Here is a 71783-nt window from a genome sequence, read left to right as displayed (position 1 = left end):
ATTATAAATAGCTTTAACAGCAGCAGTTAAATTCAACAAAAAATGTTAAAATTCCACCCAACTCTCTTTACTCGCATGAAGATCATCATATCGTCAATAATCTACTTTATATTGCACTGATTATTATCGCCAAATTTTGAACAACAAGTTTAATTAAATGACCTGAATGAGAAGAAAAACTACAGCCACCGGATATAATAAATCAACAGATTATTTACAAATTGACATTATTCAGCCCCGAGAATTAACTTAAGTTCGTGCTTAATTGGCTTTAAACAATCGAAATTATACCGACACGATGCTGGCTCCACTCGTAAGTAGACACAGTTGACATATCCAGGTCGGAGAAATGAACCCGTTTCGCGCCACTACCAGAGTCACCTTGACAGCTCGAACACGATTACTCACCGCTAACAACTGTCAAAACAAAACGCCGCCCTGTCAAACGTCCACGTGTTGCTACGTGTTTTCCCTTTTTTCCACAAAACATCGTAAGAACTTCGAAGATCGATTGATGATCGACAACCGAATCCGTACAATTTGGTGCACGCAGCAAAACAAAAAACCCAAAATAATACGTACCATTGTCGGCGACGAATTTCTTCGTGCCGGCAACCGTTGCCGGTGGTGATTTGTGACAGAACTTCACAGTTGACAGTGCTGCTTGATCGAGTTTTTGGTTCTTCAAGGGGGAAAAAACTCGATTCGTTGAAATCCCGCTGTACGATCAGCACAGGACACGGGACAGATCAACTACGCGCACACCGAAAATTCAATTAAAAGCTCAACTCAACCGTGACAGATGGGTGCAATCATTCATGCTTCCCGCTCTCAGATAACGTCTCCCGGAGGAAGTTAGCTTGCCGTGCTACTACCCGGACAAGTGACACCGTTTTTGTGCCTTGCTTTCCTTTCGCTGATGGTGGGATAGTTGCTGTTTTGGTGCGTTAAGCTACACTACCCTGTCAATCCATGTCAGTCTTTGCGAAATGGAAGAAGAGTAGGAGAAAAGCTTACTGCTCATGTTCAGAAAAAAATGCTCAACTTCACCGCAACTCCGTCCTATATTTATCTAATGAACTTTGCAGTTTTACTTTTGAATATCAATAAAATATTCTCCCTCCATCTGAAATATCGCCACCTTTTCCCAAGGCTTTCTCAAAATGTATTGCAGGCATTGACGTCAGAACCCAGTGGCTTTAGATTGGCCAGTAAAGGGATCCTTCTTGTCACATTAGTTACAGCATGTCCGAGTGATCTTATTGTGATAGTTTTAAATGTGATTCCTATCATTTATCAATTATCATCCAAAAACTAGTCTCCTCAAATTTGTTTCCTTAATTGAACCGAACTTAATCCATTGCGTCAATCGCTGCTTGATTGTTGGTATTTGACGTCATAGATTTGTGCTTGTTCAATCTATAAATAAAATAGACCGTTTTATTATAATGCATTCATTCATAAACCCAAATCAGTTCATACTTACCATCGACAACCAACTCAAGCTTGAAGATGCGCTGAAAATAATCGTCTTCCCCCGTCTGTCACGTTCGCGTATGAAAACAAAAGACTTGAACATGACATAAAGCGACGAACGTCAGTTCGTAGTGAAGTGATCAAGTCAGGTTTTACTCAAGATTGAGAGATGATTCCACGCTTACCTCCGGTGCATTCTCCACACTTCCTTAACCGCCCCTTCCCATTCCAGCCGATCCTGTCCATTTACAGTTGACAAGAGAAAGCTTTCAACCGTCAGAACCGTGTCCCGTGTCCCGGCCGGCAGCACTAAAGGGCAAACCCCTTAACGAGAATACCAAAGGGACTTGCACCGCATTCCACCGTGGCTGTGGTTCTCAGCCGACTTTTATTTGCCCAGCATAAATAATAAAAACATCAAACCAAATCGAAAGACCCCCCCTCCCTCAAACAGGGTGGATGGAGGAATGGAAAACGTTGTGTATGGGAACTTTTCCGGCCCCCGGATGGGCAAGTCCACCACCAAGGCTGGAGCTTTCCGTCCGAGTGACACATTTGGCGTACGGAACGAAATGATACATGATTTTCCACTCCTTTTCCATTGCACAACCGGGCACTCGGTGGTTGGTTCCCATCCGAGCGGTAACAGCCAGACCACTCGACCGGACCGATTGTATACACATTTAAATTACATTATAATGTATGTAATCAATAAACAATCTGTAAGCTCTTGCTCGCGAACGCGCGCTCATGCTTCCATCTGCACATACTCACACACATATGGTTTGCCGGTGTCCAAACATCGTCTTACGAGGAAAGGAACGGAAAGCAAAAGTTTCCTTGCGATGAACGCAACCACAAGCGGAAGAGGGGCCGAAGCGAAAGCGGTGCGGCCCGTTTTTTCGAATTTGTTCCGCCCGGCCGACCGAAGCGTAGCCGGGGAAAGACGCTTTGGCAGACGGTTTGACCAGCATCACAGCCGGCATATTGGGTGGCCTTCCTCCCGCCCAAGCTCACTGATGAATGTATGCAACGGTGGGTGTGTGTGTGTGCGAGCACTGAAAGAAATATGCTGCAGCACAAGGAGCAGCTCGCGAGGTGATTTTTTTACCCTGCCCCGTGCTCAACATTTGCTAGACCCGGGGTCGGGTGTATTAAATTTGTCGGAACGATTCACCCTCGAAAGCGGGCCCATCGGGATCCATCAATGGCGAATTTTACTGTGGCGAGTGAGAGACGAGATAAGGCGACGAGCGGCGTTGGCTTTCGGCGTACGGTTTGAATGAATGTGCCGCCTTCAATTCGTCCGCCACTTTATGGGATACGCTCACGATCGAAGCACGTGCTTCCAGATGAAAATGCATGTGCAACACTACGGGCACACACTGATATCGATGCATCGAGTATCGAGTACCGCGTGTGGATTGAAGCACCAGAATCAGAAGGGTTTAAAAGTGAAGATCGGATTAAGGGAATCGGTGAAGAAATTGCTGCATAAAATTAGTCACAGTCACTTTTAGCCGGTGGTGCTTTTTTTACATCACCATTGTTTTTCTTTTCCCTTCCTCTCACTCTCTCTCTCTTTCTCTATATTCCTCTTTCCTTCCGCTTTCCCCCTTATCACTTCTTCCACCTGTGCATGAGAAGAAGGAATGTAAATTAAATGCCCACAAGCACACGTACACAGGTTGTGTTGGCGATGGAGGAAAATAAACTTATCACCCCAATGGGTTCGGTACGAGCGAACGCATCTCAATTGTACCGCCAGTGCGCAAAGTGAGTAGTTTTATGTGCCAGACCAAAAATAAATCGGTAGAAATGTGCAGCTCTGGTTGCACATTTTCTAGCAAATGGGTTAGGTGCAATCGGTTACATTCTTTCCCATGCATGCTGGTGGCGGTGATTAAGTGCAGTATTATTAGATTGCCGCCAGTTATTACGCTAGTGATTGTGTAACATTCATCTACTTCGCCATTGTGCCATTTTTATCTTAATTTATTAAGTTTTGTTCGCAAGGTTCCATTCCTTAATATTGCATTTTTTCTCAAACTCGAACTTATAAAGTTAGATAAATTTTAATAAATAAAAGCAAAAGTTTGTTTAAAACTTAAACTCTATTCTCATAACTTAAAGATGCTCTGTAGGCAAAGGGTGAAATCATCGGAAGATTTGACGTTTGCAATGTTCAGATTTTTTACATTTCATTTTAAGCTTGCACATTATTTACTAACACTTTGAAAACTAAACTGTATTAGTAAACTGTATTTAATTAATTGAATTCCGTGATTAATCGAATGGTAATAGTCAAAGTGAAACGTGATCCAACCCATTCTGTACATATTTATACACCTTTGTTCTATCTGTTATAATACCATGCTTTAATTTCCTTTGATTAAATTCGAAATTCGAATAAACCCACCGTGTTCTTATTTCACCGTGTCAAAAATTGATGAATAAAAAATACCAAGATATGATAATTGCAAAATAAAAAAATATAATTTTGTGTGATAATTGCAGCAACAAAAAAACCCGATTTGAGTTGCTTCCTACAAGCAGCCCAACTTCTGGAGGAGCCATTTCGATTATCTTGCATCGAAAAATCATACCGAGTAACAGAAACAAGACTACCACCTTTCCTACCCAGCTTTATTTTCGATTGTTTGCCACAATCCCCGGTCACAGCGCGAAGATTGTTATCGTGACACAACGCCCACACTTGATGTTTCGTACGCTTCAGCGTATAAATGCAGTATTTTGTATGTGTATCCGCGCCGCACAATCACTCCTACACGGTTTATTTAATTTATTTTGAAACACTCCAATATGTCACTTATTTTTGAAATTGTGAGCGCGATCGTGATAAGCAAGTCTGCCGCTATCTGCCCGGATCGGTTTATTCCAACGGGTCGGGTTGTGGTGCGATCGATGATTCCACCCTTCCCAAAGGCGACTCACGTTCATGGTTCACTCGAACACAGCCGTTTGGCAGCCAGCAGTCAGCCACGATTTAACGATAATCGAATGCAATGGTTTAGTGTTCCGTGGCCAAGCGATGGCGTTACACGATTTTCGTTTAGACACACATTCTCCTCCCCAAAATTTGCATTCTTATTCGAGCATGTGCACACTGCTTCCATACATCTGATCGATCGCAAACTTTCCATTCACCGGCAGCTGGATGGGTCACTCGTGGAAAGGTGGAGTAATCATTTCTGATTCGACTGGGTGTAATAACACGCAAACAACAACCTTAAATGAAGATATTAAGCTATGTTTCGAGCGATTATCCATGAAATTATAGCTAAGGGCATTTAACAGCATTGCTGATCCATAGCCCTTCCACTCACCCCACATTTCGGTGGGTGGCGAGAGGTACACAGCAAATCATTTGGTTGTTTGGTGTCTTTTCCATCACCTACAACAGGCACAAGTTCACAGACACGCTGAAAGAATGTAACAATTCCATCTTCTTTCGAAACAAAGACTTTAGATTGTAATTCTCTTCCTCCAAAAGGAGCGCTTACATGTTAAGCGCAAAGATAAGTACCCAACGATTTATTAGTTATCACACAACATCAACAGCGCATCCAGCTGCATATAATTGTACGATCACGACCAGCCGTTCCCATAACACCCTTTTCTCTTTTGCAATTGCATACATTTTAATTTTGCAATCATTACTACTCATCTCATCATCTTCAGCCACCCTTCCAGCACGCCCTGGCCCGCCACACCGACCCAATCGATCACCAGTTTATTAGTCGTTCGAAATGATGTTACCCGTCGCGCCTGAACACGGAACGCACACGCACTGTACCAAACAAGCTGCCGTTCCGAGACGGTTTTTTTGCGTTTTTGTTCCCTTTTTCCCATCGAATGGCGCTAGCAAAGATCAATAAAATAGAGCTTCACGGCCCTGCGTTGCCGTCCCGTCTTGCGCCTTTCCAACCGCCGGCTCATTACCGACGCTGCAGCTGTAGCGTTACGGATGCTTGGGCGAAGAACAAACAAGGAAATACAGTGTCTCGTTGCTAGAACACTACGCCGAACGCACTCGATCGTACATCTTCTAGCTGCTGCTGCTGCTGCTCACGACAAACCATTGCACCCTTCAAGATCGGCCCCGGGAAATGCGCATCCTCCCTCGCACACATTTTGCCCGGCAGTCGCACGCCGCGTGAAGTTATTAATGAGCGATTGACTAATAAATAATAACTATTAAGAAATCATTTGTTTTACGATGTCCAATAAATTATTGACACGACAAAACATTAAGATATAACTGGAATGGTACACGCGGGTGGGATGTTGCTGCTCGAGCTGGGAGGGAGTAGATCGCCGAGGGGAAGTTGTTTTATAAACGGACGCACGGTTGGTAATAAAACATTTCCAATCACACTTCAGCTTTCGGGGAACGCCAGGAGGTGGAGGTGTTTCGACGAACCAAGTACGGGGTACTCAGGTACTTGACCCAGGAACACGCGGATACAAGCGTCGTCCAGCTAGATATCAGGGCGTCTGATAGAGGGCACTTACACACACACACACAGTTTATAGGTCAACAACTCTTTCCCGTGTCATCAGATGGTGGTAAAGTGGTGGGGTGATGCCGGTGACATTACCTTCCGAAGAGCCCCGCGGAACATCGTGTCGATACGACCACGCGAGGCACCACTGCTCCAAGTGCAGGAAGGTGAGCTCCAATTAGCGAAACTCGCCACGCCAGAATTAAGCCACACGCGCGACTGCTCACACACACACACACAGGCAATAAAAAAACGGAAAAGATCAACCAACCAAATAAATCATAAATTACAACAGCAAAAGAAAAAGGCTTCCACGATGACTTTCCCGAAGGATGGTGAGCTCGAATGGATCATGCAGGACACGCAAACGGTGGCGAGGGGGGGTGAAGAGGAGTTATGAGAGGGAAGCTTTTAGTTTAATCCATCGGACAGCATGAAACTGGCCAGAGCATCTCGGAGGTTTGAAGGCAACGGGAGTGAGCGAAGGTAAGAGATGGAGTGTGAGAGAGAGTGAGAGAGTGAGTGCAGCAAACTGCATCGCCCGAGCCCTGGTGCAGTGGAGCCCTGCGAATGAGAGCAGCCGTGATTGCCCGGAGGAATTTCCTAATGAAATTAACCTCCCGTCCTCTTCCCGTTCCCCCCATTCCACAACCCTTCCCGCAAACAAAAAAAACTCACAACCCTTCAGTCCAGTGCGCCATGTTTGGAAGGGGTGACCGTTTCGTTGGATGGCGTCTGGCAAGTATCTGGTTCCCGTTCTGGGTAAGCCGGTAAGGTGGGAAAAAGGGTTCATCGGCATGCACGAGAACAAAACTAGTGCTGTTGTGCAAGAAAGGGCACCATGGGACAGAATGGGAATTCACACACAAATGTACTAAACCCGGTGGAGAACCTGCTCACGCCGCACACACCGAGCGTGCATGTTCTTAATTCATACAGAGCCCATACAGCTCTCCCCCCCCCGTGCCACCCACTTATTTCGCCTTCCCCATCGACATTACCCCCTTTTTTTGCGTAGCCCTCCACCAGTGCGGCCCCAGTTGCCAGCATAAGTGAAAAAGAACCAAAACTTTCGAGCGTGTAATCGTCGATATGCATAACTATCGGCAGTAATTACTGGCCGTGCTGTTCCGCTATCCCTTGCGCTGCAAGGGATTTGGTACGGATCCTGACCGGTGCGCTGTTTACATTAAGCGATCGAACGCCGAACGATCGGTGGGAACCACCCCGGGATGAACTAGGACCGGGTACCGGATCTTGCCAGCAATGGGGGAGTACCTCCTGAGGAACTCCTCCGGCGATCTGCGCCAGTTGAAATAATCTCACGGAAGGCTTTTTGCTAGTGCTGTTGGCAACAAAATGAAGCAAAACATACACGACAGTATCACACACAAAAAGCAAACCCCCACTTCCATCCCTTAGTCCTCGTCTTGTCCATAAGAAACCTGAATAAGGAAATTGCGCTGCTGTACGCTGAGAAGCCAAAATACTACAGCAAATCTAGCGATTAAACTGGGTCACACTGCGCTCTATCGCTTCACCACGCTTGCTGGCCCTTTCTTGGGGACCGTCGATAGCTTACCGATGAACTTCCATCCCCGAGAGGGCCTTTTTTACCATTGCCCATGGTTAAAATAGATAAAAATAAAACGTGATTTGTCAAACGGTGTGCATTGAAATTGATACCGCGCGCGAACGATGCCGGGCTCACGGAAAGCGCGCGGTACACTCCAAAACTGGACAAACGCGATTTTGCTAAGCCCCGTGCTAGGAACCACACATGGGAAGTCGGTTTTATTTTTTGTGTTTCTGTTTCGGTGTTCAACTCCCTCGCCCATTCCTCAGGATCTCCCGGTGGTCGAGGTACACCGGCACGCCACCCATCGACCGAAGGAAGATATCAGACAGGTGTTTTTTTTTTCTAAATGGGTTCCACTTTGTCTAATGCCACATTCCTTCCACTATCTCCAGTCCTACCTTCTCCCCGATCGTATCGCACCTGGAGTACATCGGTACGAGCTGGCATATGATTATTTACGTATGCAGCATCTTTGTCCCCGTTCGCCCAAGCATCGATGCACTTGACCGCCCCAAAACGATCCCGCATTCCCGGGCCGTGCATGTGTGCCGTGATTCATCTGCATCAAAGGTTGCACGGTTTTCAACCACGCTTCTCCGGCGGGACGCTCGCCGTTAAAAAAGGAAAAGCGTTAAAGGTGGGCTGAAGTTGAGAGAAAGATCTGTTTTGCATATTTTTCAATCGTTCCGCACATTATTGATTTTGCCCTTTTTGTCCATTCCCGTCCGGGCATGGGTGTGTCCATTAGCTTGCGGGTGTATAAATAGCTCTCGCTATGATAATTGTATGACGAACAGTGTGGTTCAGGGTGGCGTGTCCTGCACACCTGCCCGTAGGACACGCATTCGAGAGAAAGGTTCGTCGCTTAATGGACCAAGTCTTTCGTTTTCTTGATGCGATCTGATAAAGCGATGCGGAATTAAGGTGTAGAAATCAATTTACTTTCAATAAGAGAAGCTTTTCGAGGTATGTAAACTCGCAGTAAAAACTTTTACTCTTCATGTCTCATGACTTGCTCCTCTCCATGGCAGACCATGCTCGACTGCTTGTACACGTCCTGTTGGATTACTGTTTACAACCAGCTACAAGCCACCAGATACAGTATGTCCACTTCGCTACCCTCGCTCTACCACTTCCGAATCTGTCCAGACAATTCATTAATTCATTCGTACATATTGACTCTTCGACGGGCGGTTCAACGTTTTTTTTTCCTGTTTTCTTTTCACTCGTCATTGTCTCGTTAAATCAATCCCCGTGACAATTACGGAAGGTCTACTGGTGCACTGTCCACCAATGCCACTGCCACAGGTCTGGTGAAGAGATTGTCACTCTGCCTGCAATCATTGCACTGAACGGGTTAAGTAGAACGCCAGAGAGGTAGAAAAGAAACAAATCCAATGCGATGTTGCACTAAATGTCTGCCCATTCGGTGTCCTGTGACCGTCGCACGCTTCCTTCGCCCGCCAACTTTTGCTTGCAATTCCACGCCTGACTAATAGTTCAAATTCTACCGCTCGACAAGCTGAACAACAAGCAACTAATGCTACCGGTTGCTGTATTCGTCGCCATGCCATCGCACAAGTGAAACTGGTTCCCGCGAGATGGTTGGCCTTTCGAGTGCGGGCTGGACCCTTGTTGCCAATACCTTCCACACCACGCCAAAACAAACCGATGGCCCATCCCGTACCGTTGATCGCGATCGCAGAAAGCAATGTCATCGATAGTGGTTCGTTTTTATCGAACCCGGTCGGTTGGGTGTTTCATACCATTTCCTTCGGACGATCGACAATCGATTGCAATCGGAGTTGCAGCCCGTGTCGGAAGTTGGCGTGTGTGCCGAGTTAGCGGAGTAGACCAATCGCAACACGGGATAACACTTAGCAGAGCAGCACACGCGCGATCGATGGGAGGGTGAAAACAATTGCAAAACAATCGGACAAATTCGATGCACGGTGGTGATGCTGTGAAAAAGTGCACCTACGAAAAATGTATTTGGAGCGAGGTGGAATCCAGCATTAAACGTTATGTGAACTAATTAAATTAAAACGTATTTGTTTATGTGTCTACTATCAAATTTATGTTGCTTTCTGGATGCTGAAGTGCTTGTTGAGGATTTACATTTTGAAGCCAGTCGTCAAATTTTGGTTGTTTTCTATGATAAAATTCATTGTAATATCGAATCAAATATCAAGCAATTGAGTGAAGTGGTTCGTTCGTTAAAAAGAACTAAGCGAACGTTACAGTTCTTTCGTTCTTTATGCTGTCATCTAAAAAAATGTGTCTCTCAACCATTATCTCGTTCATTTAGTTCACTCAACTTGCTGTCACAAGTCGCTAAATGTTCCTACATTGTCCGGGTTTTCCCACTCAACCTGCCATTGCAGGTCCCTCGATATTATTGTACCCATGCTGGACGGACGGTGCGCTCTATCTGTTGTTCTAGTTCGCTCTACCTACAGTATATTCCTGCTTTACCTTCCGTTATACATGCGTTACATTCTGTTCGAACTGCTTGTAACGTCGTTCAAACTACGGGGGCAAGCAAAGGGCAGCTCAATCAGCGTTACATGCCGTTCAGCGTGAGTCATTTAACCGATGGTGACAAATTTTCTCCTGTACTACACTAAACCCAACATCAACGTTACGCTTTCTAAAGTAATAAAGGGGAAACTGGAGTAGACCACAGCATCTCTTCCTTCCTTTCACACCCAATCTTTCCCTGCTTGGATAAGTAAACATGAGAAATTGAAAAGTGAATCTTTCGTGTACTTTCTTGTGGCTTTTTGTCCGCTCAATGTGATAAAAACCATTGTGTGTTCTTAACGGTGATTGTTACAGTTGGCAAGCATCCGGTGCACGGCGTCGAAAACAATCTGTACCGGCCCGGCACCGTTCGTTCCGGCAAGATCCAGCGTCGGTCACCAGTTTCCTACCACTCAACCGCACGACGAGTTCACTGGGTCAGAATGGAGTCGCAGATAAGCATCGGGAAAATTGTTCACGTCCTTTAGTCACACGCTAAATCATAATCCACCAACCGGGCCCGGGCCCAGCGACAACGGGCCGCCCCACAAAACTTTTCCCAGCTCGGCGACAACGTCAACGTTCAGCGTGGCACATTAACAACGGTTGGGACACGCCGCCAACATGTGTGATCGGTGTCCGGTTAACGGAAAGCAAAAACCACGTCGACAACAACAAGCGCTGGCGACAATAATGCAGACAATAACACTAATGATAATAATAATGATAAAGAAAACCAACGACTCGGGTCACGATGGGTGACGCTCCCCCAGAGCCCCCACAATGCCAAAGATCTTCCAACCGTCAGCAGCTTTTACAGTATGCCTGAGATGCCTGTATGGTTTGGCCCCCTTCGGTTGTGGTTTTGCTGTGTGTAGATGCAAGCTGGATATGATCACAGCCGAACCGTTCGCCTGGGAGACAGTTTAAACTATTCCGTTGACAGTCACAACCAACGGTGTGCGCCTAGATCGATGGTGCGATGAGAACGAACGATCGCGCATGTAAGGTCATAAATCATACCGTTTTCAAATCCTTACACACCGTACCACGGTGTGGTCAAACTGTTCATCAACAATCGTTCGATCGGATCACAACGGATAGGAGAAGTTTATTGAATAACTTCCACCTCCAACGGGGGCTCTGGAGACTAATCTTAACGATTAAGTAGCAAAGCTAGCAAATACACTTGTAAAACTACTTTTAATCCAAACAATGTTTTACATTTTAACTGATTTTTAACTCATTCGAACCAAAACAAACCAATCTATATTACAGAAAATAATTTTATAGTTGTAGGCGACTCCACAATCTACTCTTCGCCTCGCCAATCTGATGGTAAATCAATATCCATGTTGTGGATGTTCTAAATGTTTAACCATGTTTGATGATCTAAATGTAGGACGCCATCTGTCGTCATCCAGGGAAATCAAACAATAGTATGCCAACTACTTAGCTAAACGATAACACTGAGTTATCGATGAGTTTCCTGAAGCTTAATTCGAATACTGCCAGCAATATCAAACCAAATTACGAGGCATGGGACCATAAGACAGATAGAAATACCTAAGATTTCATAAGTCGAAATATTTCCACCTTATCAGCTTGGTCTTTACTGTTTAATGTGCAATATCTGACACTTTATGTTGAAGAATTATATACCCATTATGTTTATGAAGCCAGTCTAGGGCAAGTTCTTAAAGTGCTATTGAAAATGGGTCCATGACTTTAACTCGAGAAATCTTCACCTTAAAAATTCGCCAAAATCCATCATAATGGAATAATATATAAAAAAACCTTCACCTTGTGTAATAGTTTGCACCACGATACTTCGACAGAGTTTTAGAAATTTCAGGGAAATTTTAGTAGGCAGGATACTTTGCACTTTGACGAGATGATATTCCAACAAAACGCATAATATATTCAAATGTCAATAATCTGCGCATTGCAATGGCAGCGAATGGTTTACCAATTTCTAGCATTGTACGAAAGTACTCTCATAACATGTCATACAAATTGTTTGATCACTTGATTGTACAGAAATTCAAATAAACCATTACGAATAAGACATAGAACGATCGTTTACCCTAAACAACTGTATCAATGGTCAATGTCTTCCCTCGGAATGCCCCCGTAGACATACATTCCAAACACCTTACTCAATCCATCGCCTTCCTCCTTTCCTCCCCTTCCTTCGTCATATCCGATAAACCATCCATCGATGCGATAGGCCTCCCCTTGTACGATCGACCCTAAATCAATTATACTATCCGAAACGGAGCAAGCACAGAAGAAGCAGAGCAAGCACCGAAACCTAGTCCAATCGTGCCCATGGTGTGAGTGTGTGAGAGCGTTGGCATTCCTGAGCGCTACACTTACACCAACCGGGGCCCGGTTGCCGAACACCGAACCATAAATCCATCATCGTCCAATACTTCACTCCGAACGATCCACTGCCTTCAACCTGCGGACCTCGGGAGCGTATTGTGATGAAGACGAGCCGGTGCCTGGCATCTCGTCGACGGGAAAGCGTCGAGGAGCAGCTCGCCAAGACAGATCGATGGACAGCATGTTGTCTTGTTTGCGTTTAACATATTCCCCTCCTCTGTTATACTCGGTTTTTCCTTCGCAAACCCACCATAACGGGGGTTCCATCCCGCCTGCCCACGGGTGTGAGGATCGCGTCGGGCTGGAGGCATCATAAAAAAGGCATACGTTTTGTGTACACGCATTTATGATGATTGACCCATCCATGAGCACGGGATGAGATCGGAATCGGAGACGGCGGCCCCGGGGATCATCCCGGTTTCGATCTCCCGCGGGATGAACATAGCCCACCTTTTCTTCGTTTGCGTTGTTTCTTTGCTTGCACACGCGGCCACACAAACCACGACCCGAGCACCGCTTCGCGAGCACGATGTTTCCCCTGGCTGGACAAGGTGTTTGTTTATGTTTCACGTAACGAGAGAAACAAACTTCGGCCTTTTTTTTACGACGGTGCACCGGGGCTGGGAATCGGATGGCTTTTTGGCAGCGCTAGGCTGCTCGAACTGGAACGATGGCGAGCCCGCGGTTCTTCCACCTTTCTTTCGGTGTCGAAGCACCCGCGTGTGAGCATCGAGTTGACCGAGCTTCGACAGCTCTGGGAGGCTCATTTTATGGATCATCGACTGCTGTTTGACTTTCCATTCGCACTTCCATTGTTCTGTTTGGTTGTTGTTCCTTTTTGTCGATCGGATCGTAACGATCGGTCAACAAGGTGGTGGGACATGGATATACAAGACAACACTGACAGTTCGCGTACTGCCTCCCCCGACTTTCTTCGCAACAGAGCCTTGCCTCTGTTACTTCGATCGACAGGTACACCTTTCGCGCTTGGATGCTGCCCTTTTGGCTTCTTAACTCGCCCCCCCCCCCCTTGGTATAGGACCGATCCTAACCCAATCACCTGCTCCTTTCCCTCCCGGGGAGTTAGCTTTTGGCAAACACCTCAAATCGATCACCGATCGAAGATTATGGCTTCCGATACAGGTTCCACGCGCGCAGGGGTCGATTTATTGTCCCGAAAAAGGCAGCCTTTCGCAAGCGGTGAGACTAAACCCGTCCGATCAGATCTCGATTCGCGATCACACGCAGCTGTCCCGATCGATCTCTAGCGCTAGCGGGAACTTCTGGTGCTCGGGCAGGGAACTCCCGCTGCGATGGTGGTGGACGGCTAGCGGCTAGATTTGCATAAAACCGTTCCCTTTTCACGTTCCGGTGAAGCTGCATACCTTCCCAAGTCCGAGGACAGAGCATGAAGGTTTTGCTCGGTCAAGTTGACTGACTGATTGCTCAGGGGGGGCTTTCGAGAGGCCCCCAGGAACATCACATGTACATTCACCTCCGCTCCATGGCTGTGTTTGGCAGTTTCACTTGCGTCATATAAAGATTCCCAAACACTCCCCTGCCTTAAAACTGCCATAAGCCATGCCCCTTACTTATCGCGTCCGATCGACGTGACGAATGTCTCAATGTGAACAGACAGGAGATTATCGACAACTTCTGCCAGCAACACCAGGGCATTGCCGAGGCAATCATTAACACCTGTGCTGGAAATCGTGATGTACCTTCACACTCTGTGTCAATCGAAACAGGTGTAGCTAGTACTCCTGCAGTGTCCTACTCGGGATTGAATCAACCTCGGACTGACAGTGACAGTGTCTGTGTCTCTTGTGTATCAAACTCACGCAAGCCGAAAGATCCATAAACCACCAAAATGTCCGCAAAAAACCCTCAATCAATCATATACAAACACAAAATCTGCCTCGTGATTGATCAGATTAAGCACAACAACTTCAACTACTATCGAACTCCGAAGCACAAAGCTTCAATCAATCGTAAATAGATCCCTCCGACAAACAAACCTCAGATCTCCACCGGGAATCTCTTCATGTTTCATAAGTTTAACCACTCAATAACAAACCCCTAACTGTGTCATTCGCTCTAACGGTTCACATTCGACCATTAAAAAAACTGAGGAAATGTTGGGGAGAAACTAACGACTACCTCCAGGTTTAGCATGTTGGCTGTATCTCCAATTTCACGGCATCAGCTCAGTGCCGAAACCCGGATCCAATCCCCACCCGTAGATGCCAAGGTGCACTGTAAGCACACGCGTCAGTCTTCGACCCCGATGCGCACACGCTGGTGGAATGGGCACAAGAAGGACAACGCACACAACACCTAGCCAGATTCCAATATTCCTATGACAAATAGTTATCGTTAAAGATATGATAATGAAGTCATTAAGATTAAAATATCGAATTATGTATCGGTTGCCCAGTCGGGAGGCGTCTTCACGTCGGGAGCATCGCTGACTCGAAATCTCGTAACGTCTGCACAGGATCCAACTGTCACACATCGCAAGAATGAATTCTTCGGCCTGCTGCAGAATGGACGCCACTTTTGAAGCACCGAACCGACGCCTAACGTCAGCGAAGGTTGACGGTTTGCCGCGCGTTTCGGATCATTCGCTGCTCGGTGTAAAAATGGAATCGTTCAGCCTCAATTGCACCGCGCTCCTCCCACATCTGACGCTCTTCTCCAGCATAAACCTCGAACGCACGCACGCACATCAACCGTTGCCCATCTTTCTCTGACCCTAGCGACCGCGAGCAAAACAAAGTAAGAACGGACCAGCGGAGCTTTCGGGCAGGCCACCAGGTTCGGTCAAAACACTTATAAACATCCCTTGTGACAACTTGTTAATGCCACAGCATGTGAGCCCGCGAACGACCGCCGGCACCACTCGGGACCGATTAGGGAGGGGGGATGAGTTTTCCATGCCTCCCGCCGGCCCAAAGGTCCAGATCGGTTGCGGCCGAAGGGAAAAATATGGTTTTGCTTTCACGGTACTCGCTCCACCGAGTCTGCATCGTCCGCCAGCCCGCACGGTCTGCTGGTTAGTGGCTGTTTCGCCTCTTCGTGCTGCCTGTTTTATCGCAAAGCTATAAATCTTTCATAGACAAAACAAAAGAATGCATGTAAGCGCATAACTTAAAGGAGCTTCCCTTCGAGCGTACCGGGCACCGGGTACGGTAGGTTATGGTGAGAAAAATAAGGAACTTACTGCCAACTGGTCTGCAAACGGGGACCCCACACTGGGGACGCTTCAAACGGTCGTTTCTCTTTTAAGCTGCTTACGTACTCTAAGCCATCGGATAGAGAGGGCGTGCAAGGCCACGTGGAATTGTGGAGGTTAGCAAACGGCACTATTAACTACATTTTAACGTAATAAACACCCCCGGGGCCCGGTTAACCCACCCGGACGGGAAGCCACAACGTCCCCGGATTGGCCCAATTGGCAGGTCGTGGCGCAGAGTGTAAACACTCTAGCGCGCGGTATTTCTGACGAAACCGTGCCGAAGGTGTCGAGAACGCACTTCAAATGGCGTTTGGCGGCATTCAATTCGCACTTTTTGCTATACCCCTCACGACAGGCGCATCTTGCCGGTTTTGGGGTCGAAGTTGGTCTAGAGGCACGTCGTACCGGGGGATTTGTATGGGTAAAATATGCACTTTCTATAGCTACTCGTGCTGGTACGTGCTGGAACCCCTTGGCTTGGCCTGGCAGGAAATGAAGAAATCTTCGAACCGGGGGAGGGACCCGGGTCCATCAGCTGCACTTTTATAAGGGTCACCTGGTGTGGTCGCGGAGTCGCGGAACCGGTCGGTGTGCAGATGTGCGTCGAGCGGCGTAAGGAATTTGGGACTTTCGGAGCCGTTGAACCGGGAATCGCTTCTAAGCCAAGAGAAATCACGCCGGCTTACGGTGCATTTGTTGCGCCGACTGTGACCCAATAGGTGTAGAGTAGAACATGTTGTCACAATGTATGCGAAATGTACCGAGTGTTACTTTAAATGTCCACATATTGTAGCTAATAAAGGCAATCATTTACCAAGGAAAATATCTTTGAGGATTCATAAATCCTTGATAATTCTGCCGTAGGTTTCAACTGCTCCTATTAAGGAGGCGATTGGCAAATTTCATGCATAGCCATAGAAGATGGTCCACATCGAGGAAGCTGACTCCACAGCCACACATTAGCTTCAAATACAGATATGTACTCTGAAGATGAGCATCTAGGTGCGAAGCAATTAGACATGAGTCGGGATATCATCTGAATGAGTTAGTCCACCGAACCAAGCCCTCAGAGAGACTTGCGGAGAAATTGAGCAAAAGAACCTCCCGAGATCTTTCGTCTCCCGCATGCTCCAGCATCGAGACAGAAAAAGTTGCTGTGGAGAACGTAGGAACTCTTGGGAAAAGATTAATCGGACGTTAGAAACGCCCTCTCTGACGCCTATTTTGGACAGTACATCTGCCTTCTCATTGCCAGACATTCCACCCATATTAGCGAAATCCTGAACGCCTTGTTAGACATTGAGCCGAGCAACTCAACAATTTTTAATATAAAATAGTCGTGACTCTTAATCACTGTTTGGGTTTTCAGTTCTTCTTCAGCACTGAGGCACCAGCATCAGTAAATATGAAGTACTCAGCTGTTAACACGGCACATAGCTGGCTCAATTTTCAAAGAATCTCTCAATGATTTCGTTGAAAACACCAAAGCGAGCGCCCTCCTCACACGATGATCCATCAGTAAAACATTGGTTCATTTTGTCCGTACCGTCGTACTTCTCCACAAAAATACCCGATACATCCCTCGGTCGACCTCATATCGCACCAAAAATTCAACCTCAAAAACCGATCTTTATTTTACAGCATCGAAAAAGGCACCGGAATAAGGAAGCGCACCACAACAGGGCAACGCATCGAAACGATCGTGAGAACGAACGAAACCAAACATCGCGATCACCCCGAAACCCCAGCCCCCAAACTGCACTTTTGCCTCATCTCTTCCACACGGACAGCCTCATGCCTTCCAGACGGACACTAAATGGCTGATCTTGCGACATAATATATCATATTCCGCGAGCACGATGCGCATGTCCGATCGCGTAACGATCGATACGCAATCGGTTCCGCAGCGGTTTGCGTGGAAGGCAGATGACACGGAAGGAAGGAGAGTTGGAGAGGCGGAAAGAGAGAGAGAGAAAAAAAGGGCTGAACGGAGCATAATGTAAACGCACAACACAAGGCGATGGGACAAAATTGGACCGAAAAAATCCCGACCAACTACATAAATGGTAAAGAAAGGCCCTTTCCCGCTCATTCGCCTGTTTGGGTGGAATGGTAAAATGAACGCAAAAAAGCGATCCACCGTCGTGTATGTGTGTGTGTGTGTTTTGCTGTGTGGAAATGATCATTCCTCTGTTCTTGCTGGAACAAAGCTGGAACCGTACGAGAGAAGGAAGGGAAAAAAACACCAATCCCCAGACCTCGCGAGAAGATGTTTTTCCTTCCTTAAAATAAATAACAACCTTACAGTATGACCTAGACGAGCGCGGTGGTGTTTTGTCGCCGTCCTGCCCACAACAACTGCCCCGGGAGACACTGGTGTGAACAAACGGTTTCAAAATTGTCTCATTAGGCTTCGATATCGCACTCGCCCGATCGTGCACGTCAAAAACCCCGCGGACAAGCGTACCGGGTGGAAAAATGCGCGTACCGACCTCGTGTGCTGCGGCTGCCCAGGATGCGACGGAGTATGGTTGTGGCCTGTCGTTCCGGTTTCAGGATCAACCCCCCCCCCCCCCCCCCCCACCACACCATGATCAGTGATCGCGGGATTTGGGAAGCATGTCGGGGTTCGGGGCAGGGTATTACACCAACACCGCACAGCGCACCAGACAAAACAATCAAATCAAGATATGAAACCGACCCGCTTACAGTTCGTGCCCAGGGTCGTGCTCGGGACGTTTGATGATGCATCCTTCTTGCCATTTTTTTCTGCTGTTTCTGCTGCTTTACCGCTTGTTTTCAGCTGAAACTCAGCTGAAACTCACCTTTGCACGACGCTCCAGAACCTCGCCGTTTTTCCTTACCGTGGTGGAAAACTTGAGCGAAGGGGGCTTAGAACCGAAGAACAAAGCGTTTGGGAGTTGGAGGTCACACCTGGAATATGTCCCGGTGCGCATCCCTTCCAGCCCTGAGTGCTGAGAAAGAGAGTAATCGTTTGCCTGCCAGGGGTGAACTGGCTGGGTCCGGTGTACAAATATGAGCACATCTGCTAAAGCAGAAAGCATTCCTCTCTCGAACCACATGTCACCCATCCGGGGTCTCTAATCTTGACATGTCGATTCGCTTGGTGGAACTTTGAAGTCTAAGAGCTATTAACTTTAACACCGCATCCTCAAGGAAATCCCTCAGGCGGCCCTGTTCGGTGTGAGCAACGTCCAAACGGCCCACACTACTGAACGCAACGATGGGATGGAAAGCTATCGCAAATACATCATTTGATATTGCAACCTCCTTCGTTACCATTCTTGAGGTTTCCCGTCATCTTCATGGATTAAGCCGAGGACTAGCCAGGTTGGTACTTCATATTTGTTTGTTAGAAGAATCTAGTGGAAGTATGATTACCCTCATGGATATACATTTGAAATTTAAGTAACATCGAACACTTATTCACAAATTTTCCTTCAAAAATCAATTCATTTATCAATATTCTCATTCACCAAAGATATACACCATCACACACTCTTTGGGTGGATCGAGCTCGAGAACTCGGCGGATGGAGCTGCATGGGAAAGGAAAATTAAAAAAAAAAACAGCCACTATAATGACACCAGAACAATGATTGCCCGTCCACCATTGCCCGCATCGCACCAATATCCGTAAATCCCCTCCGCAATTCCACACTTCGCTACACTCACTCATTTTCACGCACTCTTCATCGCACCGGGCTTGCACGGGCGTTGATGTCTGCCTGATGCTTCCTCGCCTGCACGAAACTGGAAGGGTGGCCACCATTAATGCTGCCATAGCTCACCTTGCGCGCGCGGAAACATACATTCGGACGCGTCGCGCATGTAATGAATGTGATTCGTTGCCCCGAGCCCCAGGTTCGCCGCCAACATTTTCGTCTGTAAGTTTTTATTTTTTTTTGGTTTTGTTCAGTGGTGGATGTATGTGTTTTTCGTTGACTTTTTTTTCTCTTAATAATGCCTTTAACATTTGCCACGGTCATGTACGCGTACGTACGGACCCAACATGCGATGACTCCCACCAGCGATCGTTCATCTCCATCTGTGGCTCACTGTTACGGCGTGCGGTTTCTGTGTTGGCTTTTCCTCCCACCGAGACCCACACACACACACTTACATGAGTACGGAAGAGGATCGCGATATCATTCGCCTCAAGTGACAGGGACCCGGTAACCGTAGGTCACCACACATTCGCCAAACCCTTACGCTTACAGAGGGGCATATGACAACTGGCCGACCGGCGTTTTACAGCCCTGGTGGTGGTCACCAAGGGAGACCACGATGCGAAATAATAAAACAAATGCAAACGATCGTCCGTATGCTGCCAAACAAAAACTCGGGAACCTCGGGACACAAAACGAAACCGCATGTAGAACCGCACGGCCATTAGAAAAGATCGGTGACACCACAATGAAGAAGAACGGCAAAAAAAATTGCTCTGAAACACGAACCTCCGGGCACAAACCTGCCCGCAGTCGGTCGGAGATGAATGGTTTGGGCACGGGACGGAATAAGTACAGCGAACATTTTCCATACGACACCGGGGCGACTACGTTGTCCATGCATCACGCGGCGACACTTTTCGGCAAGAGTGAGCGGCCACGAAATTTAGTCCACAGTGTGGAACACACGAACGGCACGAGAGTTCGCTAAGGGAAGAAGAGTTTAGTACAGATGAAGAGAATATTATTTAAGTATGTTCCAATAGTAATTCTCGATGAGAACATTGTTACATTGTTTAAAACAGTAAAAACTTTCTTCATTATTATCTCCTTTCACTTAACTACACCATCATAAGCTAATACTTTTGTTCTCTCTCTCCTAAGCGATCTGAACCACACATTCATAATCGCTGTGTGGTCCTAACTCTCACCGTCCGGCTCTCCCTCCGACGCGTTTTTTTTTCAGCATTTTATTTCATTTTTATGTGTTATTTCACTGTTGTTTTTTTTACTCGCTTTATTACTGCACACCACGACACACTGCCGCGGTTTAGTCGCTGTCCATCCAGAATAAGAAAACAGAAATGTTACAAAACCGTAACAAACGCGCAACCATTTGGCGCGTTCAACCTTTCGCCGACATGGACATTAGGCATGATTTGAAAATTGTGTGTGCTGGTCGGGGAAGGCGACACACTGCCAGGGCCCTTTCGCTTACTTACAATTAAACAGCCCCACAGGACAACACTGCTAATGTGTCTCGGTGGGATGGAACGCGTCAGCTCGTTTTGCAACAACGACAAAAAATCTCTGCATCAAGCTGATGCTCGCAGTGTGCTGTATGCTTCTCCGGTTCCGTATGACATGAGCTCAGCTTTAATGATTATTTAGAGCTTGTGTTAAGGACAGTTTTTTTTGTTACATTGCTGTTGACTAGTTTTTGTATGATTTCTATTTTTAAAACTCGGCCTTAGAAAGACTGCTTTAGATTAGTGCACACTTTCACTAAGAGTAGTTTCCAGGAAGCCAGTATTGCAGGTGTTGATTGTGCTGGCACTGATGCTCAGCTGTTGAGATGGTGTTAGATGATGGACAAAGATTGATGATTAATTCATAAGCATATTGCTCAATAGAATATTATTCCGATGTCATTTTAATTGTGAGCACTCCATAAATATTATTACTTGAAGGGAGATACCAGTAGAAGATTCGATTATCTCTATATTGCCTGCTTGACCAGAAGAACTTGCTCTTCTTTATCGACACTACATAATTGAAGAAGTCTACAGACCTGTCATTTCTGGATTTCTTTCACTGTGTTCACTTCAAGACCCCAAGGCCTCAAATATATCTGGTTAAAGTTTCAATTCTACACATCAACATTTATCAAAGTCAAACCTCACTCTTATGTGTTCCTCAAAATAATGTAAAGCAATTCTAGAAAACCTATGAACAGATCGACTTGAACATTTTGTCACGCATTCTTTACATCATCTACCTGTACTTGACAATGTGTCTTATCGATAGATAGACCAAGCTTTTTCCATTGATGATTACTTTGTCAAAAAATGTTTAACGCCTGGAACATAACTTATGCTTTTCTAAAGCTCATTTTGAGTTCGTAGAATTGTAGAATTGTTTAAACCCAAAAATATATTCATGACATTGACGCGTCATAAAGCGACAGTCAAAAAGACTAATCCAAGCAATCTAGTGTCAAAACACTGATTTCTTGTAGATCTTTAGACAAAATGCTTCATACACCAAATATCATGTTATTTAACTCTAGTTTTCGCAAATTGGAACTATCGAAATTTAATAAAATGCACTCCATCCAATGTTTTCAACCAACATTCCATATTTTAAAAAATACAAAGAAGAAACACCTTCTTTCAAGATTCTCGTCGTATATCTCCCTTCGATCTACGTTCATTTGCAATATAATACTGCATTTCATGGTCTTTAGCAGCTGAAAAAAGGACCTTAAAGCAGCAAAAAAATGCATACAACTTCACTAATTATTTCGCTTATCGTCGAAACACCCTCTAAACGCTACAATGTAACGCTACATTCACTCATCAATCAGAACGGTCAACTGTTAACGGATGATTGATGAGAGCATTTGTATATTAAACATCCATAACACGGTCCCATCCGTTCGGCACCGTCCCCAGCACCGTCTAATACACCCCACCCGCCGACTCGACTCAAATTCGATTAAATGCACCGCCAAAACAGAGGAACATTCACACCAGTGTCAATGACTTTAGCCCGGTACCACCGAACACGACGCCGCCAAAAATTGCCCAATTTCATAAGATCCGCACGTAAATGGCACGCCATCACCCCCACTCCCCCGAAGCCCAACAAAACACATTCGCACGGGCAATGTTCTCGCTGTGAGAACGGCATGCCACCGGCAACGAGCAGAATGGATTGCAGAAAATTAATTGCTTTTTAACCCGACTTCCCTTACAACGAGGTTGGTGCGGCCGTGCCGTCGAGGCACTAGTTTCGCGCCTCGTGCAATCCAGGCTGCTGCAGCACCACCGTTGCTTCCCTTTCGTGTCCTAACACATCTTCTCTAGCCCGAGCGCTCCGCGCGCAACACCATTTTTCGTGACTTGTTGTTTGCATTCGGTTGCACCAGCGCAGCAAAGTGTCCGTGCTACTTCCTCCGAGGGTTTAGAGTTTTCTTCCTTTGTTTCGTCTTTCCCGCGCATTGTGTGTTTGGGGATCGGAGGGGTGGTTCTTTTTTTTAACATCTTGCATCCTCCTTTGATCCACCATAAACTAACACACCAGCGTTCGAAGCTGCTACCGACTGACCGAACCGATCGGGTCCGGGACCACACGCGCAACAAGCGACAACGAGGGCCATATCTAAAGACCCAGTTGAGGGGTTCGTTTCGCGAGCGCGCGCGCCCGCCAATTTCCGTTTCGATTCGATCAATTTCGCATTTAATGCAACCTGACAGCCGTGTAAACGCTTCTCTGCCACTTTGTTTGAAGGTCGTCCTGCAGCGCTGGTGGTGGTGCGCTTTGTTTAGCCCGTTTCGCCTACTAATCGTGGCCTTTCAGGGAGACGGAATAATGAATGTCTCATGCACTGATTGTGGGCCACATAAAGGGATTGATTTAATCCGATGATTTTATCGGAAATTAAATAAAGAATGCTATTTTTCCATGAAATATCGCTTTGCCGTGTGGGAACTTCAAAAAATCGTAATAACATGAAGACCTGGAAGAAAGTTTTAGCAGATAACCGTAACAACTTCATATCTAAGGTTATCTGAAAAGATTGAATCTGGTAAATTAATCATTTTGAGACCCATTTTTTTTTTATTTTGACAATAGGTTTAGGCTCTTTAAACGATCAATTAAACGACCAGTTAGACAATCCATTCAATCCAATCCAATCCAATATTACATTTGTTCAAGTGATGATTGACAACTATCGGAGGAAATTAGAAGCATGATCCACTACCCAAACTACCCCCAAACCCCCTCAAGTGATGATCCACGACCCAAACTAAATGGCCGCGGAAGTCTTCGAGCTGCAAGAGGCCTCAAGAATCAATAATACCTAAAGAGCTTGTCACAACTTCCAAATCCTAAGGGACCACAACTGCAGTACCGCTTAGGACCAGCAAGAAACTAGACCCGCTACTGAATTCAATATGGAAAGTCATCCATGATGCAACGTATTCTAGAGAAGAAAACGAACTTCTCTCATCTCTTCATCAATTTTAAGGAAGAATACGACACATTCAATGGACTTTTGGTACCATAATGTGTCTGTGCATAAGAAATGGGCTACCATGAGTAATCTTCAACTTAGCACTAGAGAGAACCTTCTACTATGAATCAATCCAGATTCTGGTAAACAACGAGGCAAAAACCCCAACTTAATTAGGGGTCTTTGCACCTCTTCAGTCAGTTGCACTTCAGATGACAGTTGTATCGATGTTGAGATACTGTCAAACTTTCATTCTACAGTCTCGTGACACATCCCCACTCAATGACAAGACAGAAGAGACAATGGAAAAACCTCTGCAACGACACTTTTCTATGCGTTATTCCATGAGCTCACCTCCAACAAATTAGACTCGCCAACAAATTAAAATGACACTAGTCGACCCATCCCATGAAGAATTTTTGGGTTGTCCACTTTGATCCAAATATCCCAAAACTGCGATTTAATAAGAGAGTCAGCCAGAAAGGCTAAGGTAATTTAATTTTCATTTTTAATATTAACGAATTGATTGCATCAAGGGCAAACGAACTATGAATTGACTAAGAACGCTACAGGGTCCTGACCGGTTTAGGGGACTACTCGAGCCAACTAAAACTTCATAGAACTTTAATTACACGCGAAAAAAGGGAGCAAATGAAGAAAATGAAGCAGAAGAAGCTCAGTAGGTTTTTCAAAACTTAAAATATGTTGTTCCTATGATTGTCTTGTTGATCGAAGGAGATCGATTTAAATGTACTTCCTTATTTTTTTCCAGAATCAGACAAAACCAACGAAAGGAATTTAAACCTTTATTACGCATTCAAACCAGCGTCGATCGAACACGCATTATTTAAATGTATAAAACGATTGGAACAATCTCCCGTGCGAATTCTTTTTACCGTTGCAACGCGTATATTGACCACCATTACCATTCTACAACCACTTACAATTCGACAAACACAGCCCGAAACACTTGCTTTCGGCAAAGGAAAAATCGATCTTCTCCTTCCGTTCGATACTCCGGATGCCGCTTCCCGCAGCAAGATCCCCCTGTTTGCAGCCAGATCGCAATAAAAAGCGGCGCCGAATCATTACTCACGGTTCATGGCTGATGTGACAACGTTTCTCTCTCTCACTGTCGCACCCAAACCCCTCTCCAGTGGACCGATCGACCGTTCGACTGCCGGTGCATCAGAGAGATCGGGTGCGAAAATCGACCACTCGTTGCACTTTGCAATCGATCTGCCCCAAAATACCTTACCTTTCCGTTTGCAAAACCGAATTGCGATGCCGTTCCCTTTTGTTTTCCCCCTCGCCGAAACCATCCGCTCCAAACCGTATTGCAACATTGTTGCCATCGGTTGACCAACATACATTTGCGAGGAACGCGTAAACACGGAGGAAGAGACATCTTTGATAACTCTTTCTCTTTTGCGCTTCTTTGGTGCGTAGCCGCGTTCTTTCCTCGCGGGAAGTTCATTTTTCATCGCCCAACCTGCCATGCGCACCGTCCTGGTGTGCGGTTTTGGGAGAATGGTTCAACCGAAATGCGACACGGGAAGGAATGACAGCACGAACCCCCTAAAAAAGAGGCTCCATACTCCCCACCCTTAATAGGAATACCACCGGAATCAAACCGCTCGTACTTTTGTGCAGGCGCGAAAGCAGACGACGAAGGCAAAACGGTTCCAACGGTATGCTAAATATGTTTTTTTTTGTCTCTCCCACCGACCGTTGTCTCCCTTCGTACACATTCCTTCCAGAAGGGTTAGCCATAAAGGGGAAGTGGATGCACATGCACCTAAGCAGTAGAAAGCAACTAAACATGTGCGTCATATCCATACGAGAGGTCACTAACATTGACCCGCCTGTATATCCGATCTCCGGGGCTGTGTGTTTGAAGCCAAACAGCCGAACCGCTGCTTCGCTACGTGACATTCCTTACCATACGCTTGTGGAAATCCCCAATCCCCAAACCAATCGATCACCAACCACCACCAACACTCCTATCGCGAACCCGTGCTAGACGATCGTTTTATCTCCCCAACTCCCTTTCCCATTACTCCAAACACGTCCCTTTTTGTGGGGGTGGGGGGAGGCTGGGAAAAGTGGGTGGCTGGCAGAGACATAAAACAAAAGCCCGCGCGAATTGAAGCAATCAAATCATAAACGGCTAGAGGAAAACATTGCTCCCTGAGGGCCACTTTCCCCCTTGCTGCTGCTGCTGCTCCTGCTGCACCGGTCTCGCGTGACTTGTGTACAGCTACGAAGCGACGAACCTCGTCGCTCGTCGCTTGAATCACCAAGAAAATCGCGATCGCAATCATTCAATTCATCGCTTCTTCTGCCGCACTTGATCTTCCATCCCGACTCTTGCTCCCATCGCTTTCGCTCGCTCGCTCTTGCGCTTCGGCCCGTGCTAATCGGTGCAATCTGATGCACCGGGTGATGCAGTGCACCGCAACACGGTACGGGAGTGCCGCGAGTGGATGACGCACGATCGCGATTTTTTGTTTATTTTTCCCCTTGTTCCCGGGCCAACCCCCAAGGGTCGGGTTGGATTCATATTTTTAAAGACACTATTAGATGGCACGGTAATGCAGGCGCACGATGCAAAATGCACCACGGTTGCATGCTGGTACAGGCTTGTCCCATCGCGCTGCCCATACCGCGCACCGATTATATGATGCTGTGTTTACATTTATATTTCAATTGCATTTATGACTTCGATTAACAATTCCCGATAGAACTGCCGACGTGTGTGTGTCCCTGTGTGATTGTGGTGGTCGAAGAAGAGCCTCACTGGACATTGTGTTTTTGCAACCCTTCGCCACCAATCCCCGGGAAAACAAACCACTCTACGCCCCTTCTACATTCTGGTACATCGCGATCGCGTTGTTATACAATGTAGTTTTGCCTGCCGACTGGCATGGCCAATATTTATAGCGCCCCCGTGGTGGAAGGCCTATCCGACCACTCTCCGGTGCTCGGTAACGTAATTGAGCACACTTGCATCTCCGGATCCCAATGGAAAGAATCGAAGAAATACAAAACACCAAACCGATCGCGCATAGATCCACATAGCGTTGCTCACAGGTGACCAGACCATCGATCGATCCAGGGAGCAGTGTCGAAACAGCACATTTCGCCCTAAAACACGCAAACGCTGCCCCGGAACAAAAACACAAAATAAAATCAGGGATAACTACACCGGCCCGAGGTGAAGAGAGAGAGAGAGAGAGAGAGAGGGTTAGTGAGAGTGCAAGGTGAGCAGCAACCGCGACCGATGGCGGTGGCTCGATGGTTTTGAATAACATATTATGCTAATAAAATGATAAATATCACTGCATAATTATGTGCCCGTCGCAACCGTATCGACCGGCCCAGTGGATGTGGAGAGCGTTTACTAGCTTCTCCTTTTGGGAGAAGATGATTTTCTCCAAGAATTTTCTCCAAGAAGATTTTCTCCATCTCACCCACCCGGTGGTACGACTTGGCGCAGCGTCTTCATCTGCAACTCGAGTTGCAGTCGAACAACGTTCGTTTCGGGTCTTGTTTTCACTGTTCACGCTCCGGTCCCATTCACTGAGCACCCGGTTCGGTTCTGATCTCGTACGAGGCTGGGGTGTAGCGCTACCAGAAGTGGTAAGAAAATTGTTTTACTCACCCTGATCACCGGTCACCGGAGCTGTTGGCGTAACATTCTTCATCACACTTTCTTCAATTGTTTGAGAAGGCTAAGGAAAAGCACTTCGATGGTTCGGAGAGAGTTTTATTGATCTGTTTGACTTTGGTAAGACAATCATTATTATTAAGTTCCGATACCAATTTACTTATCCGGCACTACTACCGCATTGCGGTCTCGGCCTGCTGCAGCAGCCTTCTTAACCATCCGTTATCACCATCACTCCATCTCATCTTGAGCCTACCATGCCTTCTCTGTCCATGTTGACGACCTACTAGGATATTGTGAGATGGGTCGTCCGGTGTCATTCTCATGACGTGACTAGCCCACCGGAGCCTGGCGAATTTAATTCATAGATCTAGTCATTGTAGTGGCTCATTGTCCTTCCACACATACGGGGCCAAAAATTCTTTTGAGCATCTTGCTCTCGAACGCGGCTAAGAAGGTTTCGTCACACCCGTCTACGTCTCAGTCACAGACAGTCCCAGCTACCTTCGTCGCGACAGGTGTTTTTAGTTGACAAGATTCCGCAGAAGATTCCGATTGGCAAACATCACCCTAACGCGTATCTCCACATCAATGCTGTTGTCGGTGTTGACCTTTGACTCAAGAGAGGTTAAGTTTAAGACGACTTCGGATCGGGCTGATCTTTGGGGTGATCTGTACATCACCCCTACGTAAGTTAGGAATTTTCAACAGGACGGCTGGTAGTACCAACATCAACTTGGTTTTTACTTCGTTATTCTCCAACCCGAGGTTTACTTACATCTGCTCAATCCGCTGGTCTGGTCCTCCATCATACGCTACGTAGGAGAGCCTTAATGCCAATGATGTCTATGTCATCAGCAGCGTATTCCATGATCTGGATTGACTTTTAGAAGATGGTCTTCGAAGTTTCCACTTTCGAGTCCCGGATGGCTCTCTCTAGCGCTAGGTTGAAAAGAAGACAAGCGAACCCATCTCCGTGGCGTAGACCCTTTGATATTAACAAAGGACCCTAAGAGTTTCCCATCCTCCATCACCTGGCATGTGACTTATTGGTTATTGTCAGTAATACTAAGTACTGCTAAGTTTAACCGGGATTCAAAATGTGATTGTCCTCTTTACTATCCTTCCTATCCTTATGGCTCTCATCTCCAAAAGCCTGCTAGCATCAAGTGCCGATCCCTCGTCTAATGATCCTCCATCTTCACCAGCTCCCACACGCATCCCGCACGAAGCTCACAAAGCCAAACCAAGCATCAACGCCACACATACGCACATTCATCGCTTACAATCACGACCTCGTCGCTTTACTTTTTCCCACCCTCGTGTGTCGTTCGTCGCTTGTGCGCCCGCTCAAATCGCCGTGTATTGGGAAATGGTTTGACTCGCGGCAACGTTGTTCTGACCGTTTCCCATCTCTCTCTCTCTCTGTCCTTCTCGCGCATTTGCTGTCGTAATTCCGAACCCTCAAAACTTCAGCTGAAAGATTCGCTCCGGTCGCGATTAGAGATAATGTGCTTTTATTTACGACATAATAAATGTTCGAATAAAATATGTACCGTCCGGTGCAAAATGTCCACAATGAGACGCTTGGTGCGCTGCGGTGGATGATGGGCATGCGAGTGCCGTGAGCGAGCACGAGTCGGGTGTTGTGGGCGAGGGGGTTTTGTTTATTATTATTAGTGTTATTGTTATTGCACGCGACGGAAGAAAGGAAGTATTCGTTTGGGGCTGGCATTTGCGAGGGTGGCATTCGCTGGACTATTTGCTGCCCAGATTTGTCCACACTTTGCCGGCGAGATGTATTTATGTGTTCGTGTATGAGTGTGTGTGTGTGTGTGTGTAAGCTTAAGCTTGCCAGTACCGCCGCGAAAGCATCCCACCAGATGAGATGAGGGGATCGATCGACACTAAAGATATGCCAACTGGAACGGAAACCCTCTTGTTGGGGTTTGAGATCGAACCGCAAATGAAAAAGTTTTGCTTTTTCTCAACATCAAAATGACTTTTCTTGTGTTTCAAGCAGAAAAAGAGCTTCAAACAGTGATTGATCAAAGTAAGATAATATTAAATCATATTGGTATTTAGATTTAAGACAGAAGATTCTTCTGCCGCCAAAAGTGGTTATCGTTTAACGTTTGAATACAATAATTTTCCGGCTATTTTTTTCTATTCTGAATTATAGAGATTATTTTCTTAATTTACTGAATACGATTTTAAGTAAAATAATAAATAGAAACTAAACTAAAAATATGATCATCACGCTAGCACAGGCCTGAGCGAGCTTCCTTATCTACCGCTAAGCATGTTGGCAAAAATATCAACCCACCAACCCACCTACCCAACCTGCTAAGTGTGGCATTTTAGAACCTTTTCTGCGCCACCGCTCGACCCAGCAAACCGAATGGCTTCATTTGCAATGGGAAACGACAACCACAAACTTGCATGCAAAACTACGCCGAAGAAGCGTCACCGCAGCGAAAGAGTAGAAGATGGTGCCGCACCATATCCCGACCCCCAGCCGGTCCCAGCCCCAGTTGGGTGGAGGCGAACACCGTGGCGAGAATCGGCAGGGGATGTGAGAAAAAGTCAAAGGTGTGTCATTAACTGGTGCGATTAAGATCCAGCACCGGTTCTCGGGAAGGCAACGCAGAACGATCGTCCTGGGTTTTGGGTGGGCAGTGTGCGGAGAAAGGGAATAAGGATGACGGGAACGGGAAGGGGCAGGGCATAAACGTTCTTTGGTGGTGGTGAGGGGAACTAGGTGATGGGAACAGAAAACGACAGCAAAACGACAGCAATTAATTGCTTGACTTAATTGTCTAAATTTAACATCATCGCACTGTCACCAGGAGTGTGAAGCAGATGGCACGTGGAGAAGGCCCCGCAGGGTGAGGGGGATGCACTCAACGTTATGTTTCCTTCTGTACCAGACGCATCCAGCCGGAAAGGAAATCATTTAATCGATCACTTGGTTCGGCGCGAAACCATCGCGAACTGCTCGCACGTCGAACAATGAGTCGAACAACATTGTTGCAGCTTGTTGATCCGCAGTCCACCACCAATGCTACCACCAATGCCCAGGAGAATCGTGATCGTGGATGCATCAGGTGGATCGCTGTCCGCCCCATACAAATCGACACCCAAAAAACCAGTGCCCACTACGCAAATGTTGTTGTTGTTGTTTAGAATATTATAGAGACTTTGAAACATGAGAGTTTCTTTCGTCTCTAAACTACGCAAATGAGACGCGTTCGTCGCTGTGCCACTCGCGCAAGTCTTTCTTTTCGTGCGAACGGAGTGGGTAAAGCCAGCAAACCAAAACAAAACCAAACTAACGCTGGCAGCAAAAAAAAAAAAACTGTTGTAAAACACATTTTTATTGACATTTCTGTACGTAGGGCGTTGGGTGCGGATCGTCCGGCGTCGTAATTTGCGCGATCCGCAACATTCAGACGCAGCAAACGCTCGATTGCCATGCCGTGCCATCTCAATCAGACCCATCTACCGTACTGGCCGGACCGTCCCTATACCCTGGCTTCCGTCCCACCAGGCGAGCATTTTACAAGCGCTGCCTGCACTAACGCTCCAAAAACGCTCATTTAGAACACGGGCGAAAACGAGATAACGACGATCGCGAGCAGCGTAGCACACATACGCACACACACACCAGGCCACGGCCGGACGGAGGATTTCAACGACCGCAACCGCGGCCTAACGGGCTTCCGTTAATTTAGTGACAAATTATACACTATTAACTCCGCAGCAATCGTTAGAAAATTTGATGGTAATAATTAATCTGTACGCTAATAAAAACAAACGATCTGTTTCCCCCCTCCCCCATCCCCTGTTTTACAGCACTGTACGCACTCATCCCCTTTACGTGACACTCTTGCGCGGAGTGGACACACATACACCGTCACCAACAAACACACGAAAATCTGTCGCCCCGTTTGTTTTTTTTGTGGGCCTGGCTGGTAACTTCTAACAACCACAGACCGGTGGCTGCATGGTTGGGACAAATTGTTCAACCACGTTCCATCACCCGGCGGTCCCCTGTGCCCGCTTTCAGATACGATTAATGTCCGGGACATGGGTGACTTTCTGCGGCACGGTCTGTGGTTTTGGTTTGCAAACGCATTGAGCTGTTTTGCCACCGATTTACACGCCGGTGGAAGATGTACCCTTCAAGATGCTTCCAGGTGAAAGATGGTTCTATTCTGACGTCATTATGTTTTGTGATTTCACAACTTTTTATAAGTAATTTGAAGATTTGGTGCCACTTTTACGGTTGTAAAACTGCTTTACGTTGTATAAGTATAGTTAATAGTATACTATAAAGTAAAAGTGTTTATTATTAGAATAAATAAACAATTATTCGTGTTGTTTGTTGACTTAATATTAAGTTTTAAGCTCTACAAAACTCCGGAACAAGACAGATATAGAAAGTTTAAAATATTTATTCAGTTTAAAGTTCGTTGCACTAAGACCACTTTCAATAGTCGCTAATAGTTGTGTATAGATTAGGGTTAATACGTTCCGTACCACGTTACCCGTGGTCACTGAAATAACGATTTGGATAACGAGAAAAGTTTTTAAGGACCCACGTCACCCATATTTTGGGTGACGCTCTAGTGAACTTGGAATAAAATTTCGTTTACATTTTTTGCACGGAATCAATAGATCAAAATAACAATGTATTTTGGAAATGAATAACAAAATAGTAATTTTAATCTTCTGCACATAACCGTTGTATAATACTCAGTAATAAACTAATTATTATCAGTTTTTCGTTATTATTTGACTATGCTAAAACTATCTCTCCACATCAAGGGTGGGTTTGGAATGCTCAAAAATATAAAATAAGAACATTATTATTATTATTTTGTATGTTTTTTTTTTATATCAGTTTTCTCTTCTATTTATAACATACCTTTAGTTATCATTTGCGAATCCAAAATGCCGGAGACATGTTTTAGTAGCAACCAATCTTTGACTTTCTTTTCTTGAAAGCTTTCTAAATTTTACTAAAATTTACAATATTATAAGCATACATAAAACAGTTGTTGCAGGCGGGTAATACAAAAATAGTTGTTTAAAAAAACGTTATCGTTACCAATAACTATAATGACATTTTGAGCCAGCTGGAAACTTCACGGAATACTGGCTATACTCTTATCTTATCTTCAATTTTTTTTTAAACCATTGTAATTGAACTTTGGATCTAAACTACTTTAAACTTTAAAAAACTGGTTTAGAGGGGCGGCACAGGTTTTGCTCCAGCTATTTTCCACTGACTATAGATTTTGACTGAGGATGGGCCAATTTTGCTCCAGCTATTTTCCACTGACTATAGATTTTGACTGAGGATGGGCCAATTTCTGAGGTAGAAATCCTTATCGTAGATCTACATTATCTGTAAAGCTATATTTTCTTTACAATATCTCACATTCGATAGAGTTATACAGTTATCGAATGCTAATAATAATAAAATAACCTCCTGTACAATTGCATGTATTATTATTCTTTTTTTTCTGTAGATTTCGCCCATCAGCTTATAAACCTATCGCGATCAGTCAGATATTACTTATTTGATCTGTAAAAATTTCTTTCATTACAACAGAAAATTGCTCTATCGTAAGACTTGTAACGTAAGAAATCTCAAAATCTATCAAGCCAGGTAAGAGATTTTGAACATTTAAAACATAGGAAGTTCAATTGGAAGTTGAAAATATATACCCCGCTTGAAGTAATGCCAAACCGCTTGAAACATTAAACCGAACTCCTTTATTGAATGTTTCAATTGGACTTGCAAAGCAACTAATTTAATTTACTCTCTCTCCCCCTGCAAGTAACTAAAACGAAGTAAATCAAACTCCATCCTGCGATCAATTACGATAAACAATACCCCATCGCGAGTGTTCCTGTACGATCACCGCTCGATCCGTCCGTGTAATTACCGATCAATAAAAATCCGTCTAGCGAAAAGCGCCTTCCCGCATTCCAGCACCATTACTTAACCGGTTGGGACGAATAATAAACTCCCCTCGAATGGAGGTCCCCCATCGAATCCTAATAAATATTTTATCGCCACAAAACGCCAGGCAAGGTCTGCGGTCCTTCCGAAGCTGTTCTATAAGTAAGCTGATTAAAATATGTACATTCCACGGTGGTTTACCATAGGCGTGTGGGAAATATTTTGCACGTTTCGGGCAGCTCCAGATAATTGTGCCCGTCTCCTTTCAGCGCTATACTTGTTTGTTTCTTTTGGCCTGCATTAACACCAATCCACCCAGACCAGGCTGATAAAGATAAGAACATGAGCGATATTGTATGACACGTTCAATCCTGGCTTTACTGTCATATATCCGATTTTATGATCGACCCCACTCGCCGGTCCAAGGTCCCCTACCCTCCCCAATGTTCGCGCAGTCCCGATGATGACGATGAGGCGACCGAGATTGGCACATTAAACATCAAACGGTGCAGAAATGACAACACTTTTAGAAGAAAGGCCCTCCCGGCCTGGCAAGAACTTTGGCGCGGTAGCGAGATGCAGTGGCCGCGAAAGAATTCACAGCGTGCCCAAAACCAACCGATCGCGGTGCATCGATCGCGGTGCTGCCGAGAAAGGGGGTTATCAGGTTGCGTCCCCCTCCCCTCTCTCTTTCTCTCTTTCTCTCTCCCGCCAAGAAGTATGCAACACTGCCCAAACTCATTTTAGTATCCGTCTGTCCGTTTGTTTATTGGCGCGTTTGTTGTTTTGATTTTTCTTCCCCCGATCGTCGTCGAGAGCCTCGTCAGAGCATCGTCGTCGTGGTCATCATATTATATCGCTCTATAAAAATGTAGTAAAAACACCAGAAATGTTTTTCTCATCTCCAGCTCGGTCTGCTGTTCCGTCGTATCGATCCGATTTGCTTTTTTTGTTACCTTTTTTTTATTTATTTTCACCCTCACCGTTCATTTAATGTGGTGTACGGACTAAGTCTTTTCTGCAGTTATATTTGCCTTACTTTTTTTCTCTCCCGATCTCTTCCCATGTTTTGTGACCATTTGTTGGATGTTTATTTTTCTACCCTTACGAAAAAAAGGACCTGTTCCTCCCTCTCCCAGCTTTTGGCTTCTTCCACGCAAACGATTCGTCAACGGGCAGTGGTTAATAAAACGCGGCCGAGCTCCGGTGCACGGTTCGGAAGAGTGCAAATTATATGCACATAATAATTTTACGGACTGGCGGTCACATTTCGTGGTTGCAAATGGTGACAAAGCCTAATGCTACGGGGGCATCGAACAGCCAGTCGACGTTGTTAACTATCGGCCTATAGCAGAGCCAGCATATGCTAGTGTATCGGTGCAAAAAAACTTATTCGGAATTTTCATCAATCAATGATTAAGCACCCGTAGAAAGTGTATAAAAATGTAATTTTAATAGAAAGACTTCAACGATCACACAGGACACGAACCTGGTAAAGTCGGGTTCGTACAACCTACACACCAAATACGAGCGAATGGCATCGCTCGCCGGTGGATATCTTCAACCGGGCCATTGCATTTTATTGCCCTCCCAACACCCCCTCCCCACCTCTCCCCCATTCCCCTTTCAATGCAGTCACCGATCAGCCACCGTCCTTCGACTAGCTAATTGCCTAAAATCACGACTCTAATCCATTTATGAGGCCAATAATTTCCAAGCTTTACACCAACACCACCCAATCACGTTGCCTAAACCTCAACCGTGGCCGTCGTGTTACCACCCCTCCTCCCGCATCCCTATGCACTTTTACACTTACCGCACCGTTCCAGCGAATTCGCTCGTCCGCTTGTTAGTAGTAGCTGCAAACGAAGAAAACACTCACTATAATAACGCATTGATGACTATGTGCCACTAATCTGTCTGACTGTTATATACCCGGTTTTGATAGTTCTGTGTTTTGTGTGCGTATCTTTAGATTGTGAACATTAGATCCTAAACAGCTGAAATCCATTTGCCAACGGTACTCACCGCCACTAACGACGAAATATGAGAAATCTATAATTTAGGGAAACATCTTCTTCGTCCACACCCGGAGACCTTCGCTTGGTAGCTCGGGGAGTTGTTACTCCTCCCCCCTTAAAAAAAGGGGACAACCGTCCCGATTCGGCACCGAACCGACCCGATCGATACGCGCTTTAAGCGGCTAAATGATGGCTAATCGTTTTCGTTCTTTTTGGTTAGGCTTTAGGTGATGTCGCCCGCTGGCTGGCTGGTTACCGTAATGGCGATATCCTGCATCACTCATTCTAACGATCGTTGGCTGTTAGAAATTTCAAAAGTAGCGACCCCCTAAAAGCGACACGGAGCAAGAATGCGGTATGCTGCTAATAAATAGAAACCGTTTCCGAGCTTTTTTGTCAACCAGCCACGGTTAAAGGATCCATTTCGATAACTATTGAAGGAATGTGTATGTGTGTGTGTTGGCGGCGTAAAGGAGAAGGCATTAAGAAGCGATCAGGGGAAAGGAATAGCGTTAAAGTTGAAGACTAACCTTCAGTAACCGGCCAGAAACCAACAATCCCAAGCGCAAGATATATTGTAATGGTTATTGTTATTGCAGACCAAGATGAAACGCCTGTAGTTATGAGGTTATGTGGTTTGGTTATATTTCGGTTTGCATCTGGAACACTCGCTTGGGGGGGGGGAAGGGGTTAGGGATTGTCTGTCTTTCCCGCGTGGTTGGGGAGCACTACTTTATTCCCATCCCCATCCCACCATGCAATCCGTAGTTCCGTTTCGCGCCAAAATAGCCTCACCCCCAGCACGGCCCAACAGTTGACAGAAGCGAAGACAACACGGTAAGATCAATCCGATTCCGCCGCGCTGGGATTATGTTTTTGGGAGCCACCGCGAACCTCCCCCCCCCCCCCCCCCTCAGGGTAGACAATGGGTAAGATGGAGCAATAATTTGTTTGGTTTTGGGATGCGCCGGGTGTGAAGTAAAATCGGGACCGGATGCACCATGCTGCCGGAGTTCTACCAGCAGTACATTATCGTACGTTGACCTTCTCTAAATGGGGGCGGGTAGGGGGATGAGCATGCGCGATAAAGGATCTCGAACATCCGCTTCGAATCGCTTACTAATGGGGTTGAAAGAGGATCCTTCATCGATAAAGAGATCGTTCGAAGGATAAGGAAGAGCAGGACTTTGACGAGAAGTTGTGAATATTTTTTTCCGTTTATGCTTATGTTTATGCTTATTTGGAGATGACATCATAGCCTACACTACGTCTTCAAGCTTTTTTTTATATTTTGGGTCATAGTTGTCCATTTGATAATGCTAATCGACGAGTTTTTAAGTATATTTTCAGCTGATTGTAAAGTTCTTCAAACTTTTTGAACGGTAAATTTATGGTTAAGAGCTTCAAAACAATTTCAATAATCCTTTTTTTTTCCACACACAAACTCGCATTTTTTTCACCATAAACCAAATACTAAATCAAATTGTACAGATAATTTTAAGTTCCATGCTGTTGTTGGAAAATCGACGGCTGTAGTGAAATTTTTAAAATAACCTATTTATTTCAACACGAAACATTTCAGCACTTCATTGATGAAATGTTTCACATGCGTTACATGGCGTTATACTATGCTACTGTCAATTCGCTAACGTCGAAAGAATGGCTGGTATGTTTGTTTACATTTTATTCAGTGCAACAACAAAACTTGCTCAAACACAGCGTAAAATTAAAGCGTAAAATTCTCATTTCCCCCATAAATCCCTCGTAACGAATATAAAATGGATCTGTCGCGTGCACCAAACGAAAGAAAACTGTATCTGTGCAAGTGGTACTTTAAAGGTAGGACAGCTCCGGGCTAGGAAAATGTGGTCCACAAAATCTTTGCTCCACCAATCCGCGATTACTCACCGTTCTGTTGTGGATGTAATTTTCAGCCGGATTTGCGCTACTTCCCTTTCTGTGGTCCATAAACACGATCTGGTTCTTCAATGAAGCGTTTCGCAAACCAGCTTACGATGAGCAGAAGGAGATTAAGAAATGTAATCACAGACGGCATACTACCCTGATTCTGGTTCTAATCGATAACAATTTCACTTACCCTTTCCAGATGTGATATTCTCGCTCGTAGGATCGTTAGTGTGGATTGTTGCCATCATTTCGTGGGTTGTCACATTCCAGCTAAAGCGAACCGAATGGGGAGAGTTTGCCGACAACATCAGCTTTATCATACCGCTAGGGCAAGCGTGAGACTTCAACCGTAACTAATTAATTGTACTTTTAAGAGTGAAAATCATTGTCATCAAGTATTAACTTCTAAAATGGGAATAATTCTTACCGTAATGTAAACCCTAGGATGAATGTTAACTTCACACGAAATTAACTTTTTTCTCTCTAATAAAGCTCCATTAAAAAACAACCTGTTGCGCTTCCTTGTTTGTTTCTTATTGTCTTTTCTATGGAAATCGTTTCACTGTTAACTAGCAACCCGTGGAATGTTGTTGCCACGCTACCATTCCATTCCGTTCGTTGGTTACTTTGTTTGGCATGTTGCCCTATATTGGAGTTTTTCACCAAACGTTTCATCATTGTTTGTCTTTCTGCCCCGAAAGTGCACGTTGCGCAAAGTTTTATCTGCTTTCTAGTTTTATCTGCTAAATTCTCGGATTCAGCATGGAGAAGAACAACCGCTCGAAGCAGATATCAATAGTACCCAAAAATGCGTACGGATTACGGACGGATATACAGGGGAACGTACATTTTACCCTCAAACAGGAAATTATCTATCCGGTTGCGGGAGTGCTGGCCATCCACGATTTTACCACCAACAAGCAGAAGTTTTTAAGGTGCGAACAGCGACATAAAATAAATGCGGTGCAGCGAAAATTTGAATCATTTTTCTTCTCAATTACAGATTTCCTCAAAACTGCCATCCGCAACGGATTGTGTTAAGCCCCAACCGAAAGTTTATAGCCGTCGTCGAAAGAACTAACGATAAGTAATCTTCTATCTTCTTATACGCCTATCACAACACAACGATAACTTTTCTTGTATTGCTCCTTTCCTCACTCAGTAAATCGATGGTGAACGTGTACGAGATCGAAACGCTACGCAAGCGGAAAACCCTTCAACTGCCTGCGGACTGTCCGAATACGCAAATCGGTAACGTCTGCTTCACGCATGACTCTCGCGGAGTGGCGGTCCTGTCCGTCGAACCGGACGCATTCCTCTCGATCTTTTCGTTCGACAAGAACGATTCGCTTATCATCGGCCGTGCGTCCAACTCGAGCCAGCAGGGCCAAGCGGTCTATCTATCCTGCAATCCCAACGATGCCACAATCGTTGCGGTCGGTGGTTACTACATGCTCAAAATTATGAACCGCACCGACAAGGGTTTCGGCCAGATTGGTACAATCAAGGGAGACGATCTGCTGATCACCTCCATGACGTGGCTATCGTCCGATGTGCTGGCGGCGGGTACGGCCGAAACGGAAATCATCTTCGTGGAGTCGGGCGAGCTGAAGATCCGTCAACGGGCCGACATGATCGAGACGGTGGATCTGTCCGGCGAGGGGGACACGGACCTTGGAGCGACCACTTCGGCGGAAGTTGTAGGGCTGAAGCACGAGGTGCTATGTTTGACGCAGTTCGAGAAGGGTTTCCTGTACGCGATCCACAACGTGGTGCACGTGTTCGAGCGGGAATCGAACTATAACTTCCGGAAGAAGTCCGTCATACGGGTGCCGGTGACGCTGTACGATGAGACGCAGTACAAGATCATGAACGTGGCGGTTAACGAGGAGCAGGATACGATTGTGGTCGCGACGATGCACTCGCAGCTGTACATCGGTATGCTGATCGTACCGGAAACGCTTAAGATCAGCGAGCTGGTGTTTCAGAACCTTGGTGAACCGTTGCACATTAACGGCATTATCGGGATGGCCGTCTGCTCGTGGAAGCCGATCGTTATGACCGCGTGTAAGAGCACAAGGAAATGATTTTCACACTACCAACAATTCATTTTGCACGACATTCTTCGCCCTCCACAGCTCGCGATTTGACGATACGCGTGTGGAACTACGAAACGATGAAGGTGGAGCTGGTGAAGAAGTACCAGATCGAAATTGGCGTCATTGCTCTACATCCGTCCGGGTTCTTCGCCGCCGTGGGCTTTATCGATCTGCTCCGATTGCTGCAAATTCAACTGGACGATCTGAAGGAAACGAAGAGCTTCAATCTAGCGAGCTGTACTCAGCTACAGTTCTCTAACCAGGGACATCTGTTGGCCGCTGCCCACGGGAAAATGATTACGCTTATCTGCATCTTCACGTTCGAGGTGGTGCAAACGTTGAAGGGACACAATGGCAGCATTCTGAGCCTGGCCTGGTCAACGGATGATGGAGTGCTGGTGTCCGGTGGTAACGATGGAGCGATCTACAAATGGAACGTCGTGACTGGTGAGCGATTGGAGGAGGTCGTACAGAAAGGCATTCAGTATCGTTCGATAGCGCTCACCAGTGATGCACACTCGGTGTATTCCATCACCAACACTGGGCTAATCCGGGAAGTTGCCAAGTCAGATATTGTAAGTTTTAGCTCGTGGCATTTACTCTCCCGTTTGAGATCAGAGTTAACATTTTGTCTTCTCTTCGCTTTCTTCTTAAGGCAAGAGAGTTCAAAATTCCCGAATTGACTGCACTTACCGATATGGCACTGGCCCGGTCTGATGCGATCTTGTTCGTAGGCAGCATCAAGGGACACCTGTACAATGTGCAAGTCCCGTTGGTCGATACCAGCAGCGGCAACTGTACCAACTTCCGCTTTTTCAACACCAAAGTTACGAAGATTTGCATCACGTACGATGATTGCACGCTGATAACGGCGGCCGACGACGGAACACTGATCATCTGGCGCATCCTGAACAACGAGGGTAAGACGGCACGTCATGCGCCGGAGTTGGGGAAATGTTCGGATGTGCTGATCGCACGCCAGGAACTGATCGAAAAGAACGAATCCATCAACACACTGGAGATGCGAATTCAACAGCAAAGCATGGAGTTCCAGTACAAGATGAAGCAGGGCGATGCGTTCCATTCGGAGCAGATGCGTGACATCCACAAGGACTATTGTGCTGCTATTGAGAACCTTAAGGTAGGGTCTTATTATTTCCGAGGAACTCTCCAGTATCCTAACGTGCTTTTGCTTACTGTTGTCAGAAAAAGAATATCGAGATGGAACAGGCACACACGGAGGAGTTCAACCTGATCACGGCCAGCATTGCACAGGGCAAGGAGGACCACCAGAAGGAGATGATGGACTTTGAGGCTCAGTTCCACGAAAAGATTATCATGGAGTACGACAAGCTGACGAGCATGAAGAACAAAATGGACACGATGCGGGAGGAGTACGAGGTTAAGCTGCGCCGCTCAGCGGGTTGTTTGCAGGACACTATAGGTATGGCAACATCCCCCTGATGCAAGTACCCGTAATGTAACGCTTTTTGTGTTTCCCTTTCTTCCAAAAGAATCGATGGAAGCTGACCAAAAAAGACTTCAAAACGAGAAGCAAGAGATCATCGAAAACATGCTGAAGGATATGGAGCGCAAGCGTGCCGAATTCGACGAGTACTGCCGGCAGGTGGACGTCGACAACGATAGACACAAGGTGGAACTGCAGCTGCAGTACGAGAAAAAGCTCCAGGAAGAGGAGGAAAATTCCATCAAGTGGCGGGGCGAGGCAGGCGTGCTGAAGAAGAAATTCTCCACGCTAAGCCGCGAGGCGGAAGCGTACCGGAAGGAGATTGAAACGATGCAAGCCCAGCACGGTAAGTTCCAGCAGAGCATCCGGCAGCACCAGCGCGAAATAGACGGTCTGCGCAAGGAGTTGGCCGAACGGGATGGTACAATACGCGACAAGGATCGGAAGGTGTTTGAGCTGGGGAAGAAAAATTCCGAGCTGGAAAAGTATAAACAGGTGCTGTCGATGAAAATCACCGAGCTGAAGGCACAGATCGAACCGAAGGAGCGCGAAATCAAGGAGAAGAAAGAGTTCATACTGGAGATGGAAAAAAAGCTGGAGGAGCTGCAACAGAACAACAAGCAGTACGAGTTGCAGCTGCAGGAACTTCGCGACAAGTACTGCGGCATAGATCTGGAGTTGCGTCGCGAGCGGAATCGGTTCCGTGCCTCCAAAGCCCAGTACCAACGGTTGTGCGGTGAGATCTACAACGTGTCCGGATTGATACAACGCCCCGAGCAGTTGAAACGCAGCGTCAAGGAACTTTGCCACCGGTACTCGAATGACAAGGAGCTGCAAAAGTCACTCGCACTAGACGAGGACGTGCAGAACGAGTTTCTGCGCCAGCGAGAATATCTCGAACGTATGACCAAGAACGCCAAACAGAAGGCCAGCAGCCAGCGCAAGGATGGCGGAGAATCGCTAAAGCTGAAGAAGGAAAACATGGAACTGCTGGCGGAGTTGAACATGCTGCGTGAAATGCTGAACGAAAAGCAAAGGGACTGTACGCGGATGGAGGCACTACTGGGGCTGTCCAGTAAGGCGATCTCTCCACGACAAGCGAAAGAAAAGCTAGAGAAAGCGGTTGCGGTAAGTATCAACATTGTTCGCACTTTAAAAATAGTAGTAAATAGTATCCTTCCCAAATTCCGTCCTAAACCACAAAACTGTAAGCCTCACTATATTCCAGAAACCGTAGTGGAGGCATTCGTTTGCATTGCACGTTCATATACAAGTTCGCAGGCTCTTTCGTCATCGTGCTCAGTACGAACAATAGCGCAAAGCGCATTCCTCAAACAGGTTCCTGTGCATCCTTCCTGCATTAGTGGGTCGGAAAATTTTTGCTTCGTTTGCCAATACCGTTGCAGTTGCGCTTCGGACTGAGCAAACTGCTGTACAAGACGTTGTAGGGAATTTACGCTGAGATCCGCCAACTGATAGTGGTTCTTAAAGGTGTACATACGATACCAAGCGGGTCGTCGATCGGGTGTAAGATTCGCTTCGGTAAGGTTGTACATCCAGGTCTCTTGTTCGAGTGGTACCTAAGGGGAGTAGACAGATTCTTATTAGATCACCGTTTGCTTAAGCCTTCAACCTCATCATACTTACAAACGTCACCGGGTCGAACTGGAACACCTTGTAGTTCGGATTAAGCTTGGTAAAGGTAGTCGTTGATCCACCGTTCCATGCCACACTGACCGCACGTGATGGATCGTCTCGTTTATAGTACAGATTGAACTCATCCACGTGCGAGTGTCCATTAAACTGGGCCGCAATGATGTGTGCAAAGCGTTCGACGATCTTGCGATATTCGCGTGTCCAACCGATGAAGCAGGAATCGTCATATGAAGGCACATGTGCCAAAATGTGAACCCGCTCGTTAGCCTGTTCCGCAGCCAGCAACGTATCGTGCAACCACTGCAGCTGAGGCAGAAAGAAGTCAAGGCTATAAAATAGCCAAAAGTTGTGCACGAAGCAAGGATTGTTGTTGAGCCCGATAATGCGCACACCGTAAGGAGTTCGCACCGTGTAGTAACCACCTTCAGCAAGCGTTCCTCGAATGTCTTCGATTGGTAGCCAGTCGGCCCACTGCTCCGCAACGAAGTCGTACAAATAGTTGGTGCGGAATGATTCGTCGACGTTATGTGGAGCGTATCTAAAGAGACCGAGAGACGTTGAGAATTGTTGTGAGAGACTTGTTTAATATTGAGGTTCTTATTTGCCGCTAAAGGGCTTAGGACTGGTATTGTGCATAATGAATCTTTTAAGAAGAGTAATTCATATGCATCTTCAGTGAGGAATCATCCAAATCAGGAATCGCCACTCAATACATTCATGAATCCTCAGAGCAATGGCCGATCATGTCCCTTGAAGGTCTAAAGCGGAATGATAGTTGAGTTGAGCATTTTCACACCTGATGACCGAGAGGAGGCGTACATGACGGATAAGGAGGAATCCACATAGATTCATGAATCATTTACACGGCTTCAGATTCACTCATTCAGTTCAAAGATTAATTCAAATTAATGAAGCCGAATCAGACGCATGCAACACTACTTAGGGCACTTACAAGTTAGCAGGATGCGATTCGTGATTACCCAGTACCGGATAGAGTGGAACTCCTGGGAAGGTGCGCTTCATCAGATCAAACACCTGACGCATCGCAAACTCATTCGTCTCGATCGTCGTATTCCAGGTAAAATGATGCACAATATCTCCGGTGAAGTAAATTGCGTCAATCTTCGGGTGCTGCACACGAATGTGCTCCATCACGTCCACAACAGCGTGCCACGGTGTATCACAGTCCCGGTAATCACCCCAATATCCAGCGGCAGTCGCTGTCGTTGCCGGTTCCAGATCGGGCAATGTCCGGCAGCAGGCTTCCGCCTTACAGTCCGCGTTCACACCGACCAGATACTCCGGATCGTAGTGAATATCCGTAAGATGAACGATCGTTAATGGTGCGCCGGATGTTTTTCTTGGTGGTAAATCATCCCTAGAACACGAACCAGCTTCACCCGAAGACCCAAACATTGCCGATCGAACATCCGCCCGGGGAGTGATGTCAACCGATCGGTACAGTGTCGCTTCCGTTATACTTCTACCATCGCGCACACAGTCCTGCTCCTGCAGAAACACCTGACAGATGTCCTCCGGTTCGGGGAACGGTGTACGATTGCGCAGCACATACTCGATGACCTGCCCATTCATGTTGACGATTCCTTCACACAGATACTGCTTGAAACCGAGCAGCCGGCAGATGCGCTTGGCGAACGTCCACACCCGTTCCGTGTTGCCCTGCCCGTTCACGATCGTTTCGTTGTAGTAGCTCAGGAACAGATACGAGCTGGACATGCACGTGAGACACCGTGCCGCATCACGAGCACGTGCAAACCCATCGATCAGAAAGTTACCACTCAAACGTTCCCGGTACTCGGGCAGCAGTTCAAAGTACGGCACATATTGATCATCAGCTATCTCGGACGCTTCGATGATGGTACGGACTCGGGGCAGCAGTGCTTGATTGTATTGTGCTGTGGTTGGAGAAAGTGTGATAAGCTAATCTGTTGCATCATTCCACACACACACACACTGGGCAGTGGATTCATCTTACCTAGATCAATTCGGTACGGTGTTCCACGCGGTGATCCTGGCGTGTCTGCTCCGTGGACTTGGCCGAGTACGTAAAACGCACCAACGAACACCACAAACCAACTTCCCTGTGGTAACATTGCGAACGATCGGATGAAAGTCGACTGTTCCGTACCACGTCCGATAACCTTCTGTGGATTAGCGAGGCACGGCAATTGCTTGATCTTGCGGCACAACACACATCACCGAGCACCGAACACCGATTCCCTCGTACGCGGCTAATCAAAGCTGTGATAGTAATTCGTCTTGTTCATGTGTATGATAATGATATGCGTTGATGTTTGCCTTTTTTTCATGAGTGCGGTACACCGTACAGCGGAAAGGTGGTAGTAAAGGTGAGTTACTTGCTGCCCTGTGCAGTCGGATCGGTTCAACTGACCTCGAGAGCATATTCTCACTCGCATCGGTATGGAATTGGAACACCAATTTTTGATTGAAGCCAAGCATATCGATGCTTTAGATACTATGTTAGTAATCTGGGTAAGATAAGGCCCTGAGCAACCTCACCCTTGAGTGGTTCTGTGGTATGGTGCTTAAGGTCGGTTTGCCTCTGCCCTTATACAAAGGTCAATGTTCAGTAGCTGTCTATGTGAAATTCACTTGTTACCGCTCTATTATATTTCGACCAATAATAGCTCCTTCTTAGCTTCTTCTTAAATAAACGCTCCTTCTTTTTCAAAACAAGTTGGAGTTCTAGATCTTCCATTGTTTTAAGGAACAAAGATAACTTAACCTAGAGATTTATACAAAGTATCTGTTATCAAACCAAACAACCATTGCAATACATTACAAGTAAAGTGTATCTTTGAGTGTTGGTTGTGTCTGAACCAGATTTATGAATCAATCAAAATGTATGACCTCCACCTATGAGCTTGGTCTTCAAGGTCTTCAATCCGTCACTGCATTAAGCATTCATGAATCTTTTGAGAGTCGACTTCTGATTCTAATGACTCCTCACTAAAGATTCATATGAATGAATCTTCGATAAAGATTCACCAAGCACAACAGTAGTATCGTTCAAATATCTCTACTCATGTTATGCTTGTGAGCGATCAATCGTAAAATAGATCCCATTTAACGCTGAGTGCACCGGGTGGAACGAGCTGCATGCAAATGCATAGCATTTTTCTCACTTCCCATCTATGCATCTGCGATGCAAGGCCAAAGCAGTACCCGATTGATTAATGCAAATAACAACCCATCTATAATTACAACATGAATATTAACCAACAATCGGGCGGAAAAATGATTGTAACGCCCGCTCTTGACCTACATGATGGGATAGGAATAGGAATAATAGTAAAATGATGTTTATAACTGTTTCACTTACCCACGCTTTTTCTTCGTTGTAGGATCGCGATGCACTAGAGGCACATCATCGGGAACAGATGGCCAAATTGGAGGAAATGGTACGGGCACTGTCGAACGAAAATCAAACCTTACGGTCGGAAATGATTGCCCAAACTTCTCGCAAAACAACAACACCAACTGCTGGTGCTAACTAAAGTCCTTTGAAGCTAAACTCCAATAGTACGTGTGTTCTTTCGCTTAGAAAGGAAATCGGAATTAACGCCCGCGCGGTTTGCCAGCAAAATTTGTACGTGTTGATAAATATAATTTATTATAAACTTTGTATTACTTTGTAATGATCGAATGTTACATACAGACAAAAAAATCAAACCAACAGAAAAGAGTCGTACAAACTTCGTACGCACGAAAATGCACACCTTATTAAACACTAACGGCAATTTGAACGAACAATGGTGCATCAGTAAGAGGCATGACAAATAGATTACTCAACGAAAGTCGTAACGAAATGATTTGGACGGGCGAATAAATTAGAAACACGCTATGAACGAACTTTTAAAAGAATAAATAAGCTTAGTCATACGTACGATAAAAACCCCCCCGAGAATGATTGTAAAGTTTTGTACTCCACGAGTATCAAAAAGACAAAGTACAGCGTAGAGGATGTCTTTTCAGCAAGTTGTGATCGCGACAAGATCACCCATTGTTGTTCGCGTAAGGCATTAAATAGTACTAGTATGTTATTAGTAGAAAAAATGCACAATAAATAGAACGATTTGTGTATGTGTGTGGTGTAAAAAAAGAACAATACTTTCCGCTTCCCTAAACGTTGCTATAAAAAAAATGATTGGGCCAAGCAATCTCGCTCCGTAACGTAACCAAAAAGCGGGTTAGGTTGATTACATCCGCACATCGCTTAAAAGTATCCGGTATGATTAATACTGGGATCGGCCCGGATGGCCGAGACGGATGCGATGCGGGCAGCAGCATTGGCGAGTACATTTTGCTTCTGTTGGTTTGTTGGTGATTCGGTGCAGACGTTCACCTTCGTCCAGCACCGCTCGTTGCTCGACTTGCGAATCGCATCCAGCACTGCCTGCACGTATAGGCCATCCTCGAAGGTGGCTGCTGCCTGTACCGGTTCCTTGATCCAACCGGCACTTTCCTTGTTCGGATGGAAAGCATCCCGAAGGGCACCGACCAGCTTGCACAGTCCCTTCACATACGGTCTGGGCAGGGTTGTGTCGGAGGTGGAAAATTGAAGATCCTGCACGTCCACGTACAACATTTCCTCCTTGATGGCGCCCGTATCGGCATTCAGCCGGTGACCAACCAGATCACCTCCGCGCACGGTCAAATGACCCGCCGGACCGTAAATGACGACTTCCTGCTGAAACGCGTTGTTCGACTCGTGACAATTTATGTTGACCGTTACGAGCGCACTGGATGTGCTACCGTCGCTCTCAAGTTCCATCTGAAACGTGCAAACGTCCGGTGCGGCAACTCTCCGTATGCCCGTGTGCGAATGCGATGCATACATTGCGTACGTGCGGACCGTTCCATGCACTCGCACCGCTTTCCGTTCCGTCAGGAACTTCACCAGGTCTATCACATGACTGCCGACGAGATTAAGTGCTCCACCACCCATCGATTCATCGCACAGCCAGTCGTACCGTTTCCGGTTGAACAGTGGACCCATTCGCACCTTCACATCAATTAGCGTCTGATCGAGACAGGGGCCCGGTGGCCCAATGTAACCTTCCTGGATGACGCGTTTCATGTGTGCAATCGCAGGCAGAAACCGCAGTGAGTGGTTCACGATGGAAATAAGCGTCGGATAATACTGGCTGGCACGGACCATCTTCAGGGCATCGCTCTGCATCAGTGTCATCGGTTTGTCGCACACGACGTGCTTGCCGATGCCGAGTGCCTTCACCGATATCTGCGAGTGAAGAAACGGCGGACAGGTGATGAACACTAGATCGACATCCTTCCGCAGCAACACATCGTCGATCTTGGCCGTGTGGAACGGTATCTTCAGCTCGAGTGCAGCCTGTTCCGCTTCCTTCCCAGTGCGACCCCATATCGCCACTATGTTGAAGCCCTTGTCACGCAGAATTGGCACGAGCACGTGGGTCACTTCGCCCGTGCCGAACATTCCGATTCCTGGCAACATTTTCCAATGGACGAATCACGCACTCACCGCTGGAAACACATAAACGCACGACACGGAACACGGACAGATACAGCAACGTAGGAATGTTGTTTTTTTTTCATGCCTCGCGAAACTGTAAACAAATCAACGCACTTTGACAGTATGCCGTATTCATAAACAATCACTGGGTCAACGCAGGTGACAAGTTTTCGAAATGTTTTATAACAACATTTTACCAAAAACCACTAATTTCACACAAAAGATCACAGAACAGGCGTTTCTGCTAGTCACAATATGTACATCACTAAAAAATTATTTCAGTTTTCTCTGATATACTGCGTAACGTTCAACTGTCAAAAGGAGCGTTACATTCTGTAACGCATATAGACAGGCCCGATGCATTTCAAAATCACATTGAAAGCAGTTATCGTTCCTCATGCGGAACAGATTTCGCTCTATTTCTCATTTCTGCTCATAGTTTTCGTAAAATAATCACCACTCATTGCTATCGCTTTCATTTGCAGATTATTTCATCTTTACACACCTTTGTGTGCATGCGTTTTTATTTCATCCAAATCGTTTCGTAGCCTTTTGCACAAGCAAGAGGGTCCATTATTCGTCCGGTTTTATCATCATCTCATCACCATGATCATCATCATCAATTATCCGTACACTGCCACGTGCCGGTTCGTATCCTCATATCATTTTTATCGAGAGTTTTGTTCGTTTAGTCCACATCATGCGTAAAAGTTATTTCATCAGGTTTTTGTTTCTAGCCACGGGTGCCGTACGAGCAACAAATATGTATCGTAATATGATTCTGGTGTGTAATATTGTATTGTTGTAGATATTTGTTTTTCTATCTTCGTCGCTTCGTCACATGCTTTATACCACCAACACGGTAACACGGTGATCCAATAATGGCCGCGCGGGAGCCAATGTGGTGGAAGTCTTCTGCTTTAATAGTTAAGTTGTTCGATAGCGGAATACTCCAGTTTGCTTTTTTATGGGTTTACTTATCATGTGCTATTTCATGTATGCAACAATGTCCTTCGTTCATAGCCGTTCAAGAATTGTGTGAAGGAAGAAAGTAAACGTAATGCCTAACGGGTAAATTCGGTGCAAACAGAACATTATAAGCAAAGCCCATCTCATTTACCAGTAACGGACACTGCACCCGGTTAGTAGCAGCATTAATCATTGAAAGTGTCGGTTTCAAATGTTGATCCTTTCTGACATCAATCAAAACAAATCACTTCCACCTTGCAAAGCAGTATTTTTATGTTCGTTTCATTTCAAATGTAATTCAAATTATTTACGCAACGCAACCAAAATTTATCTTCATGTGTTGGAAAAGTGTTACTAAAGGAAAGCTACACGGAACTAAAGCTCAAAGTAAACCGAAAACGCTCGAATTTGAAGAAAAAACAGTAAAGAAATAATGTAAATTAATAAACGAACTAAAATTCGTACTCTTTCTAAGATTTCTGGTGCAAATAGGAAGGAGAATCTAGAATTGATAAAAACATAACCTAGCGCAACCTGTTACACCCTAGCAGTGGCCGTAAGGTTAAGAAGAGCTAATTGTAAATAAAAAAAAAATAACAAACAAAACTTAAGAAAAACAGTTTGTGCGCTTAGCAATGGCAAAAGGCAGAATTTTCTTCTTATCAGTTTTAAAAACATATTTTGAAAGTTTCCAACTTGTTCCATGTTCAAAATCGTTTGACGCTGTATTGCTCTGTTGGTCCAATGATACGTGTCCATTGAATTTTGACCACAAGCACCACAAAGCTTAGCAAAAGTTAAGAAAAAAAAATGGGAGCAAAATTTAGCTTGTACGTTTTTCAAATAGATTGCCTATATGCCAATATGCCGTTATAATAGCCAGGGATTTGTTTAGAAGATAAAGTAAAATGAAAGAAAAAGAAAAAAAAATCAGCACAAATCAAATAAATCGAGCATAGCACGTAATGCGCATTCAGCTGCAATTCAAATAAAGCCTCTGTAAGCTACAGTCGGAGCCTATGTTTCCTCGGACGATTCCGTAGACGCAGCCCACGCATTGATATTGTTAACCGGAGACCAGATCGAAGGGAACTGAAAGGGGCCGTACGACGAAGAGGACGAGGAGGAACCCGAAGTACCTGTTGATGAGCCGGACGTAGATGCTGTTGATGCTGCTGCTGTTACTGCTGCGGTCACCGTTGTTTGCCCAGATGTTGGATCAGCCGTAGAAGCAGAAGCATTACCACCAGAAGTACCATTGCCGCCGCCAATGATGTTTGGCTCTTCGGATGAAAGTTGACGGATGAGCTGTTGTTGCGATTGTTGCTGCTGTTGTTGCTGCTGCTGTTGGAGTCGCTGCTGGAGTAGCATGTTATACGCTTGTTGTGGATCTTGATACACAATCCTATTCGATGGCAAACCGCTCATGTTCGCATGTGATCCCGCCGATGGTAGATGATTGGAGAAGCCGGGCGGCGGGGCCACCGTTGTCTGCCCCGAAGACATTGCCGTACCTAGCCACGCATCGTTGAGGTTCGATGTACGATGGCCTAGTCTAACATCCGGAACCGTTTGCTGCTGGTGCTGGAGCGGATGATTTCCCGACAGCTGGTTGGCTCCTGCGGTGGCCATTGCCAGCTGTGTGCGAAAGTGTAGTACCGATTCATAAGCCATTTGTTGCTGCTGTTGGTGGTGCTGTTGCTGTTGATACTGATGGTGCGCGTTCAGACTATTCCACAAATCCGCCGAGCGCCAGTTTTGGTTCAATCCGCCCGACTGTGAGGCCAACGGTTTGTGCGTAGACATGGGCCACTGCAAATGCGCCTCCATCGTGTTGTTCCAATCGTGGTGATTGTTTTGCTGGTGTTGATGCTGCTGTCCGGACGAGTGAAATGATGCACGATGAGCATCCATAAAATCGTTCTCAACCGCTCCCGAACCACCGATGTCTGTTTGTTGATTGTTACCACCGTTAGGCAACCCGGTAGAGTGTTCGGTAAAACCGTGGCCAGCAATTGAAAGTAGCGACGATGTGGTGATTCCATTCATGTTTCCATTCGTTCCTCTCGCCATCGAAGCAATGCCCCGATATTGATCATTCTGCCGGTGCGGGAAATCGGTAAACGATTGGGAAAAGAAACTGTCCGACTGTTGTCCACCATTCATTGTTTTACTAATCGTGGCCGATGCCTCACTGCTAGAACCACCCGTCAGTTGGGTCGGATTGTGGATAACGTGTCCTCCGAATGGTTCCCAACATTTAGCCATATTGGAGCCGACTCGTCCGCCCGCCACATGTGCCATCATTCCATCGCATTCCTCTTCGTCACCATCGGCGTTATGTCCACCGGTGGGTGATTTTTTGGATGTTCCAATCGGACCCAGATCCGGTGACGCACTGGTGGCAACAAACGGTGCCGAACATTCCTTTTCGAGCGCCAATCCACCAATATAGCAATCGTCTTTTGACTTTTGCTCGATACGATTCGGAGCGTTCGTGCTGGAGGAAGATGACACGGAACCAGTGCTGGGAAGGTCATGCAAAGAATGCAGTGGCTTCCGATAGCTTTGTGTGCTGCCTGCGCTTGATCCCGCCATTGTCCCGTAAGCATTACTTCCATGTGAACGTAAATGATTGGTTGATTTATCAGCGTTTTGATTGCTGCTGCTACCGGAGACGCCCGACAACCAGGGAATCGATTCCATGCTAAGCAAGAGCGAACTAACCGTGGATTGCTTTCCGCCGACCTTTGTGGCCGGCGTTTGGGCAACGACATCGCTGAATCGGGCACAGTTTTCGCCCCAAACCGTGGCGGCGGCAGCAGCAGCCGACGACGTCACGGGTACGGATGCGTTCTGCAGAATTGTGCCAAGCGTGGTAGATTTGTGCTGTTGTTGCGCGGGAGTATTGAACTGAAGTGCCGTTCCCTTGTAATGCTGTGCGCCACCGCCCGTGGAAGTCCCTTTACCGTTCGTGCCCTTCTTGCTTTGGTTCGGCTTACGTTCACGGCCAGGTGTTTTGCTAAACTTTTTCGTTTGCGACAGTTGTTGCTGCTGGTGCTGAAGTGACGATTCCACCTAAAACGAAACGAAAAGGTATCAGCCCAATCCAAATTAAACGTAGTATCGTCTTTATCAATGTGCTAGCGCTATTTTCGGGCCAACCATCAACATCGAATACATGACGTAAGTTAATGTTATCAAAGTTCAAAGCTCTCTGTCGCTTTAGAGCGCCATACAATATATATGGCTAAGCGGTGAAATGAAATCTAATTTTAAGACTGCGCCTGTTCCCACTTTCATTATGCTTGAATTTGGTTCGAGCAAAGCAGGACCATGGGTTCGTTTTCATTGCAAGATAATAGAACCGTTGCATTGTAGCTGAAAATCACCCGAGTGTATTGACATTAAGCGGATGCACACATTGCATTCTCTTTTCGGAATTGAAAACAAACGAAAAAAAAATGTTACAGTCTCGGTGATTAAGAAGCACATACATGAGCAGCATACGCATACTTCAAGAGGCAATCAATTAAAGCAAAACAATTCGAGTAACAATCAGTACCATTGCCTGTTCGATTGGGGTTTCCGTTGCTTAATGCAATGAAATAATCTTAACCGATTTATTAAATCAGGGATCAACTAGTAATTTTGCCTCCATACTGCCTCCATAACCATCGCTCGATGGCCTTATCTGCAATTGCAAAGCATTTGTTTCTTGTTTTACTTTAATATAAACCTATGAAAGCATCGCAATAAAACAGTTGTGCTGATAATTCACTTCAATCCGACACTCTCTGTCCTCGCAAAGTTTGCCGATCCCTGTATTAGAACGATTCTGAGGGCCAAGAGACAACTACAGCATGTGTATGCGTTGCGCTGTTTGTTTTTGAGTTCTAAAATAAATAAAAACATTCTTGATGTGCACGAAGCCATCAACAACTCGTCGATTTGTCGCCCCGTGTATGTCACCGTTGTGATGGGTTGATAAAGACGATAGAGGACGGACAGCTCAATCCCTCTCTCACTCTCTCGTTCTCGATACACCTAATCGTCTTTGTCATATCGTCCGCGGACAGTAATCTTGCGCATAGCTGAGCATGACTCCGCAGCACGAGATCGCGCGCAATAGTGTACACGCTCGATGTACGTACGGGGCGTCGATCGTCGATGGTTTAGCATGCGCACCGAACGCATAACATTCCATGGAGCCCCGCGCACATGGATCACCATCTACAGCACTACACCACGTGCGTCATGCTTCCTACCGTCCTACACGCTTCCGACAGACACGCACAAAAAAAACCATCCCCTGCAATCAGAGCCCGCTCACGTGCGACACCATCCAATACGCACGAGAGTTTCGTATCGTACTGACAGCGGCGGCGATCTAAAAACACAACCATAGGTAAGAAGAGAAAAACAAACCCCTCTCGCAAACCTCAACACACACAGAACATTCAGCAGCACAACGCATCGGCCGCGTACGCAAAACGAACGACAGAAGAACAGTGCGCATTTTAAAAGGCACGAGTCCGAGAGACATCGTTCGAACATTGTCGTGTGTAAGATTGTGGCCATTAATCGTCTTGCAGCTATCGTCAATCAACCTGAGCGGTTCCGCTACGTCTCGCTCTCAGCGAGTGCTCACCGCTTGATTGACTGATAAATGAACCTATAAACAAATGCAACTGAATAGAACCCTTTTTTTAAATCGGCATGTGCTTCGAACTAACGTATGCATAAAAAATGGACTCATTTTGGTGATGGGAATTTAAACATAATCAATAATCGAATGCAATACAGCTTTTTGAGTCCTATGTTCAATACGATTTAACAAACTCATCATCAGCTGATCAGATTCTCAACAAAGCTATTCCAAAATATAATTATTATTAGTTTTTTTTGTGACATTTGCAACAGCCTGTCTCTTCGGTGATCTACGATATGACGTTATCCTTAACCATTCAACAAGAAAGAACCTTCAGTCGCTCCTTCCAGGCTATTAACTGCTGGACAGGTCCGACTGATCTCGATTTACATAACAAAGGAATTTATTCGCTGTTTGGCCGATCGTCTCATCCTCTAGTAACTAATAAAGTAACTAGTAACTAACTCTAGTAACTCTAGTAACTAAAAACAATGACAAAATTATCATTGTACATTTTTTTATCATACCTGTGCATTTCCGTTTCCGAGTGACAGTTTCTCCTGGCATATGATATTACCACTGGAACAATTTTCCTTTCCGCCAATGTCGGTTGCTCCGATTGTACCACCAAACGGATTGGCCTTCTCACCGCCAGACTTCACACAGCTCACAGATGATTCTTGCTGCTTGTTGTTGGGCGTCGACGTAGCTTTGGTCGATCCATTACCATTTGATGCACCCACGAGCTGCTTACCATTCGCAAGGTTCGGTAGTCCGGTCCGTAATTTGCTTGGGATTTCCTTCGTCGCTATCTGCACCGATGGTACCGAATCCTTCGTAGTCGGTGATACTCCAGTGGCCAATGTGACCACCGTCGACGACGTTACTTCTGCCGTGGGTTTCTGACTAGTATAGGTTGTGGTGGTGGTTCCCGTTCTCGACAGTGTGCTAGTGGCGGCAAACACCGATGCCAACGAGACAACCACCGATTCGTAGCTAACCGGAAGGCTTTTCGTTTTCTTCACGTTCGATTTGGTGGTTGCTGTTGCTGCAGACTGCTGTTTGGATTGATGATTGTGCTGATGATGATGATAGTGCTGCTGCTTCGACGTTGGCGATGGTGACGAAGACGACGAGGATGTCGTTGACGCAGAAGAAGACGACGACGATGATGACGATGATGACGAGGAAGAGGAGGAAGAGGAGGAGGAGGATGGCGAGGACAGGGACAAAGAAGCCGTCAATGAAATGGGCCGCTCTTCTGCGGCCGGTTCATCCGTTGCTGCCACGGACGATGAGGACGACGTGGTGGACGACGTAGACGCCAATGAGGACGTCGAACAGTTCGTCTGGTGATGCTGCTTGCTGGCGGTTGAATTTGATTCAAGCACGCCGGTTAAGTCACTGGTTGAAGCGCTGCTCGGTGCTGTTTTTCCACCGAACGGTCCATTCTTGGCGCATTTGTTTTCCGTTTCGGATGTGGACGAAGGGGATTTCGTTCTGTCTTTGGTTGCTCCACCGCTGCTACTGCAAGGTGAATTGGACGTCAAAAGTTCCGTACTGATCGACGACTGTTGCTGTTGCTCTTTCGACGGAGTGATCGAACGGCGACTCTTGGTAAGGGTCGCTTGTAACGCTCGGCCACCCGCATCTAGCAGCGAGGAAGTTAACGATGTGGGAGAAGCAGCCGTAAGGATGGGTTTAGTCGTCGCGCCAAGTTTGGTGGTAAAATCCGTCCAGCTGCGATTGAATCGGCTGGCCGTACTTTCGCCCGAGAAAGCTCCACTACTGCTACTGGCACTTCCGTTCTGCAGTCCTGCCGCTGCCGTCGCCGTTCCACCCTTTGTGTGTGTTCCATTTTTACGATCCGGTTTACGATGACTGCGGGATACCACCGTAGAGGACGAACTGATCACGCTACCGTTTTGATGATTCGTCGACCCACTGCCGCCACTGCCCGCCCGTCCATCTTTGCTACCATTGGCCGATTCCTTCCCGACATCACCCGCCGCATTCGAATGTTGTAGCGCGATCTGACGCAGATCAAGCGGCGGCTGCAGCGGCCCTTTCTCGCGCACGAGGCTCAAAAAATGGACCCGTAACACACGGTTCGAGTCGAGTACGGCGGCAGCCAAAGTACCGAACAGGACGGTCGGCAACACGACGAACAGTACGGCCCGGAACCAGTACTCGAACCAGGGTCGCGGTAGCACCTCGTTGCAAACATCTAACCGATGCATCGGTACCGTGCCCAGCAGCGTAAAGTTGACCGAAAAGTGGTTTATGTTCGTGTCGAAGTGCAGTACGCGCATGACGCGCGATAGCGTAAAATCGGGCGCGAACGCTATCTCGATCTTGCGGCTAGCGTTCGGCGCTAGCTCGAATGGCGTGCAGTCCAGCACCTTGAAGCCGAAACCTTCGCACGGTGTTTCCTCGATCCGGATGCCGGATATCAGGATCGGCACCTCGCCGTAGTTGCGCGCCGTAAACGTCCGTCTCGTTTCCACCACAAAGTCCTTCTTCTCCTCGCCGTCACCCGCCACCGGCTCATCCTGCGTCACATCGTGCTTCTGGCCCTGGGCATCGATGTAGTACTTCTTGAAGCGTCCCTCCGATCGTAGCTTGCGATAAAACCGATCGTAGCACGGTTGCGCGTGCTTTTCGGTGATTTCGAACTGGAGTGCCGTTGGCGAACCGGGCCGCCGGTTGCCAAACTTGAACAGTGGGACAACGGCCCGTGCCTGTATCCAGGCGGCATCAATTAGCGTCAGATTGTTGCGCATGTACAGTACGGTCGAGTAGGTGCCGGGCAGCTGGGCACTAAACTTGATCGCGATCCGCAGAAACGATTGTGGTTTGACGTAATTTACGTAAATGTCGTCACTGTCGAACAGGAAGAAGGAAAAGACGCTCTCCTCGCTCAGGGTACAGTTGTCACAGGCGGTTAACACCTCGGGAGGTAGGTTGATGCCGCTACCAACACCGCCACCATCCACGATGGGTTGCCGTCCGTGGATGGCCACGTCGTGCAGTACCAGATGCACGAACAGTATCTGATCCGATGGGTTGTTGATCGTTATCAGGCGGACCGCTTCCTGCTCTACCTGCAGCGTCGGAAAGAACACATTCTCGTCCAGCAGCTTGGGCCACACCAGATCGACGCTCGCGTTAAAGTCGAACCTTCGGCTCGATTCGGCCAGCACCTGAAACTGTACGCTCGTCAGCCGCTGCCTCATCTCCGCGTAGCGCTGCAGCTGCTGCAGCAGCTTATCGCTGTCCAGCCGCCGATACTGCTCGTAACAGTCGAGCGTGGCCATCCACTTGACGCCGAACGGTTTCGACAGCAGATCGAAGCTGCTGTAACAGTCCGCCACCGGACCACAGTGGGCCTTCGGGTCGAGGGTCATCCGGCCGATGCTGGTGACCGTGTCCGGGTACAGGGCGACCGGTTGATTCGGTGCTAGTGGTCGCTGCTTGTCCGGCGACAGGAACTCATAGCTCAGCCCGGGCACATCCGTACGGATACTTTCGATCTGGATCTTGGTCGGAAAGCTGGAGGCGGCCAACAGTGACAGCGTGCATAGCTTGCCCTGGTAATGAGTAGAGAGTAAAGAAGAAGAATTAAAATCAATCCCACACACACACACACAAACGCAAACCAGTTTAGAGTGGAAAGTGAAAGCAATTGTGAAATGCAACACGGGCCGTGGTGGGCGCGCACGCATACGGACATTTACATATTGCCAATTTTTTTTTTGTTCGTTTTTTGATTGTCTTTATATTATTGGCAAACATAATGCGTTGTTGGCAATTTGGAATTCGATACCAAAAATGGGATTCCCGAAAAATGCGTTACATTGTTCGGCAATTGGGAGAATATATTGTAAGCATTACTCTGGATCGCGCCAGCGAATTAGTTGGTCACGAAGATTGAAACTGAAGTAATGCTTAACTACACTGCCTCACCCATTTTTCTATCCGTGGCCAAGACCAAGTATTGGATATTTTTCAATAACTTACCATATGTTATTGTATTGTAGTGTCATAATTGTATTGTATTATTGTACTTTTGTTTATATTATTGTAATTGACCATATATTCAGATTATGTTGCACATCATGTAGCTGATACAACACAAACAGTCCCTTGTCCGAAAAAAAATTAATTCTTTATCGCCATGCTCATCCCTCCGGAAGAACTGGCAGAAAGTCAACCTGTTCGATATATCACCACTCAATGCTTTGGTATAACTCAGTCTCGAACCCATATCTGATTTTGCAGACAGTAAAGTTATTTGTGCTTCAGCATTAACCTGGCACTGTGTACATCATATTCGTCTGCCTTTGCGGAACTGTTTAATAATAATAATAATAAAATTTAATATACATTGACACCAAAATATGCAATTAAGGCGAGGTACTGGATCAATTACAGACCCTGTTCCGAAAATAATTAACCAAATCGATGGCCCCAGAAACAAACCCCTAACTCTCACAACATTCTTACGCATGGGCGTGCATTAAAGCCTACTTTCATTTATAGAACTCAATAGGAAATCGATTCTATTCGGCCAAGCTTCTCTCCTTCATTTGCAGTTGATTAATGAACGACAAAGCAAGGAAAGAATACAACCAGACCGACACGTAAACTTATGCTTGTTTTGAGCTAAATACATCCGCACACCCATCGACAACCGAGCGGTTTGTTTCATGTTGCCGGACAACAAGCTGGCGCCTGCCAGTTTTACACACCGATAATGGTGTTATCGATCATTAGCTACAGTTGTGTTTCCCCGTTTACTTTTCGAAACATTGTACATGCATGATGCATGTCCTCAGCCGATCATTATCAGCGTGATGTTGACTAAGATCCGAGATGCCCTCGAGTATCCCGAACTGGTGCACACCTTGGACCTAATGGCCCACTTTCCACCAGTCCACCAGGATTTCGTACGGTGGGGCCAGGTAAATGTGTTTACTGGCGGAAGATCCGGAAGAGACACCGCCCCGAACGATCGTGCCCGCTTCCGTGTGCAACGATTATTGTCTAATCTTACGCAAATCCCGTGATCGATCGTGCACTATCAGCTGATTTGTGTTGGTACGAGAAGTTATAAAACAGCCCCCGAACGGTACGACAGAGCAGGAAAACATCAGCACAACGGCAAGGTCACTTACGAAAACATACCACCTTATCAGTCCCATAAAAAAAAAGACCAACTCCACTCTATCCCTCTCCTTCACAGAGCAGTGGCGGGGGATCCACGATTCTAGGCTTCGTGCTGAGCGGCAGATTTTCTGTTGTTGTCTAGCATCGCCCGACCACCTACCGATTACCCCGTGGCACTCTACGCTGTGGTTTGATTCGAGCTGATAATCAACGGAACAAACAAAACCAGGCCTCCGCAAGGAAGCATCATCGCTTCGCAACGAGAGTGCGCGATTGTAATGCAAAAGAACAACCTCCCCACACGATCTCCGGCCAAGATATGTACATCAGGAACGACAACGACAAATGGGAGCACGGCCGTGCAACAGTCACGCGGTGCTGGGACAAAGCGGCTTGTTGCGCGAGTTCACCTAAAGTGCAAACCGATTGCGCACACGAACTCCTTTTCGGGGTGACCGTACCGCACGATAAAGGTGGCCTTCGCGTAAACCGATATGAGCGAATGTAGGGCCGAACCGGCGTTGTCTAGCGTGTGGACAGTCGGGAGCAAAAGTGGCCATAGATTCATTGAACCTCACTAACCCCTTTCTTATCGCGACACGATAAAAATGCATTGCTTTTCTCCAGTTGCCGAGCGTTGCCGTTTAACGTGTATGAGTACTAAACATTCAGCGCAACACGTGAGCTATCGAATCAACCCAAATTTAGAATGGGGACAGAATGGTGGCAATCGCAACTAGTGTTGTGCTTAATGAATCTTTTGAGAAGAGCCATTCGTATGAATCTTTAGAAAAGGAGTCATTCCAATAAGGAATCGATGAATCTTCATTAATGTATTGAATCATCCAAGATTCATGAATCATCTAAGAGTCACGAATCTTCTAAGATGTATCGATTTTATTTGAATTGATTCAAAGATTCATTTGAATGACTCTTCCCAAAAGATTCATTCAATTTTGGATTATTTATGAATCTTTGAGGATTCTTGAATCTTGTATGATTCATGAATCTTTGAGGATTCTTAAATCTTGTATGATTCATGAATCTTTGAAGATTCTTTAATCTTGTATGATTCATGAATCTTTGAGAATTCTTATATGATTCATGAATCTTTGAGGATTCTTTAATCTTTGAATTATAGATTCAGATTCATTCATTTAGTGCAAAGATTCATTCAGAATCATGAATCGGAAACAAACTTCAACCAACAATAAACCCAGCGCATCGCACCACTCACTTCAAAGCGCCACTAAAGATCGAACCAATCCAGTTCGCGCTAGATATTCAAGTGTCCAATACCTTCCGAGAGCTCCAATCAGCGAAAATTGATGTCCATGTCTTAGCACAAGTGTCGTTTCAGATATTTCACCCACTTTAAATGGCAAAAAAGCGATAATTACTACCAACCACTCCAGATACTCGTGCGCTTCCCTCATACGCCATTCGCGAGACGCGCATGGTTCGAGTGGGAGTCACGATCTCTTCACGATCTGTTTATCGAGTGCGAAATTGGCCGAAGGTACTGCGCACTGCAGTGGAATCCAGGCATGCGGGAGTGATTTGACAGCTGATCAAACACACATGGAAGCTTGTCTCGCGGCAAACACCGGTGGTAACAGACGACAGTGATGCAGGAAACCGGCGTGCTATACCTTCTTTTTTGTTACCAGCATAAAATGCGTCTTTTCTGAAGTGTGTTCAAAGACGAAAAACTCTACTCCGTAAACCAGAAACACACTAGAGCCACCATAACTCCAAGGATACGAAATGGAGCACACATCTGCGTGACGCATTTGCATACTGAAACATCCCATTCCGATTCAACCCAAGAAAATGTCAACCAATATCACCCTCCGCGTACTTTTTTTCACTCATTTCCGTAACATTTCGATCCTGTTTTTTTGTTTTGTCTAAGAGTGTTAAATATTTATCATCAACTTGCAGACAAAAAGGAAGGAAAAAGTGCATTTTGTCTTGTCAGAATTTCATCCAAACCAGTTCTGGCTGTGCTAGACAAAACCAAAGTTTCTGGTCACGAATGTTTAGCTAAAAATTCCACTTAATTCTAGCGCCAAGCGAAACAAATTTAGCTCTCAATAAAAAATGAGAGATGAATAACTGCAAAAGTGTTTAAACATTTTATCATTAGTAATGTTAAGTAATAAAATCAAACTGCTCTGGGAATTTCCTACTTGGTACCATAATCAAACCAGCTTTATCGCAAAATTAATCACTAAATGAGAGAAAAAAACTAATAACACACAAAAACCCTGAAAACAACAACCGCAAGACTACATAGTGGGTAGGGGTTGTTGTTGGTTTGTTGGTTTGGGTTTGTTGTGGTGTAGCAGTTCTTATCAATAGCTTTATCACTATTATTAATCTAACAACTTAAATGGCTCATTATAAATATTTGCCACATACAATCGTTGTATATCCAAAGGCAAAACCATGATACTGTAACGTGACCCTACGAAAACACATTCTCCTTTCTGTTCAAGCAAAAGAAATTGTAAGATATTATTATCCGTAAGCAAATGAAATGAATTAAAATTTCCGGTATTTCTCGCTACTTTCTTAACACTTTCTGCAATCCTCTGCAACACTACATATGGGACAAAAATGTACCCCATAAAACACAACCACAACGCCACTCCAACTCTGGATATGGCTTTTCGGAACAACGAACCCCCACAAAACAACAAACCACCACCGGGCGCTCCTTCGCGGCAACATTTTGCATACATTTTGTCGCCAAACCACACCACCATTGTCGTGTGGCGCGAACTTGTTCTCCGCTGCCGGACCGATCGGTCCGGTCAGCTCATTTGGCGATCTCTTGAAATTCAACACCATTAATGGAGATTTTGGTGGCGTTACGATCGATCCGTTGGGAGATTTTGGTTTGCCGTTCCGTTGTCGCCCGGGTATGGAGAAACTTTCACCAAACAGAACCCAACAGCATAACCCTGCCCGAAACGTGGTATGTTTAAAATGTTGCAGTACGGGCAGGAAGTGTGGTTCGAGACGGTCCCCTGATGATCGGGATTTATGTTCCAGAAATTCGTGGCATAAACATACGGGTCGTTCGATACATTGAAGTCATGTCGCCCACTGGCCAGGGTCAACATTGGTGTTTGGCCCAGTGCCCATAATGTGCTTCATTTGCTTAAATTGTTTGTTTATAACTTTTCTCCCCCCCTCGGTCGTATTAGCGTATTACTCAAGCCGTTCTGTGGGTAGTGCATCATAAATCAAACATTCAGTAATTAGTTGACAAAGCCAACAATTATTGATAAAATGCAGGAAAATAACATGTTTGCACAAAATAACATTCCAGCAATGTGCATATTGCTATTGATATTAGTTCCCCGAAAGCCTTTGCTGATATATAATCAGTTACTAGTACTAGTAATACAAATTATCTATAAATTTAAGAAACTTCATACAATAATTCAGCAACCTGAGAATTAAAAGCAAGCCCGGTCTTAGTGAAAATCTCGATAGATCCTGTGCCTTTTATGCGCAGGATTAATGATTCGTTACTAGTCGTAACTCAAGTGAAGACACACAAATATCCAATCGTTAGAGTCATGGCTAGGATGAGGCAACTTACGGAAACAATTTCCGGAAAAGGTCAGAATAAATAAACGTATTTCAAGTGTTCGTTAAACAAAATACTGTAAATCACTTTAACGCTACCACGCTACCATTAACCCTAGGTATAGAAAATTGTTGTACGTTGTTGATATAGCAACTAGTGTGGTGTGGTGTTAAATGAATCATTGAGAAGAGTCATTTATATGAATCTTTTGAGAAGAGTCATTCATATGAATCTTTTGAGAAGAGTCATCCATATGAATCTTTTGAGAAGAGTCATCCATATGAATCTTTTGACAAGAGTCATTTAAATGAATCTTTTGAGAAGAGTCATTCATATGAATCTTTTGAGAAGAGTCATCCATATGAATCTTTTGGGAAGAGTCATTTATATGAATCTTTTGAGAAGAGTCATCCATATGAATCTTTTGAGAAGAGTCATTCATATGAATCTTTTGAGAAGAGTCATCCATATGTATCTCTTGAGAAGAGTCATTCACATCAGGAATCGACTCTCAAAAGATTAATGAATCCTCAAAGTAGGGACGGATCATACCCTTGGAAGATCAAGTTCATAGGTGGAGGTCACAAATTTTGATTGATTCATGAATCTTAGAGGATTCACGAGTCTTTGACACAGAGATTCAAATTCATTCGTTCACTTGTAATAATTCTAATATTAATACCCAACACTAATGGCAACTTCAGGGCGAATGCAGTCCTGAATTCCCAGAGCAGCCGTGGCTCATTTAACCCCCACCAGCTGAACTTGAACGGGATCCCCTCTTATATATCCCACCGTGGAGCTTTCCACCCACCCCTCCCTCCCTCCCCGTTTCATACATTTCGTACACTTACCGGAAAACAATCGTCAAAGCGCAACCGCTCACGCATCAGGTGCAGCTCGCCAACGGCCGTGGTAAACCGGAGCGGCGTCACGACCTCCTCGTAGTCCGTCTTGACCGTGAACCGGCCCTGGTAGCTGTCGATCGTACCGCTCTGCACGCTGATCTGGTACACGATCCACTCGCCCGGCTGTACCGTGTGGCAGAACACCAGCCCGTCCAACCGGAGCGGCCCACAGCCCCGCAGTATGACCGTGATGGTGGGCGCTCCGACCGCCCCGTCCGACGTGATCGCCCCCTTCCAGTGGATGATCGGGATCGGGATGGGGTTGGGATTGCGGAACGCGACCAGCGCCTCCCCGATCGTCGCGATCGGCAGCACCCCAAAGTCGAGCTCCTGCGCTCCTGCCCCTTCCATCCCGCCGCCCGCGTCACCCCTGCCCGCCGGTTGCACACCCAACCCGGTCGGTGTAAGTAACGATGCGTCCCGCACCGTGGGCGACAGTAACCGCTCCAACCGGCCACTGTACCCCTGGACCGGCAGCTCGTAGTCGCTAATGTTGGTCGCCAGCCGGAACGACGTGACAATCGTGAACGGTTGCGGAGTGTCGGCCCACACCGTATCGGTGACCTTCCGGTGGATCCGTAGCAACGTTCGCTCGTCGTTCGGCTGCAGCACGATCGGTCGGAAGTGCTCGATCGCGAAGTAGCGCGAACAATTCTCAGGTACGCTAATGTTCGTGATGGACAATGGCACGTTGAAGTGATTCCGGACGACCAGCTCCCGTCCCCGGCCCGCTGCCTCCTCCTCCTCCCTAACCGTGGCGGATGGTTGATCGTGTGCCGGTAGGAGAAACCGCAACACTTCCTCGTTATACTGGATGCTACCCTTCAGCACCTCACCGGCGAACGGTATGGCGTAAACACTCGGGACAACCTTCGACCGTTCGGACCCTTCTGCTCCCCCCACTGCTTCCTCCGTGGAAGTAGCCGTTCCCTCGTACTCGTTCATGCGGATAACCACCCGTTCGTACTCATCCACCTGTCGACTTTCCGCGCCCGTTGTTTCCTCCTGACTCTGCAACTCCTCCTGCTGCTCACCATCCTCTTCCGCGTCTTCTTCGTCCCCCATCGCATGTTCACCCCCGTCCGGCGAGGACAGTATCCGTTCGAGTTTGAGCAATATCCGGCCACTGATGTGGCGCCGTTCGCTCGTCAACTTGGACCAATCAAACTCGACGTGCAGCGTCGGTCCTTCGCCGACCAGCACCTGCATACAGTGCACCGACTCCATATCATCTGCCTGCACGAGCCAGCTCTTCACCCGCACCGACTGACTGCCAGAGTTGTGGAGGTCCAGTGTGAGCCGGGTCACGTTCCGGCCGGTCCGGACGCTCAGTCCACACTCGCTGTCCACGACCGGTGCGGCCAGTGCCTGCGCGGCCGTCGTACGCCGTGCCGTCGTGCTGACCACCTCCGACAGGGACGAGGTGACGCCCAGCTCCAGAAATGGTATCCGCGAGTACAACCCCGTCTCCTTCGAGATTTCCACCTCGATCGGTACGACCAGCATCTTGTCGACGAGCGAAGGATTTGCCGCACCGCCTGAGATCTTGATTCGGACGTACGCGAGATGACTGCCGGGGGTACGGGCGTGAAACCGCACCCTTATCACCGTGCGCGTACTGTGCGGTGGGATTTCCCACAGCGCTTGCGGACCCTCCTGAGCACCGCTCGGGAGTTCGAGCTGAAAGTTCCCCCCGCTGCTGTACACCTCCACGATCTGGAGCGGCGTATCGTGCGGGTTGTACAGGGTGATCTCCGGCGCTAGTGTCGCATTGAGCGGTGCCTGCAGTCCGACGAGCGGCCGCAACCGGTACGGACATTCGATGCCTTCGCCCTGCACCGGATACCGGAGCATGCCGAAGGACGTGTGCACGAGCAGTGATCCATCCGCGGCACCCAGCTTGCGGGGCAGAAACACCACATTGAAGCTGGTGTTGCCGCCGGGCGGTATCACCTTCTCCTTGAAGTACGAGCTGGAGAATTCCGCCGTACTGCCGGAGATCGAGCCCAGATAGACGCTGCGGTTTTTGTGCCGATTAAACAGCACTATCAGCTGGTTGTGCGGGTCACCGATGGACCGATGGGCGAAATTTAACTGCGACGGGAGAAAGTGCAGATGTGTGGCCGCTTCCTCGCTGAGCGTTTGTTGACCGGCCGCACCGAGCAGCACACCATCCTCGTCTAGTATGATCCCGTCGATCAGGGACGAGGATGATGCTGATGACGAACCGGACTGTGTGGTGGAGCTGTGTGTGGATGTCGATGTGGTGGAACCGGACGCGGACGTGTCATCCGGGGCGGCTGCCACCGTCTGAAAGTGCACCTGCCATTCCAGCTGCAACAGGACTAGCAACACTAGCACAAGGACTCTCACCGTCCATCGGTGATATCTGGTGCTGCCTCTACTCATCCAGCTTCTGCTCTGGGTCTCTTCGCCGCTTACTGTGAACATGGTGAGGTGGTGCCGTCTGGTGCTTTGGTGATGCCGTTTTCAAATGGTGAGAATGTGCGGGAGCCCTGAGGGGTGCTGTTGCCTCAGGCTTATACACACTCACACACACACACACACCCACCGCGTTGGTTTTGCCCTCACGCAACGCCCTCGTCACAACACACTAGACGCACTGAACACGCACAATTCCTTTTCTTGGTCGCTTAGGATCGATTTTTTTCTACTCGCTGTCACCACACGCGAAGGAACTGGCCTAAGACGCAAGGCGGTTAAAAAAAACACACACGCAGGCAGCTGTCACAGCCTACCTTACCGCTCGGATGCAACTACACACAGAGACCTACTTTGTCAAGGATGCACTCGGCACCGCGTGCTGTGGATATATTCGTTTGTTTCACACACTTTCTTCACAACCGCACACTCTCACTCTCCCTCTCTCTCTCTCTCTCACACCACTCGCCTGCTTTGCCTGCTATTTATTTTTGTCACTTCACTTTTCACCACTCTTCGCTGTGCCGGCAACTGCAACTGCTGCTGCTGCTGCCGTTGCTGCGGTTGTTGCGTTTTTTAGCTGAAACTGTGCAGCTGATAGGCGGCGAACTTCGCCGCATTTGGTTGATCGCGGGGCAGAGCAGTAGTAGCGGTGGTGGTGGCGACCGGGGCTGACGATGCTGCTGGTCACGGGATGTTGACGGCGGCGTCGACGACAGCCAGTTCATATTTTCCGTGGCGCGGCCCCACACCAAACACAGCGGAGTCTTCTACGGAGCCCGCTTTCCTTACCGGGGGAGGGTTATCCAGCTATTGCCCCTGGTAGGAGTTCTTTCGCTTGTGTTTCGGTTCGCTTCCCGACGAGCACCGGACAGGCACGTTAAACCGCATCCGGCAGCATTTCGTTTTGGAGACCAGATGGCGCGCAGTGCTCCTTTTTGCGTTGCGTTTGTGGTTCGGCTAAAAAAAAAAGTTCGCACTCTCACACTACGTACACTCGCTATACACACTTGCACGCACCGTTCGCTGCGATAGGAAAGAGAGGGAAGATTTTTTGTTTCGTTAGCATGGATAAGGAAAGCCTACTGGGAGCCTGTGAAATGAGATAAAACGGAATACAACAATCGCACGAGGTCGACGTGACACAAACAAACCCCATCGCCCCCCACACACACACACACACGTGAGCGCACGCTCCACCGTATATAAGCACACGCAATTAGAAGATCTAAAAAAAACACACGCGTGTGTGGCTAAAGCAGAAGCCTGCGCCACCCGTGTACATTCTTTCGCAAAAAGTAGGCGATTTTTCTCGCGCATCAACGATTTCCTTCAGCCGCAGAGGTTACGGCGAGTTGCACAGAATCAACAAACAGCTCTAAAAAGGGCACCGAATTCGGATGGCTATTCTTCACAACACGCAGCTGGGGTATTCTTCAACACGTCGAGAGATGATCGCCAACGACAACCAGTTGCCTTGGAGCGTATTTTCTTCGATTCACACGCGTTTCCTTTGCCAATTTGTGGTTTATTAGCTTCCGACTGCGGTCGGTTTAGCAGAAGTAAAACAGTGGACAAAACACACACACCACACGGTGTCCTTCCTTTTCTGTTTTGGACGCGAGGTGTGGAACAGGGAAACGCAGCGGGAAATGAGGAAGGGAGGGAGGACACGCGCAAAAAAGGAGCTAACCGAGCGGGTTGTTTGTCAAGCGGGCCAAGGAAAATCATCCGATGCAATTTGCAGTACCCGAGCAACACACTAGCGAAACTATTGACGCGATGCTGTGGGTGTAGCAGCCACCACTATCACCGTTGGGGGGGATGGTGTGCTCTTGTTCGCACACAACGGCCAAGGTGTTACATTTCCGTAAATAAGTTCGCGGGCAAATAAATGTGAGAATTTTCACCCCGTGCAGACCGAAAACCGAGACCGACTGAATCGCAACAGGATGTGGTGTGCGGAGATGGCGGAGTGGTTTAGCGCAGAACGAACACACACCGTCCTTTTCCCTTTCGGGCACGCTTCTTATCGAACCGGAAAAAACAGTCCCTCCTGAACAGCACTTTTACGGAAAGGTTTTCCACCACGGAACACGGGAACCGTACCGTTATTTCCGCTCGCGACGCTATTGTTTTTGCTTTTCTTGAAACGAAATCTTCGTTCGATCCTTCCCGTGTTTCTTGCAGCGCACGATTCATCCGAATTGCACGACTGACGTATCGGGCCACCGTGCGCGGTGCGTTTATACGTTCGAGTCGATGGGGATGATAATCACAATGACAGCACAGGCAAAACCGCTCGGCAAGCTGGGTTCTGCATTTACTAATAGATGGCGCCACCGTAGCTGCTGGTTGAATTTACGTGTAATTGCAGCTTCACCCTCAAGGCGCTGGAGTTCTTGACAGCTCTGTGTTTATTTACACATCATTGAAATTGAGCAGTGGAGCAACATAAAACGTTTAACAAGTTCTAATCAATACGTGAAAGGATACGATTTCTTTTTGAGGAAAATAACACTTTGTTTTGCTGCCTGTAAGTACTTCTCCATTCTCATTGTATGGTATGGTCTCGTTGGTGAATGGATGCACGTGTGTGCTGGCCAAACCAATGTTGACACGTCGATGGAAACTGTCGCAAGAAATCACGAAAACAACATTCCCTTTCCATACTGTTGAGCGAAAAAATTTTACTGAAAATAAAAAACTTTATAACGATCTACTTAACAGCTCACCATGGTGGACGATGGAACACGCAAAGCTTTGAGTGGCATTCCGTTGCTCAAAACGAAAGCAGGCCCGAGAGATAAGGAACTTTGGGTCCAACGATTGAAGGAGGAATATCAAGCACTAATCAAGGTAAGATTGTTCAGTGCAAGAAATTGTAGGGAAAGGAACGTAATAAAATCATTTGCTCGATTTTTACAGTACGTGCAAAACAACAAATCATCCGACATGGATTGGTTCCGGTTAGAGTCCAACAAGGAAGGCACGAAATGGTTCGGAAAATGCTGGTACATGCACAATTTACACAAGTACGAGTTCGACGTGGAGTTTGATGTACGTAAAACCCGGCTTGAAGATATGCTTCCAATGTTTAACCGAACGTTTTCTAACCGACACGACAGATTCCAGTTACCTATCCCACAACATCGCCCGAAATTGCACTGCCCGAGCTGGATGGAAAGACTGCGAAAATGTACCGCGGGGGTAAAATTTGTTTAACCGACCACTTCAAACCACTCTGGGCGAGAAATGTGCCCAAGTTCGGTATTGCGCACGCGATGGCACTGGGGGTAAGTACTGCATCTCCACAACTCCACAAGCAAGAATTTGACGATTGGACTGTGTTTTGCTTTAGCTTTCACCCTGGTTAGCTGTCGAGGTCCCGGATCTAATAGAGAAAGGCGTCATATCGTACCAGGAAAAGGGTGAAACGTCTGGTTAGGGACTGGTCACCCAGCTTTTTCCTACCATCCGTTCCACTGGTATTTAAAAGAAAGATTTGTTTATTTACTCGTTTATCATTATTAACTGTTGCTTAACAAAAGAGACAAGGAAACAATTGCTTGTTCGCCAGCGAGAAAGGCATGCAAAAATAAAAGAGTTTTCCTCTTGGTTCAATTTTTGTTCAATGTTTTATTTCTTGCACTACACGTTTCGCTTCATCGGTGTAGATTATACGGATAGTATATAATAGTATAATTAATTTCTTTTACTGATACTGATTTTTTCCCCTAATGCTGCTCTCATTCTGTACAATTGCCTAGCGATATCCCTCCGAACGAAACCCAGCTTGCAGTCGTTAGTTGCACTCCCTCACAATTCCCAACTTTTTCCAGCACCCGTAGCTCGCTTTTCTTGTTTTTCTCAGTTCCCACGATCCCCATAATTATATTTCAGGAGGTCCCAATGCCCTGGATATTCTGGGTACATTTCGAATGTTGGTAAAAGTTGTAGATGTACGATTATTTACTGTGGTGTATTTCATTCTATCAACTGATGGAAGATTTGCAATATATTCATTACGTTCTATTGACAGCCTGTTTCTAAGATGTTGTTGATATACCTTGTTCGATTCTTCGCCTATCATCAGCCTATTAACAGGGCGAACCACCACCTCTCGGTCGGTTTCTTCCCTTCCATCAGACTGCCTGAGATTATATTAGGTGCAGGTTTAATTTAAATAATTTCAGTTAATTTATCTCTACCGCAAGTATAGTATCACACGACAACGTGTTTGATCAACAGCTAAAAAAACATCAACGGTTTCCATTTTTGGCTATACGATTGTGGATTTCGGTTGTGTACATGATGCGGTACATTTAAAATGTAATAAGCAAACGGAACCATTCTTTTTAAATTGTCACTTTTTCGCTCTGTTACTACATCTACCATGTGTTGTATATATATATGCTTGTTTCTTGCTCTCTTATCCTTGTTTCTACCCTGCCACTATTACATTCTCTTTGGATTTGGACAAGGGAGACCCTCGTCACACACGTCCAAGCATCTCTGCTAAACCCTTCTATGATTGCAGTTTGTTTTCCAGCAACTTTTGCTATTGCTATCAGGCCGCGCGTGTAACCTTTTGCATATTTGCACCAAAATGATTAGTATAGTTAGTGTAAGTCCATGTGTCTTCATCTGCGGTAGCAGCGCTGCCGGGTACCATTATCAACGCTAAGTTCAAGTTATTTTGAATATTTCTTTAATTATATTGTTGAACAAACATCCTTCGGAATTGATTAATTTACTAAGGTTAATGCTTTGTTTCTTCTGGATTCCAAGGATTCGAATAAAATATTCAACTGTTGCAATATTAAACGTGACTAAAGCTGCCATTATGATGATCTTTTCTGTCTAATTTAACCATTTCATTTTCAGCGTGTAATATTTCTGCGACAGAACCTTCGCGTTTTTTTTTATGCGGAATGAAGCAAAATTTCTTTTATTTCAACATAAACATTTACAAAACCGATTATTTGGGCATACGCACAGGCTCGATCGCCGGCCGCACGGGAAACAATCCTGTACATCGATAGAACAAAAAAAAAGCTTAAACATTTCGATCGAGGTGAATCAACCTTGCTCGTTAGCATCTATGCTCGCAACATAGGGTAAGGGGTTCTGGATTTTACGGGGTGGGAAGAAAACCTGATAGCCTAGAATTCGATTATCCAAAACGTTTGTATCTCTCTTGCTCTATTCATTCAAACATTATACACGTCAGCAGATTATCGCCAGTGCTTCCCTCGCAAAGACTAAACATGACCAAGCATGAATAGTAATATACCTGAATATACATATTTTACAAACAATAAAACAATCCTTCAGGCAACAACGTTTAGCCGCGCAGGAAAAACCCCGAATCCGGATAAAACACGCAAAGCGAGGATGTGCAGACTCAACCACAGTCTGGTAGCCTTTTCCACATAAAAAAATGGACTGGCGATATTAGCATACTTATGCTTTTATTCCTTTCCGAAACCATACCATTGTAATATTTATTTGTGCCTCTAAAGTATGTGTGTGTGTGGCTGTTTCTCTTCTGCGACTAAAACTCTTCCTTCTCAAATAAAACAATCGATCCTCGATACTACTGCGGGACCAGCAAAGAAAAACGGTATAATAATCACAATGCCATGGAGGTATTAGCAACAAGCCAGTCTTACGCTTCGGGCCATCAGGTGCCGATGCTTTCGTAACGGTTCGGTAACTTTGTCCGCGCGTCCGAGCACCAGCATCGCACCGCCGCCAACTTACATTAT

General features: G+C 46.4%; 5 protein-coding genes across 5 annotated transcripts; 3 read left to right on the top strand and 2 right to left on the bottom strand.

Annotated features, from left to right (window-relative positions):
• The first annotated feature begins 37380 nt into the window (after positions 1–37380).
• Positions 37381–37849, top strand: LOC128712076 (gamma-secretase subunit pen-2). Its single transcript, XM_053806971.1, has 3 exons — positions 37381–37441; positions 37537–37641; positions 37710–37849. The coding sequence occupies exons 1-3, from the start codon at positions 37381–37383 to the stop codon at positions 37847–37849; spliced, it is 306 nt and encodes a 101-aa protein (XP_053662946.1).
• A 423-nt stretch (positions 37850–38272) lies between these two features.
• Positions 38273–46272, top strand: LOC128712302 (cilia- and flagella-associated protein 57). Its single transcript, XM_053807198.1, has 8 exons — positions 38273–38445; positions 38514–38597; positions 38673–39577; positions 39649–40184; positions 40265–40750; positions 40816–41053; positions 41124–42205; positions 46120–46272. Exons 1-8 carry the CDS (start codon positions 38273–38275, stop codon positions 46270–46272), a joined length of 3657 nt encoding a protein of 1218 aa, XP_053663173.1.
• A 719-nt stretch (positions 46273–46991) lies between these two features.
• On the bottom strand, positions 46992–48251 carry LOC128713913 (glucose-fructose oxidoreductase domain-containing protein 1). The gene has a single exon (XM_053808785.1). It carries the CDS (start codon positions 48249–48251, stop codon positions 46992–46994), a length of 1260 nt encoding a protein of 419 aa, XP_053664760.1.
• Positions 48252–50255: 2004 nt separating this feature from the next.
• LOC128713788 (transmembrane protein 131 homolog) lies at positions 50256–66021 on the bottom strand. Its single transcript, XM_053808656.1, has 3 exons — positions 63517–66021; positions 54417–57479; positions 50256–52316 (listed from the first exon to the last, which is right to left on the bottom strand). The coding sequence occupies exons 1-3, from the start codon at positions 66019–66021 to the stop codon at positions 50256–50258; spliced, it is 7629 nt and encodes a 2542-aa protein (XP_053664631.1).
• Positions 66022–68748: 2727 nt separating this feature from the next.
• On the top strand, positions 68749–69460 carry LOC128713414 (ubiquitin-fold modifier-conjugating enzyme 1). The gene is made up of 4 exons (XM_053808274.1): positions 68749–68871; positions 68941–69072; positions 69141–69308; positions 69374–69460. Exons 1-4 carry the CDS (start codon positions 68749–68751, stop codon positions 69458–69460), a joined length of 510 nt encoding a protein of 169 aa, XP_053664249.1.
• Positions 69461–71783: the final 2323 nt, after the last annotated feature.

The sequence above is a fragment of the Anopheles marshallii genome, chromosome 3 (assembly GCF_943734725.1).
Source record: "Anopheles marshallii chromosome 3, idAnoMarsDA_429_01, whole genome shotgun sequence".
Lineage (NCBI taxonomy): Eukaryota > Metazoa > Arthropoda > Insecta > Diptera > Culicidae > Anopheles > Anopheles marshallii.
This window is presented reverse-complemented; position numbering and strand designations above follow the sequence as displayed.

Bases quoted from the DNA above. Each gene is read 5' to 3' on its own strand.
- LOC128713913 (XM_053808785.1), bottom strand. From the start codon at position 48,251: ATGTTGCCAGGAATCGGAATGTTCGGCACGGGCGAAGTGACCCACGTG.
- LOC128712076 (XM_053806971.1), top strand. From the start codon at position 37,381: ATGGATCTGTCGCGTGCACCAAACGAAAGAAAACTGTATCTGTGCAAG. The intron at 37,442-37,536 runs GTAGGACAGCTC...TGTAATTTTCAG, and splicing joins GTGCAAGTGGTACTTTAAAG to CCGGATTTGCGCTACTTCCC. The intron at 37,642-37,709 runs GTAATCACAGAC...TACCCTTTCCAG, and splicing joins GCAGAAGGAGATTAAGAAAT to ATGTGATATTCTCGCTCGTA.
- LOC128713788 (XM_053808656.1), bottom strand. From the start codon at position 66,021: ATGTTCACAGTAAGCGGCGAAGAGACCCAGAGCAGAAGCTGGATGAGT. The intron at 57,480-63,516 runs GTAAGTGTACGA...ACTCATTACCAG, and splicing joins GCTTTGACGATTGTTTTCCG to GGCAAGCTATGCACGCTGTC. The intron at 52,317-54,416 runs GTATGATAAAAA...GTTTCGTTTTAG, and splicing joins TCGGAAACGGAAATGCACAG to GTGGAATCGTCACTTCAGCA.
- LOC128712302 (XM_053807198.1), top strand. From the start codon at position 38,273: ATGGAGAAGAACAACCGCTCGAAGCAGATATCAATAGTACCCAAAAAT. The intron at 38,446-38,513 runs GTGCGAACAGCG...TCTCAATTACAG, and splicing joins AACAAGCAGAAGTTTTTAAG to ATTTCCTCAAAACTGCCATC. The intron at 41,054-41,123 runs GTATGGCAACAT...TTCTTCCAAAAG, and splicing joins TTGTTTGCAGGACACTATAG to AATCGATGGAAGCTGACCAA.
- LOC128713414 (XM_053808274.1), top strand. From the start codon at position 68,749: ATGGTGGACGATGGAACACGCAAAGCTTTGAGTGGCATTCCGTTGCTC. The intron at 68,872-68,940 runs GTAAGATTGTTC...CGATTTTTACAG, and splicing joins AATATCAAGCACTAATCAAG to TACGTGCAAAACAACAAATC. The intron at 69,309-69,373 runs GTAAGTACTGCA...GTTTTGCTTTAG, and splicing joins CGCACGCGATGGCACTGGGG to CTTTCACCCTGGTTAGCTGT.